The sequence below is a fragment of the Mauremys reevesii genome, linkage group 3 (genome assembly GCF_016161935.1).
Source record: "Mauremys reevesii isolate NIE-2019 linkage group 3, ASM1616193v1, whole genome shotgun sequence".
NCBI classification, from domain to species: domain Eukaryota; kingdom Metazoa; phylum Chordata; order Testudines; family Geoemydidae; genus Mauremys; species Mauremys reevesii.
In genome coordinates, this window is record NC_052625.1 from 185,570,358 (window position 1) to 185,642,446 (window position 72,089).

The 72,089-nt window shown below is 44.0% G+C and overlaps 1 protein-coding gene and 1 long non-coding RNA gene across 4 annotated transcripts; both read left to right on the top strand.

Annotated features, from left to right (window-relative positions):
• Positions 1–2,817: 2,817 nt before the first annotated feature.
• Positions 2,818–35,292, top strand: KCNS3 (potassium voltage-gated channel modifier subfamily S member 3). Of its 3 annotated transcripts, XM_039528518.1 has the most exons (4): positions 2,884–2,916; positions 32,346–32,433; positions 32,574–32,754; positions 33,464–35,292. In XM_039528518.1, the coding sequence occupies exon 4, from the start codon at positions 33,525–33,527 to the stop codon at positions 35,007–35,009; it is 1,485 nt and encodes a 494-aa protein (XP_039384452.1). In that variant the 5' UTR covers positions 2,884–2,916; positions 32,346–32,433; positions 32,574–32,754; positions 33,464–33,524; the 3' UTR covers positions 35,010–35,292. The 3 variants fall into 3 exon arrangements, with proteins under 3 accessions (XP_039384451.1, XP_039384452.1, XP_039384453.1); XM_039528517.1 differs by lacking the exon at positions 32,346–32,433 and having other exon boundaries at positions 2,818–2,916; XM_039528519.1 differs by lacking the exons at positions 2,884–2,916; positions 32,346–32,433 and adding an exon at positions 4,788–4,851.
• Positions 35,293–39,602: 4,310 nt separating this feature from the next.
• Positions 39,603–40,169, top strand: LOC120400126. Its single transcript, XR_005595546.1, has 3 exons — positions 39,603–39,730; positions 39,930–40,006; positions 40,090–40,169. It is a non-coding gene; the product is annotated as an uncharacterized LOC120400126 (long non-coding RNA).
• Positions 40,170–72,089: the final 31,920 nt, after the last annotated feature.

The following is a 72,089-nucleotide window of genomic DNA, read 5'->3' on the forward strand; positions in this document are numbered from 1 at the left end:
GTAATAGGGAGGAAAGGAAGGAAGGAGTGATAAAAGCAGGTGTGTGTGTGTGTGTGGATTGTGTGTGTATAGATTGTTATAATAAGCCATAAATCCAGTGTCTCTATGCAGTCCATGATTTTTAGTGTCTAGGGAAGTTATGAATTTAAGTTCTCAGGCTCGTCTTTTGAAAATGTTGTGCAAGTTTTCTTTGAGGATAAGGACAGATAGGCCAGCTAAAGTGTTCACCCAAAGGTGATGTGAGATAGGCATCTGCATGCCTAGAGTGAGGCAACAGCACGCATGCCCAGAAGCAGAAACATAGGTGGGTAGGGAATTTTTACCCTGAAAACTTAGGCGTTGAGTATGTTTAGACACCTACCAGCATGAGGGGTGGGTGAACCCCTACTTTGGAGAAGCTAGCCCGCCAGCCCTGCCCCTTCCGCCCAAAGCCCTGCCGCCCCACATACAGGAGCCCTGAAACCTGCCCCCTTCAGAAAAGGAGGCGCCCTGGCCAGCCTCAGCGCTGGGCTGAGCGCCAGGCCAGGCCGTTTCCCCCACACCCGCCAAACCAGGCTGAATCCAGGCCAGCCCCCGCCAAATGCCAGGCAGAGCCGGTGGTGCCGCCCCCCCGCCAAAGCCGGCAGCCCCAGTGCCCAGCTGAAGCACCTCACTCCCTCACCAGACCCCCATTCTCGCTGCTTGCTTGCAGTGTCCCTCCCTGCCCCTGAGGAGAAGTGGGGACCCGGGCGGGGTGGTGGAGTGCAGGTTGGCAGGCAGCAGCAGACAAGTGGGGGCCTCAGGGAAGGGGCGGGGCCACCGTGGCCCAGGTGTCAGTTGGGGGCAGCTGCATCAGGGAAGGCTTAGCCTTCCCTGGTCTATTATACCCGCTGGCCATGCCTACGAGGTTCAGCGGATCACAGTGCTTTCAAAGCTGGGATTTAGGCATCTAAACCCAATATTTACACATCTAAATCTGTGGTTTAAGTGCCTACATTCCACTGAGGATCTGGGCTTAGGTGTCTAAAAGTTAAGTGCTGCAGCGCTGAGCTCAGGAATGTCTAAGGCCTTGTCTACTGTAGAAAGTTGTAGCAAACTATAGTGTGGATCCTATTATATCAATACAAAGAGGCTTATACTGGTTTGAAGATTAAGCATAAGAAGAATTTCTGGAGTGGGGGAAAATCTCACACATTCCAAATGTTCAGCACTGTGGGTAGAGTATACATTTTCCACAGCTAATAAGGAGGAAAACATTTATATTTCCTAAAAAGAATTTTTGCATGTGTAATCTGGATACTGTGTGAGACAGTATAGTGTTTGTATGTGTGAGAAAGAGAGTGTGTATGTAGTGTGTGTGTATAGTGTCAGTGTCAGTGTGCAGTGAGTGTGTTCTGAGGGATGGCAGTTGTTAAAATATTGGCAATCACAATAACATGTAATCGTATTCTAAATGATATTCAGATCACATTTATGTTAATGTATGTTTTATACACTGTGTGCCCTATAAGCATCATTACTTTGCACTCCGCACCCTCTCCTCTGCAAATGAAGTGATTTGTTTTCCACATTAGTAAATCAGCAGGTTGAAAGCTATTGTAAATCAATGTTTTCATTATACATGTGATGCTCAATACTATTGTTGAATAAGAGGAAAAAGGTAAAAGCTGGATCCTGGTTGTTTTTGGTCCCCTGCCCTCAAATTCCACTGGGCATATACACAAATCCAGCTACTCCAACTGCACCAAATTAACAAACCTTAATGCATCCCAATACAACAGCATCTCAAACTCTGATCTGGCACCTTGATGATCCAGTGAGTTTTTATGTTGGGATCCAAATTATTCTGATGGACCAGGAGAAGCTGCATGTGTACTGAGTTCAGACCGTAGAACAAGGTATGTGCCCCAAAAATTAGCAGGATCCAGGTTCCAGTTGAATTTGCAGCTTTTTTGTACCAGGATGTATTGGGATCCAGTTTGGTGGAATAGTAGAAGCAAGACTCGCTCTCTGTTTTGAGGCACAGTTTATTTTGGGGTCGTCAGAAACAAGATCTGTGTTTTAATGGCGCTGTTGAGGTGGGAGGATGCATCAGGATCTGGCGTTTGAGCGGGTGCAACAGGAACAGCTAAACATGCTCGTTATTCATATGGTAGAATTAGGGTTAGTGGGGTAAAAATGTAGCTGGATGCGGGTGCCAGATGTGGGGCTCTGCAGGGCCGCTGTGCCCTGATGCAACGTGCTCCGCGTTCCAGCGGCACAACAGGGGCAGAGACACTTGTTCTCTGTTTAGATTTTAAGGGGGAGGGGGAGAGCCCCAAATCGGCGGGATCCAGCTTCTTACCTTTTCCCCGTCTGATGGGAGGTTTTTGTCTTTCCCTCCTTGGCTAACACGTGCTGGGGTGGGGCGCACGGCTCCCACCAAAGACCCCAACACTTCCCAGGGGTCTGTGTCAGGGGATCTATTTTAACTGTTCCCAGCGGTAAATACACACACAGGGTAACAGAGCAAATACTCAGCCCCGAAGTCTGATCTGACCCCGGGGCTGGCTGGAGTCCCAGCGCCCAGGATCGCTGATGTTCCCGGTCCCATCCCAGCGGCGGCTTCACTTGCTGGTGCTTGAGGTCTCGCCCCGCTCGCTCTCGGTGTCCCCGGACAGACCCCCCCGGGGGGGGCAGGCTAAGTCCTGGGGGGCGGCGCTGTGTCCGCAGTGGAGGTGCGCACAGCCCAGCCGGAGCTGGGACGCGGCGGCCGAGGGGCTGGGGAAATCCAATGGGGAGGGCGCCTCTGCGTGCCTAACCCCGCCCACCTCTCCCTGCGCATCTTCCCCCCGCCGCGCCGCGCCGAGCCGAGCCGGGCCAGGCTCGCTGCGGGAGCCGGGGAGACGCGTGGATGGGCAGCTCCGCTCCGCGCCGGGACCAGCCGCGGCCCCCCAGGTATGTCTTGTCTAGCCCGCGGCTTTGCCTTTCAAGCCGGGCCGCCCCTCCCCACTCACCCCGCCCGGCGGGGAGCCCCAAACTTCCAGCGGCTGCCCCCGACCCGCGCCGCGGAGCGAGGCAACTTAGTTCGTGCCTCTCGGCCACCCCGCTCCTCGCTCGAGTCCGCTGGCGGAGCTGGGGCGCCAAGTTTCCGTGTAGCTTGAGGGGCTGCTTCGGTTGTCGTCTGCTGCTGGGTGCCGGGGGACAGTTCATCCCTCCCCGCCAGCCTGCCCTGCGCGCAGGGAGCGCCCCTGGCTCTGCCCCGGGGCCGATCACTTAAGAGGAATCCAGCCCCCCTGAACACGAGAAAGCCGCTGGCTTATATTTGGGGCTAGTAGCGCCCTGGGCTCTGCCCTCTGTTAGAAGAAACGCCTGCTTCTGCGTGGAGCCGGTGGGCAGTTGCGGTGATTACTCCCGTCTGATCTTGGACGGGAGGCTGGGGCTTAGCTAGTTAGTTTCACTGCTGCTGCTGGAAAGGGTCACGCTCGTTCGTAGCTTCTCCAGGGCAGATCAATAGGTACATAGCTGAGTCCCTTTCGCATTGCGGAGCTCAGTCTCTCCTTCAGTCCTAGCAAGAGACTGGCCAAGTGGATCTGAAACCGCTCTCGTGCCCATGGATGGCAGGCTCAGATCAGACTTGCTAAGCTGGAGGTAGACTCCATGCTTGTGGATCAAGGTAGTGGTTTTTTTTTTAAGTGTCTCCCTCTTATAATGAAGAATTTAAATCTGTGTTTCAATGAGGCAATGACAATCCTCATGGATCACTTTCAGAACTCTTTTCCAGGGATCACAGTCTGACACAGCCCCATTCCAACACAGTTTAGTCTTGCCTAATGCAAAGTACAACTGCTGGCTGCTCTCTGTGAGCTATAGTCTTAAACAGAGTACCAATGATGTATCTAGCGGGAGGGTGTACCTCAAGATTTGAACAGCAGGAGTATATTGATTCCATTACCAGAATTTACAGAGCTACCAAAAAATCCTTTTACCACAATTACTTTCCCAGAATTGAACTTCTTATCTAAGCGTCTATCACTAGCACAGGTCAAAAGAGTTGGAAAGATGGAATGAGTTAGAGTAACTTATAAATAAGTGCAGTAAAAACAGTGCATCTATAGGTAAGCAACAGTTCGCTGTATATAGCCATGTACCAATTCTTTTTTTTTGTTTGTTTTTTAAGTGACTAGTGATTCTGGGTGCTTCAGTTTTTGGGTGTCCAACATGAGATGCATTAAAGGAGACTGATTTTTCAGAGGGTGGGCATTCTGGGCAATAGTTTCTTACTTTAGCCATTTTCCTTGATCATGAGGACAGTATTTTAAGAAAATGTACCACTGTTATAATCAACTAGAGTTGAATCATTGGTTTTAGCAATAACTGGCCAGGTTTCCCAGAAGTTTGGCAAGAAACAGCTGGCTTTACAACTTTGCTTAGTATGTTACAGAATCAGTTAGGGATGTTGCCAGTTTGTCACCAAGCAATTATTCATGACAAGAGCAGAGAGCTATAGGAAAAAATGTCCCCCAAAGCCCATGCTTGAACTGAATTGTATTGGGGGGGGGGGGAAATATTGGCTAATGGTGGAAAATCTGAATTTTGAATATTTTCAAGATTCTGTATTTAAACTACTAGTAAAAGCAAGGGTTTAAGCAGGATGTTATGTCTTGAAAATACTTCTTTAAAATATGTTGTTAAATTAAATTTAATTTAATTTTTTCATAGCTGAACAAACATAAGAGAGCAACACCACTTGATTTAACTGAAAGTGAAGAACAATTTAAGAAAACTTATTTAAGTAAAATTGACTACGTATATTGATAATTTAGGATGTAAAGCAGCTTTCTAAGAGGAGCCAGTGAGTGCATCCTTCCTCATTTCCTCCTGCTGGAGAAAGTAAGTGTGTGTGTATAATTCATAGCACTAAGCCAAGGACGAGAATGTCAGCAGTCCTTCAACAAGATGTCCTTAAATACAAGCAGAAGGGGAATGAGAAGGGATCAGATTCTCCTTTCAGTTACACTGATGTAAGTCCAGAGTAACTCCATTGAAGTCAATATTTATTCTAGATTTATGTGAGATCAGAATTTCTCCTAAAATATCCTTTGCACCAAAAAAAAAAGGTAATTCTACACCAAGAAACATTGCCTTTGTGATTACTCCAGGCACATCAAAATTTCCCAAGGGAAGAATAAAACAATCAAAAGCCAGAGTGAATAATAAATCAGGCAATCAAGATAACCCTAATAATTTAATTACAGTTTTCAAAGAATAATGGTAACAATTGAGTCAGGAAGTTAACATCAACACTGGTGGCTTGATTCAGCCCTGACACAATGAATGTCACAGAGGCCCAAATCCTTAAGGGTATGTAGACTGTTAACTTCCACTGATTTCCTAAATACATTTGAGGATCTGGGCCATTGTTCCTGGGTGCAAAAAGTCTGCCTGGAGTTGAGATGAAGCTGTACAAGGCACTTCAAACCTCTGTTCCACCAGGGAACTTGCAAGTGGTTGGGGAGGTGGCATTGCCAGGCTTACTGATATACTGATTCAGCATATTCCCTTGATAGCCTCTGCCACTGGTGCTCCCTATGTATGGGAATGTTCTGGCAGAGCCTCTGGGTCAAATCAGTGTTGGAAACACAACCTGCCCTCTCTCCTGGGATGAGTGTCGTCCCCTAACTTGTAGCTTGCCTGCATTCCACTCCAGTTTTATTTATACCCCTTAGTGCCAACAGAAGTGGATCAAGCTCTACATACCCAGCCCTTCTAATGTAAATTAAATGCCAGTTAGCAAGCAGATAAGGGCATTTGTGTGTTTTTGTTTCTTTTGCCCTTCAGAATCTGTATGCTGTGTTGGGGCTCTGACTGCTCTAGCTTTAGCAGAGGAATAGCTGGTCTCCCTCCATCCTGACTATATATAAACAGGCCACTCCTCCTGTTTACCTTCCTCCTTTGAATCCCTCTCAGATTCTTTTAAGTTGTTCTGCAACATCCCTTCTGTGCCTAGTCTTGCCATTTGAAGAATGTGATTACCTGCCACTAGGGCATTTACATTTCAAAAGACCTGCCCAACTGTAATAGTATTAAATACAAGACTCAGATCCCCAAAGCAACATCATTCCCTTGCTCTCAAACTTTAGAGTCGTGGCCAGGAAAACACAATAAAATAAAATGGAGGCTCATGAATAAATAAGTTATTCTACTAGCCTACTGTTCGTGGGTATTTTCTAGCTTATTTTTTCTCATAGTCCCATCTTTTTGCTGCTTTTTCTTTCTCTCCTCCCATCTCCCATTTTCATTAACTTCTAATTATGTTCAGTTGCTTATCCTTTTTTTCCCCTTCTTCCTTTTTTGTGTTTATTCACCCTGTTCTTTTCTTCAAGAACAAAACAAAATCATGCTGTTCTTGCTTCCTGTTTATAAAATATGTAGATCCTAGTCTGGTTCTTTTTAAACGGCCAAATTCTCAGCTGGTAGAAATGGTCTTAAGGTATATCTACACTACAGCTGCTAGACACTTCCTATTTAGTGTAGACACTTCCTATTTCAACAGAAGGGTTTTTTCTGTTTTCTCTGGGAGGCTGTAGCTATGTTGATGGAATAATTATTTTGTTGACCTACCTACACTGGGGTTAGGTTGACCTAATTACATTGTACAGGGTCTAAAACTTTTCACAGCCCTGAATGATGGAGCTAGATCAATCACATTTTTGACTAGACTAGGACCATAGATCTGTTGACTTCAGTGGAGCTTCACCAGTTAACGCTAGTTGAGTATCTGGCCCATAGTTTATTTTCTTATTCTCTCCTTCTGGCTTCTGTGTCCTTTTCCATTATTCTTTGCCATGTTCGTCATTCTCTCTGCTTTTATCTATCTGCCCCCTTTGATTTCCCCCCCTTCTTTCATTTATTCTGTTCTATTTTATGCTATGTAAGTTCTCATACTACCCTAGTCAATGTTATATCTGAGCACTTCGAGAAGTTCACGTGACTAATATCTGTCACATGTGGTTCATTTTCTCTCTCCGCCTCTCCCAACCAAGGAAATACTGTGTGCAGTGTAGTGTTTTGGTAGGGATTTAAAAAAAAAAAATAGATCTGTACACACTGATCTACGTTTGTTAGAGAAGGCAAGTCAAGGAATTGTGGAAGGCTGGTCAAGGAAGTGTGCCTTGCATTTGGAGCTGAAGGTGGTGAAGTTTGTGATAGTCCTTAGTTCCTGGAGAGTTTCTTCCAGTGTAGACTGCCCCCCAGGAAAGCTCCATCTCCCACATAGACAAGCTTTAACCTTATGGTAAAGAGTTCCATTGTGCCTCAGGAGTGGAGCTGTTGACTGTGGTTCTCATTCTGGGGCCTTAGGCGATCTTTTTAGATATCTTGGGCACAGGCCATCAAGTGCCTCGAAGTTAAGGACCAAGATCTTGAACTGGTCTCAATATTGTGTGGGAGGCCAGTGCAGAGAGTCAAGGGCAGGTTCGACGCTCTTGTGGTAGCCTGTGTTGCTCAGGTGATATGCTGCAGCATTTAATAGTAGCTCCTGTTTCCTAAGGGCTGATGGCTTCAGCCCTGTTGGTTCTCCTTATTCAGCGCTTCTCTCTGTCTCCCTCATATTATACTGTCTGCTCCTCTACTGAGCTGTCCTGCCTCTCCCTTACTCCAGTAAGGTGGTGTATGTTCCCTTTGGCTTTCTTCCGTGTTGTCTCTATCCCATTCACCTACATGTATTCTCTTAGGGCCTTCCAGTGTTCCATGGCCATGCTATGACCTTCCATTCTCCATCTTCTTGTGCTCCCCCACCCCTACCACAGTGGCTTATCCCATGTATCTCTCCTACTTCCCATTCTCTAAAGTGTTAATGTGAATGGAGGTGTGGCTCCCGCCAATTTCTGTTCTACCTGCCTTACCTTCTGCCTCCTGGGGGAGGAGCTGGGAGACAGCCTGCAGAAAAATGCCTTTCAGGGACAGAAAATCCAGTATGGTTGGCCTCCTCGGGCCACATGCAGTGGCACGTCTGACGGGGATCCCCCACTGTAAGAGTGGATAGCAGGACCTTGCTAATGTGGGAGTGAAAGTATGCCCACCCTGTACAATCACACACCCTAGCTATGGAATAAGAGTGGTTTTGATTGCAGTTGGCCTGGAGCAAAACAGCTCCAGGTAGATTTGCATCTGAAAGTGAGAACTCAGGCAGTGAGAGCTGCTTGACCTCTGGATCCGGCAGCTTCAATATAAATTGCCATGGAACAGTCTCTGACAATGTTCCTCTCTGGCATCAGCAACAAGAATTGTTGTTTTCTCCTGCATCCCATACATACTAATTCCTCTAGAGGAAAACAATCCTTTCCAATCTGCAGGATGGATCTCGAAGCTGCAGGGTGGATTTCTCTTGCATAATTTGTTACCCCACTGGCTCTCATCTCCTTTCCCCTCGCTGAAGGGTTGGGAAAGGGGCAGCTCCATTTTCAGCTCATTGCAATGTCACCCTTGTACTTCAGTCCTCCCAAGCTGTGATTAAAGTAGATTGAAGCAGGAAGGGGCACTCTCGCTACACCTGTAGCTACACTCTCGCTACACCTGCTAGCATCCTGGGGAGCACTGCTTACCTTAGCCAGGGCTGGAGGGGCAGCTCCCCTCTGATTTTACCAGCGGAGGTACCGTAAGCTTCCATGGACTTTAGCACTTGTGTAACAGGGAAGGGGGACGCTGAGGCACTATTATGTGTAACTCTGGTAAACGCCCCTTCTCCCTGTCTTTTCAGGACTTTTCGGAATGCAGTACACAGAGTTAAACATCAGGACTATTGTATATAAAATCCTGAGAAGTAGGCGTTAATGGTTCCCAGTCAAGTTCAAAGAGGGGACCATACAGTTTCTTAGGCCATTTCTATACAGTATGCACTGCAGCAACGCAGCTGTATCGATACAACACATGTGGTAAAGATGCTCTATGCTGATGGGAGAGAGCTCTCCTAGTGGTATAATAAAACCATCTCTGCGAACGGCAGAAGCTATGTTGGTGGGAGAAGCTTTCCCGCAGACTTAGTGCTGTGCACACAGGCCCTTATGTTGGTGTAACTTGCACTGCTCATGAGGGTGGAATATTCACACTCCTGAGCGATGTAAGTTTTGCTGACATCAGTGGTAGGGTAGACATAGCCTTAGGGCAGGTCTACACTTAAAATGCTGCTGTAGCACAGCTGCAGTGCTTCAGTGAAGATGCTACTATACCAAGGGGAGAGCTTCTCCCATCAGCGTAGTTAATCCATCTCCAGGAGAGGTGGTAATGCTGTTTACATGGGGGCGAGGTTGGTATAACTACGTCACTCGGGTTTGAAAAATCACACTCCTGTGCAATGTAGTTATCCCGGTGTAAGTTTGTAGTGTAGACCTGGCCTTAGTAAAACAGACATTTAATGCAATAAAACATAAATAGTATAAAATATATTATAAGTATTATTCCAAATACAATGAATAACTTTTAAATGTAGACTGTTAAGCAATACATCTACTGGTGTTCCTTATATAGACTTATTCCACTTTATTTCTCATCCATTCAAATAATATTCCAACATAACATTCTACACTTCAGCGCACACAACTAAACACACTTCCTCTGATGTCTCCTCAGAGCTGATTTCTTAGTCTTTATGGTGTGGTGATATGTAGTGTGTCATCTAGACTCTTCAGAGCTTCAGAAGAATTGCAGCAACTCAGTCCCTTCAAACGCTGCTGCAGAACAAGCTGTCAGCAAACTAACAGTCTGGGGATCTTTACAGCTAGCAACATTCCAGGTCTTGGGTTAATAGCTTAATAGTCCTCAGTTGCTGGTGAAGCACAAATCTACAGCCTGTATCCAAAGTGGTTCAGGTATTGGGATCAGCATATAAAATATTAATTCTCTGCTTCATGCTTCTATGCTATCCCCTCTCTTCCCAATGATGAGAGCTAGTGCTACCATTCAGATTTCAGTGCAGAAATCGAATGATTTCTGAGGAGAGCATGTTGCATAAAGCAAGGGGACTTTTGTCATTGGGAGCAGGATTGGGACCATAATTTGTAATGTGCTTTGGGATTAAATGCATTCTATTAATGTAATATATGATGATTACCAATGAGTACACAGGTATTTAAAAAAGAAAACATGTGAACTCTCCTCAACAGCATTTTCCTTTTAATTTGGGGATTTTATTGTATCATTAAAAAATCATAATTGTTTTTCAGTTGTTAAAATAACTATAAACTACCAAATTGGCTAATGATTCTGAAGCTGTTTTTAAATTTTGTTAAATGTTGTTTATTACGACTTTAAAGAAAATCAAATAGGGCCATAAAATAGGGGTTGACTTTGAAAAGGGCAAATCTAATTATTGTAACATCTGTTTAAGTAAGTTTTCAGTGTTTCAGTTTTAACATAGTGGCATGTATTGAATAAGGGTTTCAGCATTGTATTGTAGCAGCAGGATATTTTGTGGATAACCTACACATAAAAGAAACTGCTTTGTAGAATCCTCTCACTCTAAGATGCTCTGTAATTCACATATTTATACATGATAATGCTCACCTAATATTTGCAGTGGAAAACATTGCATAACCCATCAGGGTAAACACCAATATGGGCACTCGCCCATTCAAGTCAATGAGAGTTGAGGATGCGCAAAGAATGTAGGGTTGGGTCCCATATGATATTTTACAACAGCCCCATTTGCAAGGCATAATTAAAGGCATGTTAATATTTCCATTATAAACTATTATTTTCAGGGGGTTGTAACTTGCTCTTAATGTCTGCAGGGCAGGCCAGGAGCAAATATTTTTTCCCTACAGATTAATAAGAATGTTGTTTGACTGATATAGAGGTGCCAAACCAAAAAGTGATTAACTCTTTCAGATTCTCGGGGTAGTCAACAGCTCAAAGCAGAAACACTGCAGGTCTGCAGGGGCGGCTCTAGCCATTTCGCCGCCCCAAGCACGGTGCCTGCGGATGCTCCACCGGAGCCGCGGGACCAGCGGACCCTCCGCAGGGACGCCTGTGGGAGGTCCACCGGAGCCACCTGCCGCCCTCCAGGCGACCACGTGTGGATTAAGGACAATCTAACCCTTAGTATGGTGAATATTGTAATGAACTGTTAGATCTTGGATGTTTTAATTCACTCCACGTTGAAACTTGGCAAAGTGCTCTAAGCCTGTCAGCATTTTCTCCTCCTAAGGTTTTATTTAAATATATTTGGCCATGTTCTCATTTGAATGTAGCAAAAACAAAACCCAACCATAAAAAAAACTATTTTCAGTTGGTTTCAGCCTCTCCCCCTTCCCTGTCCCCATAACATGTCCTAGTGGGGAAAAAGAAAAGTACACTTTAATTTTTGCAGCTAACTAGTATTTTGTTTGAACTGGCGTTTATGCTATTTTTGTTTTGTTTTAAACAGCTGTTTATAAATATAAAAAACAAACAAATTCCTCTTAAAATTTCCCCTACAATTGCAGTGGATGTGCTTAATTAAAAGCTTATTCTGGTTCTACAGTGTTCCCCATTTTTTGAAGTATAGGGAATCTCTCTGAAGTCAAACTGAATTTATTAAGGCCCCTACCCTGCACACTCATGCATCTGTTTAACTTTATACATTGGAGATGGTCCATTTTAGTTGGGACCAAAGCGTGCTCACTGTATTCCAAAAAATTGCATTAACTGAAAGAATTTAGAGAAGATTTTTCTCCATTTTCTTGTTCTGTTTGTAACTTTCTGCATTTGACTGCACTGTCTTTCCTTTATAATCAGGCTCTCTCATCTTGTGTCAGGATCTGCTAGCCTGGACACCTCTCACTGTGTGAAGTCCCCTTGAAGCCAATGGGGCTCCATTTTGCAGGGCTATATGGACTAGACTGAAGGATTGTGGCAAAACCTAAAGCATGTGCTTAGCTTTAAGCACAAGGTAGTCTTAATGAAGTCAGACTTTTCATGTTTCAAGTTAAGCACAGGCATAGGTGGAAATCCTGGCCCTACTTAAGTCAATGACAAAACTCCCATTGGCTTCAATGGGGCCAGCTTTTCACACTAAGGTTATGTCTACATTGCTCTGCAGTTTGGACTGTGGGGGTGTGAATAGCAGTGCACACGAAAGTGCTGTGCTGTAACTCCTCTCCCCCACCCCCAGTGTGGATGCTGTGCAAATTAAAAGTTGCTATTTCGCATGAATTGGACCTGTTTGAAGAAAACATGATAATGGCAGCTGGGAATCTAACTTTCCTCTAAGCCACGTGGCTGTCCAGCAGTCTATCAAGTGCCATGCACTTCAGGTACCCTTCCTCCCACTGCCATGCTGCTTCTGCCCTCTGCCTTGGAGCCTCTGGCCAGCTGCTCCTGGGAGGCTTCTGCTTGCTGTGCAGAGTGGTGGGGAGGGGTCTGATATCAGGGTGTCCCCCCCCACCCTACCTCTGTACTCCATCTCCACAGAGCGGGGAAGGGAGGACACAATGGCCCAGGAATGGAATGTGGGACAGAGCTTGCTGGTGGCTGCTGCTGTGTCTGAACAAGCAGGCTTCAGACTGGTGAGTGCCAATCTCCAGACACCTCTCGACTTACGCAATCGTTCCGTTCCGGAAAGCCTTGCGTAAGTCAGAAACGTATACCCGTACGTTACGCAAAAATTTCTGCAACTCGAAAATCCTATTTCTGGCTTATGGAACTTTTTCTGTAAGTGCAAATTTGCGTAAGTTGGGTCTTGCGTATCCTGGGGAGCGTCTGTACTTAAAAGGGCAGCGTACTTAAAGGGGCCATACGTGTCTGTCTGTCTGTGTGTTTCTCTCACATACACACTTTGTGTGTCTCTCTTTCTCACGTGCACACACACATACTTGTAGTGGTGCTGTTGTTACTTGATGCTTCTTTCAAAGTGCTGCTATTTTAGTTTTTTGACTGGTCTATGCATTTCATAATTTTTATTTCTCTCTTACACTTACATTTAATTCTTTGAGTAGTGAGTTCTAAAATGCCTAACTTGTCATGGCTGGAGTAATTATCCCTCTGGTAACTTTTAAATATATTATTTCTAGGTATTTTGTGTCTGCTGCACATTACCACGATATGGTGCACATAACAAAATTCAGTCTGCACATGGATGAAAAAAATTACAGGGACCATTGCTGGGAACCTTTTACTTTTTGGATGCTGTGGCCACATGGGGGAGTTACCATGCAGCACTTTGGTGTGCACTGCTCTTCATGCCCTTGTAGTCTAAGCTGTGGGGCAGTGTAGGCAAGCCCTTGGTGTCCATAGGATGGCGACTTCATTATTTTTCTCTGATGGTTTTTATGCGTCTTTATAAAAATGAGGAAAATGTGGTTGTAAACCAAAAAAATGGACTTTGGTTGTAGTACCAGCTCCTTTGAACTCATTTTTGAATCTGTGTAAGTTTCACTTTGTGTCCCTTTAAGGCCCCAGACTTTCTCCCATTAAAGTCAATGGCAAACTTCACACTGACTTCAAAGAGAGCAGCCTTGAGCCCCAAATTTAGTTTGGTATTTGGTATTTCTGTACATGTATATTTTATACATATTGACATTACCAGAATACTACCCGTTTGTATAGAACCTTTCCCTAGAATAGATAGAAAAGCACCATTACAATGTGTTGTGCCAATGTGCAGCATTTTCCTGCATATTAAAATCTATTAATAGCTACTTAATTCTACTTGCAAAGATGATACATGATAATGTTAATGGAGCTGGTGAGATGTATTGCATCAGTGTTTACTAGTAGTATTTAATAAACTACTTATTTACAGGCAATTCCGTCTCTTTATTAGTTATGATTAGAGCTGGGATAATGCCTCAAACATGTCTCTGTTCTGTTTGGGTGAATATTCATAATCAGTTGCTGTGTCTGTGTTCAGATCCTTTCTGTGTTCGTGATCCACAGATATTCTTGCAAATGCTTTTTCTGGCTGAATGATTGTGGAAACAGTGAAGTTTAAATGAACAGCAGGAATATTCAAGGAAACCCATTTCTGCTTAGTGGGGTGACCAGACAGCTAATGCCTTCCTGAAGACCTAAGGTGGGGGTTGGAGGATGGTGGCCTCATAAATAGTAATGGTGAATAGGTGCCCCACGAAGCTCTCCGATCCAAAAAGATTGAGGATCCTAAGTAGAGGTGGGGATGAGTTTCACTTAGCTTCTGAACCCTGGAAGTGAAACATGGATTTTTATGGATCTAAACAGAATTCAAAATTTGAGGTCATTTGGACTTGAAAGTGTGGTTCAGGCCCATCTCTAGGCCTCCCACTTTAGTTAGTCAAAAACTCCTTAAAGCAGAGTGTTTTACATGTTTATTAGGGCCCTGTCTACACTGGCAAGTTTGTGCTCAGTAAAGCAGTTTTGAGCGCTGTAACTCCCTAGGCGCACACACTGCCAAGCCACTTAGTGCACAGAAACTGCGCAGATGCAGCGCTCTAAAAAAACCACCCGGACAAGAGGTGTAGAGCTTTCTGCGCTGAGGCTACAGCGCTGCGATGCCAGTGTAGACACCGTGGTGATTACAACACTGCGATTGGCCTCCAGGAGGTGTCCCACAATGCCTTTTCTCACCTCTCTGGCCATTGGTTTGAACTCTACTGCCCTCAGGTGAACAACCGTCAGCCCCACCCCGTACATTCCTTTTGCAAATTTGAAAGTCCCCTTCCTGTTTGCTCGGTGATGCGTATCATAGTTTCAGTGCATCTTTCCAGGTGGCCGGTCCTGCTCCACACACCAGGAGATCCCTCGCTTGGAGCAATGCCGAGCTGCTGGACCTCATTGGCATTTGGGGAGAGAAGGCAGTGCAGTCACAGCTGCACTCCAGCCATCAGAATTATGATACCTATGGACAGATTTCTAGAGGCATGATAGAAAGCAGCTGTGACCGGGACACATTGCAGTGCAGAGTCAAAGTGAAGGAGCTGCGGAATTCCTACCACTCCGGTGCTGAACCCACGACCTGATGGTTCTACAAAGAGCTGGACGCGATACTCTGTGGCGACCCCACCTACAGTGCGAAGGGCCCTATGGAAACTTTGTTGGCTTGTGTGCCAGTCGAGAGTGGACCGAGCCAGGAGGAGGCAATATTGGGTGAAGGGGGTCCCAGAGGCAGAGGACGACTTGGAGGCCAGAGATGCATGCAATCAGGAGCGCTTCTCTACCCCGGAGGAGCCTAGCCAGTCACAGCAGTCGGATATTGGTGAAGCACAGACAGGAGAGGAGGCCCCTGGTAAGTGGATCTGATTCTGGGAATTGCTGAACTGAGTTGTTGGGGGCAGGAAGGTTGCAGAAAGCAGGTTTGTCTGCCCCTCATGCCTAGCTCGAGCGGCGGAACAGGCTGTTGAGACACTCCTTCACTTCATGGGAATCTCCCTCAAAGATCTCCAGGAAACTCTTGAGGAGATACTGGGCAATCTGCTGCCACAGGTTCCTCGGCAGAGCTGCTTTGTTTCTTGCCCCATTAATGGTAACTTTCCCGTGCCACTTTGCCGTGACCGGTGGCGGGGACCATTGCTGCACACAGGTGAGCTGCATACGTACCAGGGCAGAAGCTGCAGGCTTGGCGAAGACCCTCCCTTGATTCCCTGCTCACCCTCAGCAGCGAGATTTCTTCCATAATGATCACATCCTGTGGAAAGTGTGGGGACAGGAATGATTATCAGGCCCACCCAAGTGCCCAAGATCCATGTGCCCAGTACAGCAAGGTCTGGGAACAGTGATTTACCCTGCCCCTGTGGCTGCTCACCATTTTGGGGGTCTTGCAGCTCATGTGTGCTTGCCTGGAGTCAGCCAGTTAGTGACAGGTCTGTGAGTACCGGCTGTGTTTTAAAGCACTGAAACAGTGTTGTGTGTGTGTGTGTTGCAAACAATACTGCTTCTGTAAAATGTTGCATTTAAACTTCACAGAGATGACCTTGGGAGCACAGCCTCCCTCTTTATCAGCAGTAGAACGGCTGCACAGAATTAGAAAGCATCCAGGAAGAACTAAGGAGGACTTTATACATGAGGTTATGATGCACTCCACCGCTGAGGAAAAGAATTGAAGGAGTGGCGGGACAGTGAGAAGAGGGACCGAAAGGAGAACGTAGCACACTGGAAAGAAGCCACAGAGTGGCTCTTAACAGTTATGGAGCGCCAAGTGGACACTCTCCAGGCGGTATTAGCTCTTCAAACTGAGCAGCTCCATGCCTGTTCTCCCCTGCAGCCGCTGTCACAAAACTCTTTCCCATATGCTCCCCCTACACCGCCAACAAACGGCTATCAACCTCCTGGCTCCACTCTCTACCTGCAGCATTCCGCTCTTCCCTCCTCACAGTCCAGCAGTATGGACTCCCACTACCCACTGCACTCAACACCCGTCCCTCTGCAGTTTGACCCTGCTGAAGTACAGCACTCGCTGCATTGTACTCTAAAGGAGAAGGTTGGGTATGATCCCTGGACATACACAAATCTGTAGCTGTTACGGGACCCCTCCTCCTCTTGAGACCTTCCCTTCCCCCATCCCCCTTCTTGTTGATGATTTTTTTCATTTGACTCTCTCCTCAGTAAAATAATTGTTCGTTTATCTTTATTCTATTAAGTGAAAGCAACATACAATTATGGTAAAGCCCCTTCTTGCATCATGCGCATCAATCACCTCCTAGCATTACAAGCACTGCAATCCTGAGTATAGCAACAAATATTAGTGGCTTTCAGCTTCAAGCTGCTGCCTCAAAGCATCCCTCATCCTTGTGGCCCCACGCTCTGCCCCTCTAATGTATTGGTGGCTAGATGGTCTGGTGCCAGAATTGGAATGTGCGTGCCATCGATCGCCCCTCTGCAGTTAGGGAAGCCCATTTGTGCAAAGCCATCCATAATGTCTCACACGTTGCCTAGAGTCAGTCTTTCGGAGCAGGATGCGATTAATGGCTCTGCACACTTCCATCAACATGACTCCAGTGGTTGACCTTCCCACTCTGAACTGGTTAGAGACCAATTGGTAGCAGTCTGGAGTAGCCAGCTTCCACAGTGCAATCACCACACACTTCTCCAGTGACAGGGCAGTTCTCATTCTCATGTCCTTGCGCTGCAGGACTGGGGCGAGCTCATCACACAGTCCCAGGAATGTGCCTTTCCTCATGTGAAAGTTCTGCAGCCACTGCTCATCATCCCTGACATGCATCACAGTTTGATCCCACCACCCAGTGCTTGTTTCCCAAACCCAAAAGCAGAGATCCACTGTGGTCAGCACCTCCGTGAACGCCACAAGCAATCTCCTGTCGTAGCTAGTATGCGTGATGAGATCAATGTCACGCTCCTCTTGCCTTTGTAGTTTAAGGAATAACTCCACTGCCACTCATGACATGTTGGACAGTGCGAGCAGCATACTAGTCAACCGCTCAGGAGCCATTCCTGCAGACCGAAGAGGCAGGGCGCACAATACACGAACTGTTGAAAGATGGCACCAAATGCAGACTGAAGCACAGGGATTGCTGGGATGCGAAGCAATGTATCACGGGGCATTGGGACAGGACCCAGGATGCCCTGTGACCCCTTCTGCCTTCCCACAAGTCTTAGTGGCAAAAGAGAAAGAGGTGCTCTGTGGGATAGCTACCCCGAGTGCACTGCTCCGAATAGTGCTGCAAGTGTGAACATGATATTGCACAGGCAGCTGTCAGTATGAACACACAACAACGGTTTTCCTTCAGCGCTCTCTGAGCAGCGCTGTAACTTTGCAAGTGTAGACGTGCCCTAGGTTTCACAGAAACAATTTACAGAAGCAACTGTAAACTAGTATTTTTGCTGCTCAAGAGCCTCTATAAACATCTTGGAGATTTAGGAGTTGGCTAAGAAACCAAAACAACACTATTACTTTCAGCAGTAAACATATTTCAAAACATCCAAAAAATCCCATATAATTTCAGGTGCTGAGTCTGCAAAGTGCAATTAGATATATAGCGAAGGAAGTGAATTGTTAAGCAGAATTTGAAGAAGTCTGATTTTTACCATGCATCCTCAAGTGATTCCATCGCATTTTCACTGTACTCTTTAAATATGTTCTCTTTTTACTCGTGTGCACATGCGCACACACACACACATGAGTTTGAAGAATTTTAATGAATGAAGCACAAACAGTTGTGGCAATATTGCAAGACAAGAAAAGTAATCTCTCAAACAACCAGATCCCAAGCCATCTCAGGCATTACAGGCTAAGAACAACCAATTCTTTGAACTCCACCTGGAAACTTACTGGCAGCCAGTTGAGATTCCCCAACACTGTTTAATGTGCTTTCTGTGGCTGCATCTGTGCTTGGAATGTGGTACTCACTTTCCAGTGCTAGCAACAGTGTAATGATACCAGTCAGATCTGTGTGCTTGGGGAACCAGAGCACAGTATCCAGCCTGTCTGACTCATGAAGTACACTCTCCCTCCCACCCCCAGCCTCTGCTTGAACCAAAACCGAACAGAAGAAAGACTTACAGAAAGCAATACAAAGGAGGTGTGAGACCTAAACCCCTTCTGACAAGGTGACAAGATTAAGACAACTCCCCTAGCCTCATCTGTATCAAAGATGGGACAGGGAGGCATCTCTATTAGCATACACAATGGAGAACAGAGATTCTAAGGCAAGAACCATACTGAACTCTGGGACCAGAACAGCAGGGAAGCACTGCATCATGGGGGATCTCTGCTCCAGATGTTAATGAACCTATGCCTGTACACACCCAGCTCAGCAGGTATCAGACCAATTCTAGTAATGAATCCTTGATTGATATCCAAAATACTGAAGCTGCCTAATTGCATTGTGAGCTCCCTTGAAGGAACACCGCCCATAGCCAGGAATAATCAGTTCCTATTGTCTAGCCTAAAGAAAACCCTTGAGTCATCAGTTTACATAAACAAATCTAGTGTTCTCCCTTGAACCATTGTTGTTTCCCTGCAAAAACCCCCTCCCCACGCTCAAGTAAGTGTTCTGATGACTGGATCCAAACTCTGCATCAGTTCCACTGGGACTCCATCTTCTTCTGACTGATCGTGCTGGAGGCTCTGCCTGTGTCCAGGACTCTGCCCTACCACCATCACCTGGGAATGCCGACCAGTTCAAGCTTCATGGAGTGGGGAGACCCCAGCTCACGTGCGCGCTCTCTCTCTCTCTCTCTCTTTTCTACCTCAGGTATAACTTTTAACCCTGACTTGTTTGATCAGGTATAGTTTTCTATATCTGACTTTTGTAATCTTTAATAATGTAACTATTATGTTTGTTTAGGTTCTCCTTGTGTGGTTATCACTATTATTCAATACATAACTTTTTTGGTTAAACTGGTTGCTTCCCTCCCTCGCTCTCTCTGAACTTTAATTTTTTGTGTTTTTGGCTTCTCCATGTACTCTGCAGCAACACTCTTCCTACCTAAGCTGAAAATCCCTATAGGGCTCAAAAATACTGTGGGGTTTGCTCATCAAGCGGGTTACTACCAGAACAATTGTAACATGAAAGTGGGGATAGGAACGTGCTGAACCTACGACATACGAGGGTGGTAGCTTGGAAGTGCTGCTTGACCTAGCCTATTGAGTCCAGGGGCATATAAGGGTGGCAGCTTGGAAATCCTGCTTGACCCAGCCCACTGAGTCTAGGGACATATAGGGGTCAGCTTGAGAGTGCTGATTGACCCGGTCCACTCAGACTTGCACTTAAATTTCACCCTATAGATCATATCCCTTTCTTTACGTGAGGCCTAGGTGCTGGTAAGGGGAAGAGTAATTTGTGCAGTCTCACTTTATTAGAAAATTCTGCCATCTGTCACTCCAAATACTAACTCCTAAAAATCCATTATACTCTGGGGGTGTGTGAATAATATTTCAAAGCTTGCACTGTTGCTAAATACTTGGCTTTGTTTGGGATAAGATACATCAAAAAACATTATATAAACCTTCACAGGATTGATCACAACACAATTTGTCAGTTTGGGGGGTAAAAGCAGTGTTGTGCATAATAAGGCCCTGGATCTACGTGGGTGGAACCCGCTGCTTGTGAGGGGGATTCATTTACATCATTGTTTTGATCATTTGACTTCTCTGGGCTCCTGGCAGGTTCAGGGGTCCATATGCATGGATTCAACGGCCGGGTGGGCCTAAAGGCCCAGTCCTGAAACCCCTTGCACCAGTATTCTGTTAACTTTATGTCCAGTTTCTTTGGGGAAACAGTGTGGACAGAGCACTGGATTTAGAGTCAGGAGACTTGAGTTCTGGTTCCCAAGTCTACAACTGACCTGCCGTGTGACCTTGGACAAGTCACTTAACCTCTCTGTGCCTTTGGTCTGTTTGTCTGTCTCATTTATCTAAATGATTAATTCTTCATGGCTTAATTGCTCCTTACTATGTGAATTCACACTGCCTAGCACAGTGGGGTCCTTATCTCATTTGGGGCCTCTAGACCAGGGGTTCTCAACCTTTTTTTTTTTTCTGACACCTCCCCGCAACATACAGTTAAAAACTCCACAGTCCAGCTGTGCCACAACTGTTTTTCTGCATATGAAAGCCAGGGCTGGCATTAGGAGGTAGCAAGCAGGGCAGTTACTCAGGGTCCCACACCAGAGGGGGCACCCCAAAACTAAGTTGCTCAGGCTTTGCCTTCAGCCCTGTGTGGTGGGGCTCAGGGCCCCGGGCTGCAGTCCTGGGCAGGAGGGCTTTGGTTTTCTGGGCTCTAGAGAGGCGGCCCCCCTGAAATCTCCTAGCAGCCTCCCAGGAGGCCCCAGGCCAGGGGTGAAAGTAACTTACAGGACTTACGGGTACTGCCAGAGTCCTGAGGGGGGCGTGGCCTCATCCGGAAGAGGCGTGGCCTCTCAAGATTTAAAGGCCCTGGGGCACCGGCTGTGGCTGGGAGGCCCAGGGCCTTTTAATCAACCCGGGGCTCCCAGCTACAAAGGTGGCTGGGGGCTCCAGGGCAAATTAAAGGGCCCGGGGCTCCGGCCACCACGGAGCCCTGAGCCCTTTAACCCCCCCACCCCCGCAGCTCCAGCGGCTGGGCTGGGGCCGGGATTTAAAGGGCTCTGGGCTCCCCGCAGCCGCGGGAGCTCTGAGCCTTTTAAATCCCAGCCCCAGCGCGGCTGCCGGAGCTGCGGGGGGGAGTTTAAAGGGCTCTGGGTGCCTCATTGGGGAGCCCAGAGCCCTTTAAATACCCGCTGCGGAAGCCGGTGCGGTCCGGCACGGCATACTGGCTCTTGCCGGTACGCTGTACCGGACCGGACTGGCTTACTTTCACCTCTGCCCCAGGCCCCTAGTTGAGAACCACGGCTCTAGACATTACTATAATATAAATATTGATAATCATAATAATATTGCACATCAATTGGACTGCTCATGTGAATAAGAATTTCCTGAACAGATGCTGCAGGACTGAGCCCAATATGAAATTCAGCACATCCATCTCATTCCAACATACTGCGGAAAGTTTCCTCCTTACAGAGTTCTTTCAGCTAAAATTTACAATAGTCACATCAAATAGTGTATCCTGTTTTTAAATTGTGCTCCTGATAGTAGCAGAGCATCATTAAAGCTTCCTGACAAATAAGATTATTGTCTCTCTGCAGAGAGACATTTTTCCTTTATCATCAGCTATGCTGATGTTGACCTCGACATAACAATGCACTCGGGTTCTTCTCATCTTCCTAAATCACTCTGTGAAGTTCAGTAATTGGGGCAAAGTAGCTCAAGGAAACTCTTGACATGATCCATTGCCTCAGGCAACTGAAAGGTGTCATCCTTGCAACACTGTAGTTACTGTTAAATTGGCAAGGATCACAGGTGGGCTTTAAAGCAAACATGATTATTTTAACCTGTCTATTCCACTCAGCAGGGGCGGCTCTAGGTATTTTGCCGCCCCAAGCACGGCAGGCAGGCTGCCTTCGGTGGCTTGCCTGTGGGAGGTCCTTGGTCCCGCGGATTTGGCGGCACGCCTGCGGGAGGTCCGCCAAAGCCGGGGGACCAGTGAACCCTCTGCAGGCATGCCGCCGAAGGCAACCTGCCTGCCGCCCCCGCAACGACCAGCAGAGCGCCCCCCGCAGCTTGCCGCGCTGGTCCCTGGAGCTGCCCCTGCCACTTAGTCCAGGTTGATAGTGATCTTCTATCTGAATGCTAAACCTTTGAGTCACTGTATGTATTCTGAACAGAATGCAAATGACGGAGCCATGAGAAATTGCATCAGGTGTGTCTCTCATTAATTAGCATACTGCATGTTCTCTCCAGGGTGTCTTGTTGTGTTAGGAAGACTGTTAACAGTACATCTTTTTGATCATTACATAAATGACATTCAGATAACTAGGTAGTATTGTATCACATTCCTGGGTGTTTAAAGTTCATGAGAAAGCAATTAAAATAATGGACTACAATCACAATGTACCCCCTCTAATACTGCCTCTAGAGCTGGTAGCATTCTGACGAGACAGCATGCCCTTCACCCACATCTAGCCTGTAACTGCCAACCAACTCAAAACAAAAACTAGCAGATAAATGCAAATATGCAATCTGCATGAGTAGATACTTCTTTAAATAATTTGCATAGATTCTGCAATCCTTATATATGTAAAACCTCCCGCTGACTTCAGTATGTATTTCACCTGAATAAGGAACACAGAATGTAATTAAAAATGAAATATCAGGATTTGATCCCAAAGTTTATTTACTAAAAAGTCTCCTTGGAGGTTGGATTTAATCCATTTCAGGAGAAATACAGTGGAGTAGTTGTTTTGTTTACTCATCGCAGCAATGCAGTGTACTGGATAAAGAATACCATTGCCAATGGAATGCATAAAATATTTTATGACTGAGCAGATAATTTGGTGGATTTACCTTCTTTTTCTGCTTACAAGATGTCCATAAACAAAGAGCAATTTCTTCACATGTTCTTACTATTCACATTTGACTTTTTTTTTTTTAAACAAGCTGCCCCCTCTCCATTTCTTGTGGACATTTTACTATGAATAAACAATATTTGATATACAAAAACTGAGCTATGTTGGTAATTGTGATTGGTCACATCAGTTACATGTATAATTTTTGTTCCCTGATTGGATGAACATATGAGGGTTTAAGTGAGATGTAATTGATGCATTGGCCTTCTGCTAGCCTGAAGCATAAGGGTAAATTTCACCTTCATCATATTTGTCTTATGGTATGTCTACATTGCGATCTGAGGTGTGATTTCAGCTCAGGTAGACATACCTTTGTGAGCATGGCTAACGCCAGGCCTATGCTATAAAGTTAGGTCAACAGAAGTTACCTTGTGTCAACCTAACTGTGCATGTGTCCACACTCAACTTTGTCTCTGGCTGATGTATGTGCACAGTTACAGCGACACAGTAAAACCACCTCGCCAAATGGTCTGGAGCTTTGAGTGACCTGTGTTGACCCTAACAGACCACCAGCAATGCCCCATCCCTTATGACAGTGACCACTCTGCTTACAATTGTAAACTCCGCTGCCCAGAGGTCAGAGAGACCATAAGTCCCCTCTCAAGAAGAGGCATTTCAGAAATACCTGGGAAGTTTTCATGGGGATGGAGGAGCAAACCTAGTAGCTCTCACTTGTGTGTGCTACTCAAACGACCATGCCGGCTCCATTCACTAGACACCTGTTGTCTGGAGTTGACAGGAGGTAAGAATAGAAATGTAGATGTAGCAGTGCGGGCTTCAGCAACGTGAGGAGGTATCTAGAGCCTGTGGCATACTTGTAAAGCGTGTGCTGAGGCCTGCACTGCCACATCCATACTGCTATTTTTAGCCATGCTTAGGGTTGCCAGGTACCCAGTTAAAAGGGACCCTGGTAGCTCTGGTCGGCACCAGTGACTGGGCTGTTAAAAGTCTGGTCGGCGGCGCAGCGGGCCCTGGGGCTAAGGCAGGCTCCCTGCCGGCCCTAACTCCATATGCCTCCTGGAAGCAGCCGCCAGGTCCTTGTGGCCGCTAGGTGCATGAGTGGCTAGGGAGGCTCCGCGTGCTGCCCCTGTCCAAGTGATGGCTCTGCAGCTCCATTGGCCAGGAACTGTGACTAATGGGAGCTGCAAGGACAGTGCCTGTGGGCGTGAGGGCAGTCTGTGGAAACTCCTTGGATGCCCATGCACCTAGGGGCTGCAGGGACCCGGTGACTGCTTCCTGGGAGCTTCAGTAAGAACCTCTGGGACCCCGCACCCCAACCTCCTGCCCCAGCCCAGAGTCCCCTCCCACACCCCTCAATACCCCAACCCTGGGCCCCCTCCTGCACCCTAAGACCCTCATCCCTGGCCCCACCCTAGATTCTGAGGTGGGTAACCTACAGCCTGGGGGCCGCATCCGATCCTTCAGAAATTTTAATTGGGCCCTAGAGCTCCCGCTGGGGAGAGGGGTCAGGGGCTTGCACCGCTCTGTGTGTGCCATGGCTCCGTGTGGCTCCTGGAAACAGTGGCATGTCCCCACTCCGGCTCCTATGCATGGGGGCAGCCAGGAGGCTCCACACGCTGTCCGCACCGTAAGCGCCGTCCCGCAGCTACCGTAGGCCAGGAACCAATGAGAGCTGCATGGCTGGTGCCTGCGGATAGGGCAGCACGCAGTACCGCCTGGCCACGCCTCCGCATAGGAGCCGGATGGGGGACATGCTGCTGCTTCCGGGAGCTGTTTGAGGTAAGTGCTGCCCGGAGCCTTCACCCCTGACCACCTACTGAGCCCCATCCCCCTGCTCCAGCTCTCATCCCCCTCCTGCCCTCCAAATCCATTGGTCCCAATCCGAAGTACCCTCCTGCACCCCCTACCCCTCATCTCCAGCCGGAGCCCTCATTCCCTTCCACACCCCAACCCCCAATTTTGTGAGCATTCATGGCCCGTTATACAATTTCCATACCCAGATGTGGCCCTCGGGCCAAAATGTTTGCTCACTCCTGTATTAGAAAGTTGGCCGCCTTAGCCATGCTAGCGCAGTTAAAGCTAAGGCAGGTATATCTACCCAGGCTGCAATTACACTTCAGCTTGTAGTGTAGCCATATCCTTAGTGAAACAGTCAAACATTGCTTATTCTCTTTTATTTCCCCAGATCCGAACGCCCCCAAATATGGGAGAAGTTTCAATCCTGATGTGAACTTTCTGGTGAAGGTCAAGATTTTAAAAGTAGTCTAGGTACCTAAAGGTGCAGATAAGTGACTTAAGGATAATTTTACTAGGTGCCTACCTGCATTTTTAGGTGCCTAATATCTCTAGATATCTGGCCCATTTAAGTGCTTTTGGGTGTCAAGCTTGAGACACTGTATAGGTTGGGTGCTCACCATATTTTGAAAATCAGGCCCCTTGAAGACTTTTCATACTGGAAACCCAAAAACTGCAACTCTCCAAATCACTAGTCACTTTTGAAAATCTTGTCCTTGGGCTTATATATAAATTTTTCAGTTAGTTTATAGTGTTAGGATCTGAACCTGCTACCATTGAAGTCAGAGGGATATTGCTCTTGACTTCCGTGGTAGCAGGATCTGTCCCTTTGTTAGTTCTGCTTATTCAATTCAGCAGAAAAGTCCTTGAAATTTGAAGATCTCTTCTCAACTCTGGAGAGATGTCTGAAGAGCCTACATGTACACGCACAAGGATGTATATAGCTGCAGACTAATTGGCCACAAGATAAAATACTAAAAATCAATAGGTGGTTGCTGTGTTTAAAAAATACAGCAATAAAACACTGTGACATGAATCCAACCATGAATCAATTTAATCTTTAGCATGGTAGTGCTTCCTTTTCCTTATCTGTGACTGACAGATTAATTAATGCTTAAAAAAAAATACATGTCCCACCATGGTCGTTTTGGCAAACACAAATATGCCATTAAAACAGCACGACACCCTTTAAGCTCTAGATTGTATCTGTACGGCATATCCTTGCCTTGAATGTGTTGCAGATCCACATTATCCTAGTGGGAGCACCAGAGGCATTCCTTTTAAGTCACGTGGTCTCCTCCCGTAGCTGGCCTAAGTGTGGACATGGTGAAGCCACCTATATTCCCACTCTTCTTTGCTCCTCCTTGGAGATAGAGGATCTCATGGGAAGCACCTTTGAAACAGTTATGAGGTCCTCAGACTGCAAAAGCTGTAGTACTGCCTTAACCAGGCCATGCAGTGGGTAGGGTGAGGACCCCGTACCCCCCCAACCCCACAGACTCTGGCTAGCACTTATGCAGCCATGTAATCGCTAAACTGGAAATAATTAGGTTCCAGTATTTTCTCCTGATGTCTACAGCAGCACCCCTAATTATTCCTTTCTTGTTCACACAATGACTGGGGCTCCTTGGTACTATGGTAATACAAATAATAAATAGCAATAATTTAATAAGTGCCATGAAAGAACTCTGACCAGGCCTCTTGAAACTTCCTCCTGCAACCTGGGCCTGATTCAAAGTCCACTGTTGTCTAAGGAAGAACTTCAGTGGGCTCTGAATCAGGGCCTTTATAAGCAGGAGTCAGTTGCCCTGTATACTGTGCATTAATGTTGATTATTATCCAAAGTGGCAGATGCTTGCTTACTGGAATTATTCAAATGAGTAATCAAATGGAGGCACCATTATAAATATGCATAATAATCTGCATAATCAATAAGGAGTTATATACTGCAAGTTCAACAATGGTGCAGTGTTTTAAAGAATTGCTGAGCACTAAATTCTTCCGTTAGTTACAATGACTTCAATAAGCCAGCAGTGGGCAAAATTTTCATCTTATTTCTTTAGTATACTGAGTTATCCCAAATTTAATTTAATTTTCTCTTGATTTGATCAGCATAAAAATAAATCGATTTGACCAGGCATTAAGTCATGTTTGGGCCCACTGAAGTCGATGGCAAAACTCCTCTTGATGTCCCTAGAGCTAAAATTTGGCCCAGTATTTCTGTGGCATTGGTATTGAAGCTGAGATGTTAAGGTCAGGGCACTGAAGTATCATTTAAACAAAGGTATTAATTTCCAGTGGGTAATATTTAAACAAATAAAGCCAAGTTGTATTTGAATTGACATCGATGTAAATCTAGAGTCACTCCAGTGACTTCAGATAAGGTATTCTGGGTCTGAAACCAGAATTTGCCTCAGGACCATGAATGAAGTGGAAAACCATGTAAGGATTTAATTCTGACACTCTTATTCCAGGAGTTGAGCAAGGTGCTTCTCAGTGTACATGTAATGCCGACAGACCCCGCTCATCGGTGGGCGGGATTGAACCTGGGACCTCTGGAGCTTAGTGCATGAGCTAAAAGCCAGCTGGCTGTTAGCAAAGGCTGTAGAGCAAACTCATTAATCTTTCTCTCCAAGTGGTCTCAGTGCCACTAGATGGGACAGAAGATCACACCCAGGAGGTGTGTGGGTTACATACACATGACAGAATTAGGCCTAAGAGGCCGCAAAGGGATGCGACTTTGGAAAATACTCAGAGTGAGTGAAACTCCTGCTATCAATTTATTATCTCGAAATCTCCTATTACATGCAAGATTGTAGTTATGCTATAAATGAAGTGGATAAATCATGTAATCTCTCTGCACCGTGGTTTCTCATATATAAAATGGAGATAATAGCACTTCCTTTTTGGTCTTATCTAATTAGCCTTTGGCTTGAACAGTTTACAATCTGTCTCTTACTATGCCCAATGCTTTAGCACAATGGGTCCCTGATCTTGGTTGCACAGTAATTCATCCAATTGCTAAAAATAAACATGTCAATTTAATTTTGAAAGAAGTCATTTAAAGGGCTTTACAGTATTATCATAAATGAAGAGCTGTTTTCCCACTGAAGACTGTCAGTTTCCTCAGTTCTAATTACAAGAATGGATTGAGGTGTCTGCTGTACAAAATGAATAAACAAAACCCTCTCTGGCTACACATCTGCTTTTGTAGAATTAAAACTACCAGTTCTGGTAAATAACTTCTGGGCCTGATACCACAACCCTTATAGGTGTGAGAAGTCTTGTTGGCCTCCCTTTGGGTCTGATGGCACCAGTCATACGAATTAGGGCTAGTTAGGTTACATCTACGCTACAGCACGTACAGCAGCACAGCTGCTGTGCTTGTGATGGAGGCGCTTTAAGCCGACGGAAGAGAGCTCTCCCATTGGCTTAACTCCTGCCTCTGTGAGAGACGGTACCTATATCGGTGGGAGATACACCAGCGCTTAGGTTGGTATAATTTACATCACTCAGGGGTGTGAATAATGTAAGTTATACCGAAGTAACCTGCCATGTAGGCAAGGATTTATATGCACATAACGGTTTTAGCTTCTGATCCTCTGTTTCTACTTATGTGATGTGCTGTGGGAAAGTAATATTTAAAAGAAAATATGAAAAGGTAGAACAGAGTTGTATAGCTGTCTACCAATGCTTCTGACAGCGCTAAACTGGAGGGGATGGAAGCAAAAGGTTAATGGTGCTGAAAACACTTTGTCAAGTCAGCATATGCAGAACGGGGTGTTGTAAAAAAAAAAAAAAAACCCAACAAAGCCACATGCTGCCTATGTTTTATTTTCTTCTTTCCTAACTCTCCAGGATATAATAAAAACATCAAAGTGATACAAATGTACTCAAACAGAAGAGCAAGAACGGCTTAACTTCATGTCAGCTAGGGGAAATTGCTGCTGCTCTAAACAGGAGGAGCTTCTCTATCACAAAGAAAATTAAATCCCTGTCACTGATACTATTAAAAACTCAACATATGGGGCCAGACCCTCAGCTGGTGTAAATCAGCAGAGCTCAATTAAAAATCAATGGAGCTGAACTGATTTACGCCAGTGGAGGATCTGGTCAACAGTCTGGTGTGGCCCATGACTGTGGTGACCTGTGCCTTATGTAGGGGCTTGTGATACATGAAGCGGGGGGGGAGTAGCTCCCTTTGATGGACACCCAGCCAGCCAGTTAGCTGTAAAATCCCTCTTGGTGTCAGTTCTCTGTTTGCTTTACCTGTAAAGGGTTAACAAGCCCACAGGTAAAAGAAAAGGAGTGGGCACCTGACCAAAAGAGCCAATGGGAAGGCTAATTTTAAAATTGGGAAAGAAACTTTCCCTTTGTCTGTTGTTCTCTGGGCTGCAGGGACGGAGCAGCAATGCTATAAGCAGAAATGCTGTGTAAGGCTTGGACCAGGTATGAAAATTCATCTTCCATACTTAGAAGAAATTATTTGGATATGTTTAGTTAGACACAATCAGGTTTATTTTTTTTGGCTTGTGGATCTCCTCTGTGCTAACCCCAGATGCTTGTTTGCTTGTAACCTTTAGCTGAACCCCCAAGAAAGCTATTTTGGGTGCTTAATTTTTGTAATTGTTTCTTTTGAGATCTAGCAAAAAGCCTAAGTTCCAGATTTATTTTTTCCTTTTTGTTTTTAAGAAAATGTACCTTTTTTAAGAACAGGATTGGATTTTTGGTGTCCTAAGAAGTTTGTGCATGTTGTTTGATTAGCTGATAGCCACAGCTAATTTCCTTAGTTTTCTTTCTCAGCTCTTCCCTGGAGGGGGTGAAAGGGCTTGAGAGTACCCCACTGGGAGAATTCACAAGTTCTCCTTCCTGAGTTCAAAGGAGTTTTTTGCATTTGGGTGGTGGCAGAGTTTACCAAGCCAAGGTCAGAGAGAAGCTGTAACCTTAGGAATGTAATACAAGCCTGGAGGGGCAAGTATTAATTTTTAAAATCCTTGCGGGCTCCCACTTCCTGCACTCGGAGTGCCAGAGTGGGGATTCAGCCCTGACAGGGTTTTACTCCTATTTCCCCTCCCCCCCCCCGCCCAACATTTTCAACTGGGAAAATTAAAAAAATGAAAAGGGTGAGAGGTTCAAAAATTTGGGGAGGTGGGGGAGAAGGGGGGAAGGGAGAGGGAAGCTGTTCTTTCTAAGCTTCCTGTGGCTGCCCCTACCAATTGGACTGGTAGCTGAAAGAGACTCTGATACAATTACCAGGTGGGAGCTTATCTGTTTGGCTTCTGTGTTTCCTTTTCTCTCAATCTCTTTCCCTGTCTTGGAGTACTCTAGGTTCCCATCTGCCAAATGAGATTACATTTCCAGTCTCTGCTTCTCCCTGTCAGGCCTCTGCCTCCTGTTACCAGATTTGCCCATTACTTTGGGATATGCTCATTCATTAGGGTTACTCTTCTGCAGGGGGGGATTTCTGTAATTCTATCAATGTACTGCTTGTGTCACTTGTGAGCTCTACTTCTGCAAGCTCCCCTTTCTTCTGTGCCACCTTATTTCTCCCCTGCCCTGAGAGTCCCCCCTGTGCTCCCATCTTGCTCCCTTTTCTCTCTCTGACACACAGTGGCTGGGGAAGGAGGAAATTCTCTCAAACTGCTCCTCCCCCCGTCCTGCCAGTGGCTGGCCTCATTAGCTTGAATGCTGCACCTTGCACACAGTGGAATCCCCTCTCTGCAGGCTGTATTTCTGCAAACCTTATGCGAGAGGGGCTCTGAAGTTGCTGCCTTGTCCCATTCCCTCATGCTGCGGAGGTAGAACTGCAGTTATAGTGCAGCAAGTTTAGCTTCCTCCACGCCTCACACAGAGCCGCTGTCCTGAGTGCCAGTAAGAGCTGGCGGGAGCTGTGGACTAGAACTGATTCTCTCCGTCAGAACTCCACTTTATGAGTGAAAAGTTGAACCCCTGGTAAGCTGCAGGGCAGGATTCTTCCATTAGGGAAGAGCAAATTTTGGGAGCAAGGGACAAACATCTCAACCCCATGACGGCAGAATCAGTGTAGAGCTTTGGTTATGTCAGGTTTAGCAGTCACTAGGAATTCAACTCTGGATTAGACAAGTAGAATCCAGAGATGCTTCAGAACGGGGATTGTAACCCACATACAAGTGTTGCAAGTGACCCAGGGAGCTGGTGGTGGTGGTGATGGGGAAAGGGGATTAACTGTATTCTTAATGCTCGCATGATACTCCACTATCTAAATTCCATCCAAATCTCAGCCTGTGTCTCCCCAAAATGGGTCTGGGAATTTGCTCCATCTCTCATGGAATTGTTACTTCAATGTCCTTAGCTCCCATCCATTTAAATGGAATTATAGAAATAAAATGCATTTCTCTGTCTTATATTCAGCTAGGAGGGCTTGGATGGCTCAGGGGAATTAATCATAGTTTAAATCAAGCTGGAACTCTTGATTTAAATTAGTGATTTAATCTTGTTTTGCATTTATACTTTTTCTAAAGAAAGGATGATTTGTCATTGGGTGGTAACAATTAAAACATGTTGCTTTGTAACCAAAAATAGCTTTTATACTAAAATTTGGTACTTTTTGTTAACCAGGAGGATATACTATATCTATACTCCCTTATTAAGCAATTATGTAGCTGAACATACATTTATTTAGATTTCTATGTTGTACCTTTTATTTAAAGTTAAAAAATGGTGAATGTCATGTCTTATTTATTAGATGATGGTGATTTATTTTTTAACCTGTTGTCTTGTCTCAAGCTGCACTTAGATGGAAATTGGAATTCAATTAAAAATGCACAAAACTAGCATTTTAATTTTTTTTATTTAAATAATAGTACCTTAAATGTGGCAGATGCATAAGGAAAAAAAGTTAAAAGAAAACATGTTTTGTGTTTTAAACTAACTGATTTATTAAATAAAGGGAATAGGTGAATTGAATTGAATTGATTGTTTCTTATCACCATGTCGTTCAAGATTTTAGAAGTAATAGAGCTCATCCTCTCACAACTCATTTTTATCCCTAGATTGGAAGAGGGAAAATATGTTCTCCTGCTCTTTCAACTTCTAGTCAGCTTCTCAACTTTAAATGAACTAGTTATTGAACTTGAAAACTTTGGCAGCAAATATATACTGTTTGAATATTAGATTTTAATTTAATTTTAAAACTGTTTACTAGGTTATAGTTGATTTAGGCCTTAATATAAGTTGTCATAATTTCAAATTTAGTTTTAATAGGTTTATTTTTTTTAAATTATATTAAATTTAAATGATCTTTTTTAAATAATCAAATTGTATCTACCCTGATCCAGTTTAGCAGATAATAACTGAAAATTGTTAGGGCTTGTCTATGTGGGGGATTTAGTTCATTCCAACTCAGGTTAGTGCTCATTGAAAATACCTGCATGTACACAATACAAATCCTCAGGCCTGGTCTACGCTAGGAAATTAGGTTGGCATAACTTCGTTGTTCATAGGTGTGAAAAATCTGCATCCTTGGACAACTGCATGCAAACTGGACCACTAAAGAAACCCCAAACAATTCAGTTAAAAGACATGATCTGCATAATAATAAATTAGCACACTAACGTAGGAAAGCTAGAATACCTTCTCTCTTGTGGCATTCAAAATTGATTGCCATCCTAAGTTGAAGTAAATTAAATTGACATACAGGAAGCGAACTTCTAAGTATCCTAGATCATGAGCTCATAGCGATTTCTACTGTCACACAGGTCAGAAGTCATAATCACATGGAAAGTATCAGGCCAGCCAATTTTGACTTTGAAGTGAAGATTTATAACTAACAAAGGAAAGTCAAGGGTAATGTCTCCTAAAAATGTCAACAGACATTTTATATGGTATAATATTATCTGCCTTTTGTATCCAATTTAGCCTGAATAATATATTTATGGTGAAGGCGTATAGATATTAAAATGCCCTTTACTTGTGTTTACCTACAGGTACCCCTTCTTACTTGCGGAGACAAAATATTTCTGGAAGTGCCTTCTCTGGAAGCTGCTCTTTCCAGAAATGACATTTCAATGCCAGTTTATCAGCATAACCAGTGCACCTGCTGTGGCAGAGTAGGAAGTGCTTCTGGAACTGATGTAGGTCTTAAGGAGGAACTTTGCATCACTATAGGTGAGTAGCAAGGCAGGTTGCAAAATACCCATGGTGGAATCTTCATGAACGCAGATATCCAAATGTGGGCGAGAGATGTCTGCAAGGGCAGGAAAGGAAAATGAAAATAAGCTGTTTAAAACAGACTCTTGAAATGTTTTCAACCAGAGTGACAGGAATATAGAATGCTCTTCTAGGGAAGGGTATAGATTAAGGTATGTTGGCATCATTTAAGAAATAATAGCATGCCCCCTTGGTGCAAATAGTATAATAAAGAATGGAATACTAAGGGCCAAATTTTCAGTTGGTTTAAATTGATGTAGTTTGATTTCAAAACTGATTAACTCCTTCTCAGGATCTGGCCCTAAATGTTTAGTTGTCTGAGTATGTTTTCCCTTTAGTCCCGACATTTGTAAGTTCATTGTATTTTTCAGAATGAATATTAATTTAAATGTGATAGTACTAGAGGAAAAGAGCAAGAATAAATGAAGAAAAAAATAAAGTTGCATGCTGAACCAGAAACTATTTTATTCAAGTTTGCTAACTCTGATTTGATAAATCACCAGACTTATTTAAGTCTACTTTAGCGGAAATGTTAACAATGTATTTGTCACTTCATTTCTTTCTTGGTTTTCAGTGTAGCATTTCCACAATAAATGGAGATTGGAAAATAATTGCAGCAAGAACAAAACTGAATTAAATTGTCTAATAATATCTTATGTTCTTTTAGGTGCAATGTAATCTTATGGGTTAGTGCCTTGGAAACCAGCAACAGAACTACTGTGTTCAAAATGGTTTATGGTGAATTTTTCCATAGACCTGGGAAAGATGAGGAACTTATCCACTTGAATGTGGGTGGCTTTAAGCAATCAGTTGATCAAAGTACTTTGCTCCGATTTCCCCAGACCAGACTTGGAAAACTGCTCAAATGCCGTTCTGAAGAGGCCATCCTGGAACTGTGTGATGATTACAGTGATGCAGACAAGGAATATTACTTTGATAGGAACCCTTCTTTGTTTAGATATGTTTTGAATTTTTACTATACAGGTAAACTGCATGTCATGGAGGAACTTTGTATCTTCTCCTTCTGTCAGGAAATAGAGTACTGGGGGATCAACGAGCTGTTCATTGATTCTTGCTGTAGCAATAGGTATCAAGAAAAAAAAGAAGAAGGTCAAGATAAGGGCTGGGATCAGAAAAGCAACGACAGAAGTATAGACTCTTCCGATGAAGAATCATCCATATTTGATAAAGAGCTGGAGAAATTTGATAAACTGTGGCTTGGTGAAATACGAAAGAAAGTATGGATCAGAATGGAAAACCCTGGGTACTGCTTATCAGCCAAGTTAATTGCAATTTCCTCCCTGAGCGTAGTGCTAGCATCAATTGTAGCCATGTGCATCCACAGCATGCCAGAGTTCCAAAGGCGGGATGCCAATGACAGAGAGATTGAGGACCCTGTTTTGGAAGCCGTGGAGATAGCGTGCATCATTTGGTTCACTGTTGAGTTAGTGATAAGGCTCGCCGCAGCACCAAGTCTAAAGAAGTTCTGGAAAAACCCTCTGAATGTCATAGATCTTGTCTCTATTATTCCATTTTATGCTACCTTGGCTGTGGACACAAAGGAAGAAGAAAGCGAAGACATTGAGAATATGGGGAAAGTGGTTCAGATCCTACGGCTAATGAGGATATTTCGCATCCTGAAACTGGCAAGGCACTCTGTAGGACTGCGGTCTTTAGGTGCCACTTTGAGACACAGTTACCATGAAGTTGGACTTTTGCTTTTGTTTCTGTCTGTCGGGATTTCTATATTCTCAGTTTTGGTCTACTCAGTGGAAAAAGATGACAATGAGTCAGAGCTGCACAGCATCCCAGTCTGCTGGTGGTGGGCAACTATCAGCATGACCACTGTCGGCTATGGAGACACTTTCCCAGTCACCTTACTGGGAAAGTTCATTGGTAGCATTTGTATTCTCTGTGGAATATTAGTGGTGGCCCTTCCAATCACTATAATTTTCAACAAGTTTTCTAAATACTATCAAAAGCAAAAGGATATTGATGTAGACCAGTCCAACAATGATCACAAAGAGAAATGTAATGAGCTACCTTATTTTAACATTAGGGATATTTATGCAAAAAGGATGCACTCCTTCATTTCTAGCCTTTCTTCAGTAGGGATTATAGCCAGCGATCAAGATTCAACAGACGCCTCCAGCATCCAAGATATTGAGGATGTTTATAACATGACATCTGTAGAGAATGGTACTGGAAAATGAGTTGAATCACTCTCTCTTTTATTTCTGTTTTCAGATATTTGGTTAATGCAGATTTATAAACTCCAGTGAATTTAAGAGCACTTAATTCTCAGGGTACTTAACTCTCAGCCATATTTGGACATTCTTTGCTCTTATGTTGTCACACAAGCTTTATTGTTTAGATGAGGCTTAAAAATATACCTCACATGGCAATTTAGTTTTCACATGACTAGTGCTATGCATTTTGGGATGGTGGGGTGGAAAAAGCTGAAAAATGACATAAATTAAATTCAAGTCTAATGTTTGTTCCTGCAGCAGTCTGATGATTTATACAGAATGTGTTTTTGTAATTTACTGCTGTTTAGGTAACTGCAGATTGCTCATATGTAGGAAATATAGCACAATTAAATGAAGTTTCTACATGCAAATATACTTGCCAAAAAAAAAAAAGCCATTAAAATACATGTAAAACTACATTCACTAAGTAGAGATGGAGAATAGGAATCTAATACATTTCCTGATTCAGGATGGGAAATTCATTGGCACATTGTGGTGTTACTCCAGGAAAGCATAATATTTATGAATTTCCTTCCAAAGTCAGAACACATTTTAGATTTAAAAAAGAAATTGTACACATGGAGCGTGTTTCTCTATATGGTTCTGTTCCTTGTGTAGTCAGTTACACCTGTATAAGGTGAGTGGAAAAAGGGGATAAACACTACGGGGGAGATCCTGCGTGCACCTCTTAAAGGCCCAGCACCGAATTTATAGCCCGGGGTGGAGGGGTAGGGTGCCTGTGATGGGGTCTTCAAACCCCACATTAAGGCTGAGACAGGACTAGGGCTGAAGCAGTACTGGGCCTGGAAGGTCCCGCTCCTTGGCCATGGCTGAGCATGGTTCTTTCCCCGAGGAGCAGCGTAAAGGAAGCTCCAGGCAAGGGTGTGGGAGGAGAAAAGAGAAGTATTTTGTAGAGGAGCACTGCTCTGCAGCAGCAGGAGTAGAAACTGCTACTGAGGGTGTCTGGCTGTGATTTCCTCCTGTCCCGATGCTACCCAAAAGGCTGGTGGAAACGGGCAAGGGCACTAGAGGATTACAGGCATTTGCCCTAGACTGGGGGTTTGAGGCAAGGACTTTAACACAATTGTAGCCACACCCCGAACTGAGGCATCGGGTGTATTGGGAAGTGGCCTGGGGGATTGTGAGCAGCAGGTGGGCTGAACCTAGGCCATCCCACACCACTACAATTTCAGGACCCTGGGCTGTGACCCCTGATTCCCATCCCCAAGCTAGTCCAGCAGGGCCTCAGGCAGAGTGCCAGGGACACACTGAACTGAAAGAGAGACTGAGGTGTGAGGCCGAGACCTGGTGACCAACCCCACTCCCCTGCTACAGTGTCTTTAAGCCACCTTTGTGCTGTTCTGGTCCTGGGCTGGAGGCAGGAGAGGCCCTTGGCATAACTTTGGGTATGACTATACTGCAATCACAGGGTGTGACTGGCTCTCGAGTAGATGTACTTGAGCTAACTAGCTTGTATCCCAGAGCAATGAAGCTGAGACAGGGTGTGCTTCAGTGTGGGTGGTATAAACCTTCGGGGAGGCACACACAACTGCAGCTTTATTGCTTCAACACATGAGCTGGCTAGATTAAAGCTAGCTCAGGTATGTGTGCCTGAGCTGCAGTCACACATCATGATTGCAGTGTAGCTGTACCCTTAGATGGCTCTGGTCTTCTGAGTTATGGCAGCCTCCCTGGACTGGCCTAAGGGCTACAGAGTGGACCAGAATCTCTGCCATATTGCATGCTGCAGCCGCCAGCATGCCCGTAGCATGTCCTTAACACCAGGATTTGTGAGGGAGGTCCTCAACAGTCAGACTTAATGCAGTCTTCCATGGTGATGGCACTGGGGTAATCCTTCCCCAGCTGAATACAAGATGTTTAGGGCTACTATTTACCACGTCAGACCTTTAGCCTATGAGTGAAATCCTGGCCCTGTTGAATCCACTGGGAGTTTTGCAGTTGGCTTCAGTGGAGCCAGGATTTCACCGTATGATTATGATTTGGGAGTATTATACACCCATTTTGTACTCCCTTTGTCCTTAAATGAATACCCAAGGTGCAGGCCCATAGAGATTCAGACCCCTTGGATTTTTCTGTTCTGTTTTTACCTCCCCCTTAAAGGAATACTTTGTTTATTATTAACTGTGGACCAAATCCTGAAGCCTTTAGTCTCTACTCAGGCAGAACGCTTACTGAAGTCAATGTGAGTTTTGCCTACAGATAAAGTAAAAACTGAAGGCTAGATCTTATTCAGCACCTGCAGAGTGCCCTAGAATTCTGTGCAACTGGTAGTGTTCATACATGTCTCAGGATTTCTACAGCTGCATAACCCAGCTTCAGAGAGGCTGAGCAAGGCAGGCCAGCAGAGGAGCAGAGATGGGCTGATAGATTTGATGACACACAGATCCACTGATTCTGCTTCCACCCCATATCATAGGCTGCAAGACAGCAGAGTGGATCATCTGCCACACTGAATGTGGAGAGGAGGATTCCTTCTCAGCTCCTTCAGAGCCCCCTCACACTAAGCCTAGACTAGCTGTGCAGGACTTGTGGAGAGTATTTTAAGCTGTGTAGGGACTTCAGAATTTGGCCCATTCTTTATATAATGCCATAAATGTGCATGATGCTTCACTGACAATTAAGGCAAGAAGACCAGTTCTTCTCTCGGTTATCCCACCTAGAGCAGAACTTAACCTTAAATATGCCTCATTCTTACTGGACGATTAGTGTTACAAAAATGCCATAATATACATTACTAATTTCATAGGCAGGGATATTTAACACAAACCACACAGAATAATGCAACAGCAAAGAAATTACTGGGTGCCCGAAGAAACACTCTCTGTAGCCTTCACATATAAGTAGATTGCATTTCAGCAGAAGGAACTAGATCTAAAGCAATGCAAATACTGCTCACTAAAGTGCTGTTACAACCTTGGTCTGTCCTATGAAACCTTCTTAAGGCGCGCTTTAGTTAACTGTTTAACTTCCTTTGAACTTTTTTTTTTTTAAACACATGGATGGATTTTAAACTCAGCAGCTCATTTCCACAGCTATGCTCCAGAAAACAGAAATACACGTGCATTCACATTCCGTCAACTGTCCATCACTGAGACTTCTGGAGTGAAATTCTGGCTCCACTGAAGTCAAAAGTCCCATTGACTTAAATGGAGCCAGGATTTCACCCTTGGTATTTTCTGAAAGAAATAGGTCTGATTTTTATTTGGATTTTGTATTCTGTGTCAAGGAGAAGGAATCAGCAAGGCTCCTACTCTAACTACTCCCTGCCTGCTGCCCTGATTAATTATTCATAGGCAGGGTGGGTGGGTAGATTGCCAGTTGTAGCTACAGTTTCACCTCTACCCCTTCTAAAGAGGTGTGGATTTGGTGATGCTCTTGTACTGGATTCTGCTTGTGCTTCTTTCATCTTTCTCTTGTCACAGTGGCATCTCACTGACGTGCTTTAGTAAACTACAATGAGGCAAATTCTGTCCTGAGGTTCTGCATGTTGGTGTAGTCCAGAGCAACTCCACTAGCGTCTGTGGAGATACTCTGGATTACTCAGGTGTAACCAAGAGCAGAATTTGGCCCCAAATCCATACTGAAAACAGCTTTCCAGGTTCCCAGGTGTCCTATAAGGCAAAGCAGTGAAACTAGCCTTATTGCCTGCACTGAAGCCCTGAAACCATGCCTGGCATTCACTGAGCCCCAGAGCAGGACCAGGGTGATGTGTGATTCACCCACTTTTACTGCATCTGATGCTCACTTGTGCACCCCTCCCTCTAATCAGCACTGCTTCAATTAGTGGTGTCTCATGTACCAAGAGGTTTTTTTTTCCTTGTGTTGTTTTGAGTCTTCCTTGCACTTGGTCTTGTCTTGACTTACAGACATACGTTATCACTAATAGAAAGTACATCACGTTTACTCCTTGCTTTGCTTTTCTGTTTCCTGGCTTCACACAATTTTCCATTTGAAGATGTTGCTTAAGGAATATTCATCCAGCTGTTATCTACTGTGGTATCTGAAATATAAGAGCTTTGTTAGGATGTGCATTCCACCTTAGGTTGTCTTCCATTATACAAAACAGTTTCTCAGCATGTTAGTTTCTGTGTCTTGCTTGCTGGAGCTTTTTCTTTTGATATTCAGTATTGAACATTGATACACAATAACATCCAGCTCTGTGGAATTATGCCCAAGTATAATAGACAGATATACCAATGCGGTGGTCTGTATTTCCCAGTTTGAGTGAATACCAGTGGGAGATCAACATTGTTGCTGCCATTTTTTATGTCGGGAGAATGGGGAAGCAAAGAAGAAAGTGGGAGAGATCAAGAAAAGGGTGAAGAAAGCAGGAAAAGATGGGAAGTGTAGGGTAAAAAATAGAAAAGGAAGATGGGAAAGGGGGCAATGGAATTAGAAGAAAGCAAAAGAGGAAACATAATGAGGAGGGAGTTTTCTCTTTCCTCTCTTTTGCTTTCTCCCTCACTGCTTTTCTTTTATTACCTCCTCTCACCACCCTTAATATCTATATTTTGTTTCTTTTGACAGTCACAAAAGAAGTAGTGTAGTCCCTATCCCAGAAAGAGTTTCTGCCTGAAATTGGAGTTGCTGCTAACTACTTGACTGAGGTGCAAGTATGACTTAATGGAGATGCTATCAATGTGTAATCTTGCCGTCGCGTTGAGGTGCGTTTAATGCTTTTAAAGTAATATCCCTATTTGCGTATTGTAAGAATGGCCAAAATGCAGCACTAAGCAAGAGAGGCAGTCTGAAAGTAAACATTATGGGCCTAATAAATGGCACATCCAAGTCATCTTAAACTTGTAAATACAATACTACTCACCGGTTAGCTGGAAATTAGAAGCATACATTATCTCTTCACAGAAAACAAGCTCTACATTGATTTCCATATGAACTGACTCCTGTCTGGGAATGCAAAAAGTATAAAAGAGATTTGTCTGGTAAGAGCAGTTGAGCTGCCTGCACCGTTCTTAGAATGCTTGACATGATGCTGTTCACTAATGCATATATTCATCCCTAACAGCTCGAGCAAGTGACAGAAAACTGTTAAGAGCTGGAGAGATTCTCTAATGTCCTTGATTAACTGACAGCATTTGGGAGCCCATTAGTGTCTCTTCACACAAAAAGCAGATGTCTTGAAAACAAAACCAAAATAACCACATCCTGGATATCCAATTGGTCTGTGATACCAGTAACTGTATCTCATGAATATAGTTATCTAGCATTTTAGCTTTGGCCATGGCTGCTAATGCATATATTTCCTAAATGTTTAGACTCCAGTTAATCAATCTACAGCAGGTGTCATTAAAAACTCAACATTTTTTTGCTCCACAATAATTGTAAAGCTATAGATTATCTTCTAAGTACAGAAAGATGTCATGGCTAGCAGAGGTACGTAGGACAGGGGATGTTGAGTTTTGAATTTTCATTTAGTTAGGGCTATGGTGTGATTTGAATTACAGGCCCACTCAGGGCCAAGAGGGTTTAAGATTTGACCCATATGCCTCTGAGGGCTAGTCTACACTGGCAATGCTAAAGCGCTGCCGTGGCAGCGCTTTAACGTGGCTTGTGTGGTCACGGCACAGCGCTGGTGCACTGTCTACACTGGCGTTTTGCGGCACTCGGGGGTGTTTTTTTCACACCCCTGCGTGAGAAAGTTGCAGCGCTGTAAATTGAGAGTGTAGGCAAGCTCTGAATGGGCTACTGGGACTTGGGTAAGTGCCTGCTTCCTGCCTCCCTGGGGCATCATCCTCCCACTTGCTATCCAGCACAACTGAGCCAGTGCAGAGTGCGGTAATTTACTCTGATGAAGGCTAATAGTAAATTATTACTGAGCTGGAGCAAGGGAAGAGCAGAGAGGGATGCTCCTGGCGTGGTGTGACTACCAGCACCCATGCATTACTATGGCCTGAGTCTTTGAGATACCATCTAGTCCTTATTATTGATTACATTTATAAAAATCTCTGTTGGGGCTATCCAGTGTTCTTGGCATAAATTCAGATACACGTTATGAAAGGACTTTCCATACATACATCAATTTCTACCGAACCCATTAGCCCCCTCACTCCCCAGAAACCCAGGAAAAAAAGGCTTTGCAGCCTGCATAGAAGGTTGTTAAACCTGGAGGTTGATGATCCCAGAGGAGAGTGCATTCCAAAGTAAAGGAACCCTCATGGAGAACATCTTGCCTCTTGTCTATGCTAAAGGGGATACTGTTGCAGCATGGTACAGGGAGGGAGGTGATCTTTCAGAAAACCAAAGCCCAGCCTATTTATTGATTTAGGGATTAAAACCACACCTTGAGTTCCACCTGGTAACCTATTGGAACCATTCCGCTCCAACTCTTTCCTCCAAATGATTTCATGGTATAGCCCCATGCCATGCAGAATGCATCATTACAGTTTAATCTTTAATGGCAACCACTTTAAAATGTAGAAACACTGGCTTTTTATTGGGGTTGTTGAAATTGACATGTGGTCTCTGCGTTAGAAGTATGTTGTAGTACCTGAAAAAATCAGGCTGTGTAAGTGATAACTGTCGGGCTGGGGAGGAATTGCTTATGTTAGTCCAATGTGGTATAACTAGCAGTAGTTATGCAAAGCAAAATTTAGGCCAAATACCACAATAACCCCATCCCAACAGTGAAACTCATTGGAGTTTGGAATAACCTCTCAACTAAAGCCCAGTCTACTTATGCATTTAAACCTACATACTGTAAATTACTGGAGGGAACAATCCTGTATTGGAGGGATAGCTCAGTGGTTTGAGCATTCACCTGCTAAACCCAGGGTTGTGAGTTCAATCCTTGAGGAAGCCACTTAGGGATCTGGGGCAAAAATTGGTCCTGCTAGTGAAGGCAGGGAGCTGGACTCAATGACCTTTCAAGGTCCCTTCCAGTTCTAGGAGATTGGTATATCTCCAATTATTACCTATTACTTTTTATATTACCCTGACAGTTAGTTATTTTCCATTTTAAATTGCCATGATTTCTTTGCTTCATTAAAGCCCATGTGAAGTATTCATAGTGTGTGGTGTGTGCTGTATGATTAATGCAGGAATAATACATTGGGGCCAGATCCTGGCATTAGTTCACAGGCTGTGGGCCTGGATTTTCCTGAGGGCAGGGTAGGAAGGTTGATCCTCCACAGCAGTGCAATCACTTTTTGGCTGCTACTGCAGCCTAAAGGCCACAGAAGCAACCAACTCCAGTAGGGATGACTGATGACAAGTGGCTCTGCATGGTTGCAACTCCATGGGCCAACCCTCTCCTCTCTCTTGCATGCTACAGCACAGTGAACCATGGTAGAACTATTCTCGGTGGTGCATAGGGGACAAGAATACTGAACCCTGTGTGAGGACCACAAATCCTGCCCATGGGAAGTAGGTCTTGCTTTCTAAGTGAGCCTGTTGGAAAGTGATGATGATGTATTCTTGTTTCACATTGTCTGAAGTTTTGCGGTTCCTAGAATGCTAGAAGCCAAGTTTAGGTGGCTTTCCTATCTTTTTGCTTAGGGAAAAAAACAAAACCAAACAATACATGATCTTTCTAGCTGCTTACCCCAGTAGCTAGGAGCATAGGAACTGCCTCTGTGAAACAGTTCAATGGTCCAACTAGTGCAGTATCCTGTTTCTGACCATGTCTAATGCCCATTTCTTCCAGAGGATGGTGGCCCTCCTGATGCACTATTGTACCATAGGGGAAATTTCTTCATAACATCTTTTGACAATGAGATAGTGCCCTGAAGCATGGAAACACATAGTTTTAGGATTTTATCCCAGCTAGTCAACTACAGGAACTCCATGTTTCCTCACATAAGTATCTGCCTTTTTGGTTTTGTTTTCCAGAAGATGAGGTGCTAATTTTGCATGTCTGGACTATGGAACTTCAGCAAAACCAGGTGGTAGGTAGATAGGTAATGATAAACATTAAATAATTATTAACAAAAATACTGGCACTCAGTATAAAAGAGAGGAAGCTTTTGGCAGCATGTTTTCCATGAAGGCCCTCAGCTTTGGAATTTGCTCCTCTCCTTGGCCCACCACACTCGCAATTTGTTATCCTTCTAGATGCATGGCACCTCATCCTTTCCCCCTAGCTCCCTCACAGGGAATGGAGAAGGAGGTGGGGTGATGGTCTTGTTTGGGAACTGGGACTGAGGGTGCAAATAGGAGTTGGGGGTCTGATGAGATGCGCAGGGTATGTTGAAGGTATCATAGAATATCAGGGTTGGAAGGGACCTCAGGAGGTCATCTAGTCCAACCCCCTTCTCAAAGCAGGACCAATCCCCAACTAAATCATCCCAGCCAGGGCTTTGTCAAGCCTGACCTTAAAAACCTCTAAGGAAGGAGATTCCACCACCTCCTGAGGTAACCCCTTCCAGTGCTTCACCACCCTCCTAGTGAAAAAGTTTTTCCTAATATCCAACCTAAACCTCCCCTTCTGCAACTTGAGACCATTACTCCTTGCTCTGTCATCTGATACCACTGAGACCAGTCTAGATCCATTCTCTTTGGAACCCCCTTTCAGGTAGTTGAAAGCAGCTATCAAATTCCCCCTCATTCTTCTCTTCTCTTCTGCAGACTAAACAATCCCAGTTCCCTCAGCTTCTCCTCATAAGTCATATGCTCCAGCCCCCTAATCATTTTTGTTGCCCTCCGCTGGACTCTTTCCAATTTTTCCTTCTTGTAGTGTGGGGCCCATAACTGGACACAGTACTCCAGTACTCTCAAATGTCGAATAGAAGAGAATGATCACGTCCCTCGATCTGCTGGCAGTGCCCTACTTATACAGCCCAAAATGCTGTTAGCCTTCTTGGCAACAAGGGCACACTGTTGACACATATATCCAGCTTCTCATCCACTGTAATGCCTAGGTCCTTTTCTGCAGAACTGCTGCCTAGCCATTCAGTCCCTAGTCTGTAGCAGTGCATGGGATTCTTCTGTCATAAGTGCAGGACTCTGCACTTGTCCTGGTTGAACTTCATCAGATTTCTTTTGGCCCAAACTTCTAACTGGTCCCCAACCTTTTCCATGGGGTGGGCACCGGACAACTAGCCGCCAAGGACTGTGGCTGTCGGACAAGCAGTCAAGAAGCGTTTCTGCCGAAATGCCGCTGTGAAGCAGCGTCATCAAGAGGCGTCACCGCTGAAATGCTGCCAAAATTCAGCGTGATTTCGACAGTAGTGCTTCTTGACGTTGCCGCTTCTCGGCGGCATTTCGGCGGCTGCTTGTCAAGCGGCCAGTACGTGGGCGCACATGGATGCCCCTGCGGGCACCGCGTTGGGGACCCCTGCTCTAATTTGTGTAGGTCCCTCTCTATCTTATCCCTACCTTCCAGTGTATCTACCACTCTTCCCAGTTTAGTGTCATCTGCAAACTTGCTGAGGATGCAGTCCACACCATCCTCTAGATCATTAATGAAGATATTGAACAAAACCAGCCCCAGGGCCGATCCTTGGGCACTCCACTTGATACCGGCTGCCAACTAGACATGGCGCCATTGATCACCACGTGTTGAACCCAACAATCTAGCCAGCTTTCCTGTGCACTTTACAGTCCATTCATCCAGCCCATACTTATTTAACTTGCTGGCAAGAATACTGTATCGAAAGCTTTGCTAAAGTCAAGGAATAACACGTCCACTGCTTTCCCCTCATCCACAGAGACAGTTATCTTGTCATAGAAGGCAATTAGGTTAGTCAGGCATGACTTGCCCTTGGTGAATCCATGCTGACTATTCCTGATCACTTTCCTCTAAGTGCTTCAAAATTGATTCCTTGAGGACCTGCCTCATGATTTTTCCAGTGACTGAGATGAGGCTGACTGGCCCGTAGTTCCCCGGATCCTCCTCCTCCCCTTTTTTAAAGATGGGCACTACATTAGCCTTTTTCCAGTCATCCGATACGTCCCTCGATGGCCATGAGTTTTCAAAGATAATGGCCAATGGCTCTGCAATCACATCCACCAACTCCTTTAGCACCCTCAGATGCAGCACAACCAGCCCCATGGACTTGTGCTCGTCCAGCTTTTCTAAATAGCCCTGAACCACTTCTTTCTCCACAGAGGGCTGGTCACCTCCTCCCCATGCTGTGCTGCCCAGTGCAGTCGTGTGGGAGCTGACCTTGTTTGAGAAGACAGAGGCAAAAAAAGCATTGAGTACATAAGCTTTTTCTACATCCTCTGTCACTAGGTTGCGTCCCTTGTTCAGTAAGGGGCCCACACTTTCTTTGACTTTCTTCTTGTTGCTAACATACCTGAAGAAACCCGTCTTGTTACTCTTAGCATCTCTTGATAGCTGCAATTCCAAGTGTGATTTGGCCCTCTTGATTTCACTTCTGCATGCCTGAGCAATATTTTTATACTCCTCCCTGGTCATTTGTCCAATCTTACACTTCTTGTAAGCTTCTTTTTTGTCTTTAAGATCAGCAAGAATTTCACTGTTAAGCCATATTTACTATTTACAATTTCACTGGTCGCCTGCCATATTTACTATTCTTTCTACACATCAGGATGTTTTTTTCCTGCAACCTCAATAAGGATTCTTTAATATACAGCTAGCTCTCCTGGACTCCTTTCCCCCTCATGTTATTCTCCCAGGGGATCCTGCCCATCAGTTCCCTGAGGGAGTCAAAGTCTGCTTTTCTGAAGTCCAGGCTCCGTATTCTGCTGCTCTCCTTTCTTCCTTGTGTCAGGATCCTGAACTCGACCATCTCATGGTAATTGCCTCCCAGGTTTCATCCGCTTTTGCTTCCCCTACTAATTCTTCCCTATTTGTGAGCAGCAGGTCAAGAAGAGCTCTGCCCTGGTTGGTTCATCCAGCACTTGCACCAGGAAATTGTCCCCTACCCTTTCAAAAAACTTCCTGGATTGTCTGTGAATGGCTATATTGCTCTCCCAGCAAATATCAGGGTGATTAAAGTCTCCCATGAGAACCAGGGCCTGTGATCTAGTAACTTCTGTTAGTTGCTGGAAGAAAGCCTCATCCCCCTGGTCTGGTGGTCTATAGCAGACTCCCACCATGACATCATCCTTGTTGCTCACACCTCTAAACTTAATCCAGAGTCTCTCAGGATTTTCTGCAGTTTCATACTGGAGCTCTGAGCAGTCATTCTGCTCTCTTACATACAATGCAACTCCCCCACCTTTTCTGCCCTGCCTGTCCTTCCTGAACAGTTTATATCCATCCATGACAGTACTACAGTCATGTGAGTTATCCCATCAAGTCTCACATCATAATTCCTTGACTGTGCCGGGATTTCCAGTTCTCTCTGCTTGTTTCCCAAGGTAAGGCTGATATAAATAAATAGGATGACATTACAAAGAAAGATTAGAAAGAAAGAAACATTTTTCATTTTGTTAAAATTGTTAATTAATTTTGTCAATTTTTAGTAAAAAAAAGTATTAGCTTCAGTCTTTCAGGTATTTTTTTAATAGTTTCTCCACCTCCACTTTTTCAGTTTTTTTTTCATGCTGGAAAAGGTTGATTTGGTCAACAAAACATTTTTTGTCAACCAAACTTCCCCCCCACCCAGCTCTAGTTAAGATGGGTGAAATATTGATGCCACGTGGTAGGATTTTATTACAATGAAGTTTGTAATATTGTGTATTTCATTTGCCATTAGGGAACCCACAGCATTTGCCTGGGTGATTTTTATATATTGGTTTACAAATAAAAATAAATGATATAAAAGCATTATTTCACAGGAAAAGTTCCTTGGACAATTGAATCAGAAAGAAAAACAGGAGCATAAAAAGTGTGGAGTGATGTCATATATGCAGTGTCATCACTTTAATAGTTTCACAGTCCTGTGGGATATTTTGCAGAATTCACCAGGAGCTTTGAAATTCAGGCTGCTATCCTGGGAATAAATCCCCAGGGAATCTTTTTAAATGTTAGCAGCTTCATTGTCAGTTGAAACAGAATCATTTGAACCCAGGCTTCTATTGTAGACAACTCTCTAATATGTTTTTTTTTTCCAGTTTACTATAAAAGTAAAACTGGAGAGACTATGTGATCCTTGGGGAGCATTTGTCTGTTAGTTTGTCTGTTAGTTTGTTTGCCATGTGCTTGCTTGTGCGAATATTATCGTGTGGTCTGGTGTGGGGGCTGTGTGCTGAGCCTAGCAGCCTGTGAGCCAAGTGGCCTTACTAACGAGCTCTAGCCTTCTCCTTTCAATCATTAATCCCTTTAGGATCCCTTGGCAAAAGGATGGGGCTAACTCCTGGGGAACAGGGGGTTTAAAAGCCAGCCCATAGATGTTCTGTGAAGCTAGCAAACAGGAGTTTTGTGATGGAGTTTAGAGAGGGAGCATGAGAGCCAGATACACTTAACAAACGTATTCTAAATGTAGGCCTATAATCGTCTCCAGAAAACAAGCAAGCAAACAAACGCCTCCTCTCCCCCAAGAGTAAAAATAATGCACCCAGAAATCCAGTAGCAGAGTGGGGGGCTATAAAGTTTATTGCACTGAATGCAGCATGTATGATTACCTGCCTCGTGGACAGGTGCCATATAAGTGCATTCAGTATATGCAACTTGTGGCCTTCAGGGACCCAGTACAGGCCCTTGAGACCACAGTGGTTGAACTGAAGGACATAAGGGAGACAGGTACATAGACAAGACTTTCTGAGACGCAGTAGAGTGATCCTTCCCACAGTCTGACAGCCTGTGTGCTGTTGAGGAGGATGAAAGTCTCTGGGAAGGAGAACATTAAGTTGGAGCAGAGCCTAACAATCCCATAGTTGGGACCTTCCTTCCAGATTATGTCAGGATATCCTCTAACACTGAGAATATCCCTGCAGGGGAAGGGTCCCCAGTTATCAGGAAGAGACAGGTAATAGTAAAGGGGGATTCAATTATTAGAAATATAGATAGTTGAGTTTCTGACGACCAGGAGAACCACATGGTGAATTGCCTTCTGGGTACAAAGTTTGCAATCTCTTGAGACAGCTAGATAGATAGATATACTGTCTTAGGAGGAGCCAGTGCTCATGGTGCATATAGGTAACAGTGACATAGGGGAAGGTAGGAATGTTGTCCTGGAGGCCAATTTTATGCTGCTAGATAAGATATTAAAGTCCAGGACCTCCATGGTTGCATTCTCTCAAATGCTTTCAGTTCCATGTGCAGGGCCAGTTAGACAGAACTTCAGGGTTTCAATGCATGGATGAGACAACTGTGCTGGGAGGAGGGATTTAGGTTTATTGGGAACTGGGGAACGTTTTGGGAAAGGAGGAGCCTATACAGGAAGGATGGGTTCCACGAAAATCAAAATGGAACCAGATTGCTGGCATGTAAAATTGAAAAGGTCATAGAGGAATTTTTAAACTAAGGGAGGTGGGGGAAGCTGACCAGTGGGCAGGAGCACATGGTTCAGACAGAGGCATCCCTTAGTGGAGGATTTATTAAAGGGGATACTCTATATCCTAGTAAATAGGAGAGGATAGAAATGGATAAAGTACAGACAGGAACTGAAGAGAAACAGTCAGATGAAAAAGAATCCCATTCAATTCTATCACATGAAGGCAGACTACTAAATATTGACACATTTTATAAGTGCTTCTATACACATCCTAGAAGTCTAAATACTGTGATGGATGAACTTGAGTGCCTGGTATTAAATGAGGATATTGATATAATAGGCCTCACAGAAGCTTGGTGGAATGATGATAGTCACTAGGATATGGTAATACCAGAGTACAAAATATACAGGAATGACAGAGTAGGTCATGCTGGTGGGGAGTGGCACAAGGCTGATCTAGTCAATATAGTGTACTTGGACTTTCAGAAAGCCTTGGACAAGCTCCCAGACAAAGGCTCTTAAGCAAAATAAGCAGTTCTGGGATAAGAGGGAAGGTCCTCTCCTCATGGATCAGTAACTGGTTAAAAGACAGGAAACAAAGAGTAAGAATAAACGGTCAGTTTTTACAATGGAAACAGGCAAATAGCAGGGTCCCCTGAGGCTGTGTACTGGGGCCTGTGCTGTTCAACATATTCGTAAATGATATGGAAAAGAGGGTAAATTGTAAGGTGTCCAAGTTTGCAGATGCAAAATTCCTCAAGATAGTTAAGTCTAAAGCTGACTGAAAAGTTACAAAGGCATCTCATGGAACTGAAGGACTGGGTGACAAAATGGCAGATGAAATTCAGTGTTGATAAATGCAAAGTAATACACATTGGAAAGAATAATTCCAGCTATACATACAAGATGATGGGTTGTGAATTAGCTATTACCATTTGAGAAGGATCTTTGTGTACAGTTTTCTAAAAAAACATTTGCTCAGTGTGCAGCGGTAATCAAAAAAACGAATAGAATATTAGGAACCATTAGAAATGGGATAAATAATAAGAGAAAATATCATGGCACTATATAAATCCATGGTACATCCACAACTTAAATGCTCAATTCCGGTCCCGCATCTCAAAAAAGATACATAACAATTGGAAAAGGTACAGAAAAGGCAATAAAAATGATTAGGGATATAGAACAGCTTCCATACAGGAAGAAATTAAATAGAGTGAGTCTGCTCAGCTTAGAAAAGAGACAACTAAGGGGGGATATGATAAAGATCTATACAGTTATGAATGGTGTAGAGAAAGTGAATAGGGAAGTGTTATATACCCCTTCACATAACACGAGAACCAGGCATCACCCAATTAAATTAATAGTCAGCAAATTTAAAACAAAGGTAAGGAAGTACTTCACACCACACACAATCAGCCTGTGGAACTCGTTGTCATGCCAAAACTATAACTGGGTTCAAAAAACAACTAGATAAGTTCATGGAGGATAGGTCCATGAAAGGCAATTATCCAAGATAGTCAGGGATGCAACCCCATGCTCTGGGTGTCCCCAAACCACTGACTGCCACAAGCTGGGACTGGACAATGGGGGATGGATCACTCAATATCTGCCCTGTTCTGTTCATTCCCTTTGAAGCATCTGGCACTAGCATCTGTCAGAAGGCAGGACACTGGGCTAAATGGACCATTGGTCTGATGCAGTATATCTATTGTAAAGCTTAATATGGTGTCCTAAGGATTGCACTCTTGGAGGATTGAATCTAGACTTGTTCCCATGTGCAGTGTGGGTGTGGTCTAAATAGTTTCTTTCATGGGAGACAATAGTTGAGTGAGTTCATCCACCTGAGAAATAGATCATGCTCTGTTAAACCAACCAGTGCTGAAACATGTAGCCGCTGTTAGATCATCATATGTTGGTCAGGATTGCATGGATAGACACTGTGTCTGAAATGCTTTCCAGACCACAAAAGTTACAAACATGGTATACTTTGTCATGTAATAGTACAAACACTGAGTCAACTGTGGCCATCCAAAGCAGTACAGCATATGCTTATAAAAACATTAGTGGTTAATGCCTGCTCTTGATATGTAGTGTAGGGGACAATCCCTTAAGAGACCCAGAAGTGGCAATTGCCAGGAAGTGCTACTGGCTCAATGCAAGTGTGGCGCATGCACCTTGATCCCCAGATAAGCTGCAATAATTGTTTTTGCAAAACCTACTGGGTTGTGTCTGTGTTAGCTGTCTGTGTGTCCAAGGGCTAACCATAGACATTACATGTAGTTACAAACCTCAGGTACAAAAAAGATCTGGTGACCCCAAAATCTAGACAAAATAAAATATTTCACTGACAGCAATGAATCAACGAAGTGTACCTTTTTTGAGCATGCATGCAATATCTTTGGAAATAGTCAAATGAGATTGGGAATCTTTCCATGATTGAGATGAGATGTTTTGGGAGAGTGAAGAATTGCTATTGTAGCTTCTCCTATAATAGCTGTAATTATTGATTGTAAATATTGATCAGGACTGTACTGAGGAGCACATCCTAGAGCTCCAAGAGACTCTTCCAACTGGTCATCAGCGAGATAGACTGTTCACCTTGTCAAAGAAAAACTCAGTTCTCGCTTTTTGTTTGGGTGCAGCAAAATCAAATACTTTATTATTTCTCCAGTAATTACAATGGAGGGAGAGAGTGTCATAGGACACAGGGTCCTGGACAGGTCTCTCAACTGGTAAACAATTACATCAAGCCTTTATATCTTTGTTACAGACAAGCTTAGACAATCATGGAGACAGTAAAAAGCAACAAATACATTTTGTTTATACATAAGCTTTTCTGCTATCTTACTAGAAAAAGCAAGACTGCACATTGCAAGGTCGTAATACTTTCACACAGTTCATTCTGTCTTACATTATCTTGCTTCTACAAATCTCACATCATAAGGGTCACAGTATGGCCTGACTCTTGCTAACTGACTAACATGCATTAAAATCCCCTTCAAATCCTTATTAATTCTTTCCTTGCTTCCACAACCTCCTCAGACTATTTTGAAATTGTGCTCTTACTACAAACTTTTTTTAGATAGAAGCACCTTCAGTATGCCATGATCCATCTGGAGCCAACCCAGCATGCTAGAATCTAATGAAAACCTCATTCAACCTCCTGAACAAGCCAAGAACACCTTGAAAATTCTGAAAACACCCCAGAAACTTTCTATAAACATGTCAGAGCCAGCCTGCACCATCTGAAACCATTGCTTACTCGATAAGAATGAGGATCCCCCTCCCTAACCTTGCAGAATAACCCAGATTCACCTTCCATTACTGCAGACCACACTCACCAACTATAAAGATGATGTATCTATCCCCACTATGCAAGAACTACCTGCATCAGCTTGGGATATTTCCCCTGCTACTGGAATAAAGCCTGAACTATTCCCAATAGCAGTAATGATTTTCATTTACTCCCCCTCTTTTTTTTCTTGCCTATTGCATGAACTTGATACTCTCAAAGAATTTAGCTTCAGCTCATGTTCTCTTTTCAAAATCTATTACAATTTCTTTCTATTGTAAGCAGCATTATTCTGCTTAGACATGGTTCTGAATTGATTTGGGTTGATGTAGAACAGTGGTGAGCAACATGCGGCCCTGGGGCCATCGGTTGCCCACCACTGGTTTAGAGTGTGTAGAATTCATTGTAGATGAGTCCAATTTGATAGCTGTTTGTTGCGGATGAGGGTAAGATGGGGGTAGTTTACAGGTGGTTCTGGCTGAGCGCAGGATAGTGAATAGTCGATACCAAAAAATTCAGGCTTGAATTTAGTTCTGTTCTGGTTATAGTTTCAAGTTTTTGTTCGGGTTTCTTTCTGGATTAATGTTGTCTCCTTAAGGAAATGCTACTGTCTCTGATATTACTACATATACTGATTGGATGGCTGTCAAAACATTATTGTATAACTTTAAAAATTCTGGCACCAAAGATAACCTCTGCTAATGTACTCTGCTGGCATTCATACAGGGATTGCTGCACTACAGGAGTGTGCAATGCATGCAAAGTGGTTCTATTATAAAATGTAGTATGAGCACTAGGTTGTGAATGCAGGGCTGTTTGCCGGGAGAGCTTTGAGTAGAATGCTGAAAGTTTCCATCTTTGCTAGCTTGTTTTTTTCCATTTTGTTGCCTGCTGAAAGCTTTGAACATTGGTTAATGCTTAAAGAAATTATGTTAATAATAATAATAATAATTAATGTGGCTTAAGTGGTTTTGGAAAACATAAGACATGTATAAAGGCTTATCAGGATTTAGAAAATTGGTACCCCCCCAAAAAAAAAAGGTGGTTTAAAAAGCCAGGGTTGAATTCTGGCCTCTGATGTGGCAGTGCTGCAAATGGACTGTAAAGGTGCCATAAATAGACAGCTAGGAATTCACCCTTTCTGGGAGAAATCCTGGTGGGTGTAGATCCAGCATAGCTGGTCTTTTATCACTTCTTCTGCCCCATGCCCATGTCAGGGATGAGGGGAGTGGGACTCGAATGTGCTGGGCGGTGGTGTGAGAGTCCCATTAGAGTCATTATGAGAGCAACTGTAAGGCAGGGAAAGCTATTCTGGGATCCCAGGTAGGGAGTGTGCACCCTGCACATACCACAGAGCTACCATATGCCTTGGCAGTGCACCCTGAGCCATAGTTTATGGGGGGTTGGGGATGGGGAAAGGGTATCCCAGGGAGACATGGGAGTGCAGCCAGTGGATCTGCCTCTGTGCAGATCACTGACTCTTCCCTGCTGCAGAGCTGGGGTGTAGGAGTTGCAGGAGTTACTACAGCTCTTCTTGCCCCAGCATCATTAGAAAAATCAAGGGTTTTAAAAGGTTTAACTTTGGGGCTGTATTGTCCTCTGGGCTGCCAGGTGTGGGGGGACAGCCACGGCAGCTGGGTGGGGATTGGGCTCTAGTTGGGGACACAGGCCAGGCAATGCCTCTTTTGCCAGATCTGTGGTGATGTCCTTTGGGTGCTTCACTCACCTCTAGTGCTACTGTGCTGAGCTATTCAATGGTAGCCCACTGCACCCTCCTGGTTGCTGGCGGGAACTGCACTTGAGTGCATCTCTGTTGCAGGGAGTCCGATCCATACGCTGTACAGCTAGTCATGCTTTAGGGTTCTGGACCACTCATTACCATACCTCTACTTGCAGATCCTCCTTAGGACTCCAGAGCTTCAAAGCACGGGGTTATGAATAGGAGCAGGGAAGTGGGTGTATGTATGGGCCTGGTGATGGGAGCCTGCCGAATGTGGGTGCCCATATGGGTGACTGAGCGAAGGAGAGCCTAAAACAGCAATGGGGATAGTTGAAGTGGGATAGAGAGGAAAGGATGTAAATGGGGGAAGGCTGCAGGAATGGTGTGAGTGCAATGATTTGAGAATGGGCACATTGCAAGACGCTGCAGGATGCCTCTATTTTGAAATCTTGTCCCAGACGCTAAAAACCTGCCTGCAGCCTTGAGTATCCTATTAGGGAAAAAATCCGTACAAGAAAAGGGATTGGATGGAGGCACAGCCTGCCAAGGGTGGAACCCCCTTCACTTGGATTATGGAAAACTGGTCTGGACAAAGCACTGAAGAATGTAGTAAATGAGACAATCTTACAATGGCAGGGGATAGACTAGGTCACCTTCCAGGTCTTTTGGATCCTTATAATTTTGTCTGTGTATCTCCAAGTGTGTGTGTGTGTGTGTGTGTCCCCGCCCCAACTACAGAGTTTGCTTTCTCTTTTCTTAGGCCATGTATCCCCAGCAATGTGCCTAGCTAGTTACCAAATGACTGAGGTTTTTGTTTGTTTGTTTTTAATGATGGGGGAAGAGGAGGAAATGACAAAAGTGTGTTTTTTCTCATTTTTATTTTTGAAATTCAGAAGAAAAATTAATTGCAACAGGAGGGCAATAATATTGCTGGCCAAATATTTCCCATAATTTTGAGAGTGATTTCTGTTAGACTACCTTGCGAAAAGAATGCTAAAATAATAATATAATAATAATAAATAACCAAGGAAAGAAAAATTGCTGACTCATTATTATCGCTCTTTGCTGTCATGGAGACTGTGATGCCTCAAACTTTTCTCCTGGCAGTGAGATTATGAACAAGTTTTTCATTAAGCAATCAAAAAAGGAGTTCAGGATCTGAGTAAACTCAATGCAGAGAATCAGAAGCACTGTTAATCAGTACTGTCACAGTTCTACTTCATAATTAAAGGACATGTTTGGTAGCATTCTGTAGATACGAAGGAAGTTCAAGTGCCAGGGATGTGCACACCTAAGCTTTTTGCTGTAACATGGAATGACATCACATAATAAGGTTCAGTCCTACTTCCATTTATGTTAAGGGAAAAAATCCTATTGACTTTAATGAGAGCAGAATTGGATTCATAGGGAAAAATTTGGTCTGGCTCATATTTAGTTGTGCTTGGGGTGAGGAACATTAGGCATGGACTCAGGCAAATTGGGTTCTATTCTACTACTGACCCTGAGCCAGTCATTCCTCCTCTCTCTGTCTCGGAGTTTCCTCATATCCTTGGTCTGTCGTGTTGATTCAGTTTTTAAGCTCTTCAGGGCAAGGGCTGTCTCTGTGTTTTTTACAGTACGTAGAATGGTGTGGCCCTGATGGGTTAGAATGAGAGAGAGGAGTTGAAGAACCGGGTTACAGGCCTAGATGTCAGGGAGGATGTGAATCCCATAAGCTGTGGAGAAAGGGGAGGAACGATTATGAATTTAATTTTGGCCCAGGTATTTAAGATGACGATGAGCAATCGATGATGAAATATCTGAGTTAAAAATGGAAAGATGAGACTTATTAGCAAAAGCAAGAAAAATCACTATCTTATGCTTTCTGTTATAGTTGGTGTTTCCTTTAGAAATGGTTTATATTCCTGAGAGCATTAGCAGTGAATATGTGAGTCTGTCCATGGTCTCTATAACCAACTAGCTGAAATTCCTCATTGTGCATGAAACTCAGGTAGCATATGAAACTTAGGTTCTAAAAGAAAACACGGTGAAGAAAAAAATGGTGTAATTGCTTAGACAAGGGTCTAGAAACAAATTACGAAGAAAATCACATCACGTCTTAACAAGCTTATAAGTGAGACCTTCATTATGTAGGATACTTAAACTCACGAACTGCTTGTGGCAAAAAACAAACAAAAAAACCCAAAACCAACTATTTTGCTCATGAGAGTCTTTTTTAAATGAATCTGATAGTTAAAGCTGATGGATAGGGGTAGCTTTTCTCTGACTATTAAAATGATTGGTTAACTGCTGTGACCTATGTACTTGAATAATGAAAATTCTGAAAAATGTAATTCTGAAACGTATTCTGAGGTTTAAGATAGATTATATGGAATGTTGCTGGATATAAAAGAAGCTGATCAGATGGAACTATAATCTTACTGAGGAAGTACCATTGCTGCTGCTTTGAAATGGTAGATACAAATGGATATTTTCTTTCTTAAAAAAGAGTGGTGAGTATGTTGTAGATCAGGGATCGGCAACCTTTGGCATGCGACTCATCAAGGAAATCTGTTGTTGGGCTGGGACGGTTTGTTTACCTGCAGCATCCGCAGGTTCGGCCGATCGCAGCTCCAACTGGCCGTGGTTTGCCGTTCCAGGCCAATGGGGGCTGCAGGAAGCAGTGTGGGCGGAGGGATGTGCTGGTCGCCACTTCTCACAGCCCCCGTTTGCCGGGAATGGTGAACCGCAGCCAGTGGGAGCTTCGATCGGCTGAACCTGCGGACGTTGCAGATAAACTGTCCCAGCCCGCCAGCGGATTTCCCTGACGGGCCACATGCCAAAGTTTGCCGATCTCTGTTGTAGATGGAGTTATCATCAATCACTAATTAACTAGTAATTTGGGGAACATGAATATAGTACCAAAGTGGACAAGTACTCTTAGGAGATAGATTATTTAATATTTGTTTTGTGGTAGCACCTAGAAGGGTAGAGCCTCAGTTGGTATAAATTGTCATAGCTCCATAGAATTTTATAGAGCTATTACAATTGACACTACTGAGGCTCTGCCCCAGATGCCTCAAAGGATCAGTGCCTCATTATGCTAAGCACTGAACACACCTAACAAAAAGACATTCTCTGCTCCCACAGAGTTTACAACGTAAGTTTATGATGAGAAACAAGAAATGGATAATGGGATAAACCTTTTACATTTAGATCAATGGTTTGTATCTAGTGCAAGACAATAAGGGTGTTTGATGGCCTACCTGAAATGAGCTGGTTGTTCCCATCCTGCACCTATTGGACAAATATCCACATCACAGAAATGACCTTTAGAGCAGACAGAAACAAACACAAAAACCCAAAGAATGAACATGAATGAAAAGCAAAGTATCTTCTGATACGATTGTATGGCATGGTTGACCTATAGTGGTGATCTCCTGTGAGGAAGTGTCAACTACTCTTGGTGCAGTTGTAACCCACACATCTTCTGGGTGTGGTGTTCTGTCCCATCTAGTGGCACCGAGACCACTGAGAGAGAGAGAGAGAGAGAGAGAAAATGTGTCTGCTCTACAGTCTTAGTTAACAGCCAGTGGCTTTTAGCTCATGCGGTGGAGGCTCATGCACAAAGCTCCAGAGGTCCCCAGTTCGATCCCGCTCGCTATCGACTGTGGTCTGTCGGCGTTACATAGTCACCCTATCTGCCTATTTCTTTGGCCTCAAACTCTTTAGTGTCTGAGCACCTCACAAACAAAATTGTATCCTCATAGCACCTGTGTGAAGTGAGGAAGTATCATTATCCCCATTTCCCTTCTGCTATTGTAAATCCAGGTAGAATGTGTGGAAACATTTGATTTTTTTTCTACACCTTGTGACTATTCACTATTAATCAGAGAGTTTCACTGGCTGCTTCTTAAACTGGAATAAAAATAGATGGGAGACATTTTCAAAGGAAACTAAGGGCTTGTCTACAGGAACATTTAGCTCACAGCAAGCTGGGTTGTGAATCTACTCAGGACTAGCCTGCCAAGGACTAACTATCCACTTGGACCCTTCTGATACACATTAACAGTTTGTTAATGTGGTTTGATCTAGTCCTCTTTGAAACAGGACTAGATGCACGTCAGCAGGGTCCATGTGGACAGTTAGTCCTCAGCAGGCTAGCATGGGGTAGATTCACACCCCAGCTTGCTGCAAAATAAATGTTTGTGTAGACAAGCCCTAAAGAAGTTGGGTGCCAACATCTCACAGGTAGAGCTGGTCAAAAAATGTCCAACTTAACAGTTTTCCATCAAAAAATGCTTCTTTGAAGACTTCAATCAGCATTTTTATTACTGACATGTATTTGAAAGCCAATATCGCAACCGTGGAGCTCCACTTAGGGCAGGTCTACACTAAGGGCAGGGGTCGAACTAGGGTACGCAAGTTCAGCTACGTGAATAGCGTAGCTGAACTCGAAGTACCCTAGTTCAAACTACTTACCCGTCCAGACGCCGCGGGATCGAAGTCCGCGGCTCCAAGGTCGACTCCGCCACCGCCGTTTGCAGTGGTGGAGTACCGGAGTAGACCGGAGCGCACGGGGAGTTCGAACTATCGCGTCCAGATTAGACGCGATAGTTCGAACTCCGAGAAGTCGAACTCACCGCGTCGACCCGGCAGGTAAGTGTAGACTAGCCCTTACTTCAATGGAGCTAATGCTGTTTTTCACCGGAGAGGAGAATTAGACCTTTATTCTCTTACTCTTTCAGGTGTAATTTGATTCATGTTCATGATGATGATTTCAGGATTTTGTTCACATTTAAGCCTTACGTTCTGGGTCCGTGTCATGAATAGTTAGTTAAGGGTTAAGTTTCCACCTGTAAAGGGTTAACACATAGTACCTGGTGAACACCTGACCTGAGGACCAATCAGGGAAGAGAATTTAAAATTCCTAGGAGGGAACTTTTTCTCTCTGTTTCTCTGTGTGTTGATCTTAGCCGTTTGGAATTACAAGGGTCCAGATGTTTTAATCAAGTCTCTACAAGTTTCCACCTTTCTGAACTAATTTCTTCTAGTCAAGATAGTGAGTATTAGAAAGATACTTTGTGTCCTCATCTAATAATCCTATGTTTGCAATTCTGTGTGTTTGTTATTGATTATTCTTAATTCTGCCTGTATTGTTTGTACTGAGAAGGAGAGAGGATTCTCTCCAGAACTTAGTAAGGTTATACCCTATGAGTGTCCAGCTTGGACTCATAGAGATTCTGTATTTTCTTGTTTTTCTTTTAATAAATTCTTTCTATAAAGATTTGATTAAATCCCTTCTACTGTGGATACAGGGGAAGGGGGCTAAGAAACTCTTTCTCGGTGGTGAGACAAGCTTATCTCCGGGCAGAGAGGGGAGGGGGGAGGTTTCTCTCTCTGTGAGTTGATCTGTATTTCCCCAGGGAACGTCTCTGGAAAGAGGAGGGGGGGAGGGAAACAGGGGTGTCTCGGCCCACGTGAATCGACCGAGTGGTGGCAGCAAAAAAGGGACCTACCCTAGGATTTTAGGGTGGGGGGATACATGCGGGTCCCCACATTGGAACCCAACAGCTCCAAGTGTGGGTGAGACCTATGACATGGTTGGCAGCGGTGTTTCGAACCCAGAGACAGAGGCACGGCTTTTCTACCAAAGGCACTCTGAGGCAGTTTTTTTTTCTTTCAGCTGGGCTAAGCTGAAAAGAGCTATTCTCTTCTCCTAAAGCAGGACTGCAGGTTAGGAGGGAGAGATACTCCAAAGGCAAACAGAGACAGATTTTCTAACTGGTATCGTTAGAGGCAGTTTTTTTTCAGCTGGGCTAAGCTGAGAAGAGCTATTCTCTAAAGGTGTGTCCTTCCTTTGTGATATCAGGTATCACTCAGGATTCCTAAGGTGGGGGGAAGTGCTCGTCGGAGCACATTCCCGTCCAGCGGGAAAAACAGGTTTGGGTGGGGGAAAGAGGAAACCTCAAGCCAGAATATTTTTTTCCTGGGTCTTTTGAAATGCTCAGGAGGCAGTAGAACACAGATCCCTGAGGGAAATAGACAGACTTTTCTCACAGGTACTGTTAGCAGCAGCCTTTCAGCTGGGCTACTGAGTACAGCAGCTCAGGGAGAGGGAGGGACAGAGAAATATTATTATTTTTTTTTCTCCTCTTTCTCAGTACAAAGCAGTACATTCACAAAACACAATTTGCAAAACAAAAGATTTGATTTCTCTTTGTTTAGTCAGTGATAGGCAGGGTTAGAAACTGTAACCCAAGCAACTGAAGCAAGCAAAACAGCACATACCCTGACTGCAAAGGGGTGTGGCCAGCACCAGAGGGCACAGACATGAGTAATACACATGAAAAAATGGACCTTGCTAGATTGCAATTACAGTTACTTGAGGCAGAAAAGGAGAGGGAGGAAGCTACCCACTGGAGGGAGGAAGCTAGCCATAAGAGGGAGCTGGAGATACTTCAAGCCAGGGAAGCTAACCACAAGAGGGAGATGGAGATACTACAAGCCAGAGAGGCTGACTACAAGAGACAAATGGAGTTAAAAGACAAAGACCTGGAATTAGCACCTATGACAGTCCGGTTCTTTCCTTGTTATGGCATCGGTGCGTTGTACAGTTTTTAAGTACAGGGCTTTTTCAAACCTTGCTTCAAGGTTGTGGAATATAATCTTCTTTCTAGTGGTTCCTGTAGTGTTTTTAAAGTCGGACATCTCAAATCTCTCACTTCTCTAGTTTTCTATTATTGAACATGGTGTGTATTTTTACTCTTGATGTTCAGAACATCCAGCACCCAGACCAAATATGATTGATTGCTTTATAAATTCATAATATAATTAATAAATAACAAATAAATATTACTCTTGCTACTCATGAAATCTTGAACTATTTCAGACTACTTATCCGTTGTAACCTGATTTCTAACTCTCGTAGCTCTGTCAGTTTGTGTGAACCATGAATTCTCATTGTATTATAACCATCCTCACCTGTGCCCAGTGGTGGATTAGGCCCTGGGCCAACGGGGCGCCCCGGCGCTCCGACCCACTCTGCCTGTCTGATCTCCTGCAAGCCCGTGCACTCCAACCCTTCTCCCCGACAATGACACCAGGCAGGCAGAGTGGGGCAAGCCTCCACGCTCTGACCTCGTTCCCCGGCAGGAGTGTTGGGGGAACGTGGGCCACTTGCTCAGGCCCTGGGCCCCACAAAAGTATCATCTGCCTTTGCCACAGTTTGATTTATCATCAGACTTATAATGCGTCAAGATAAGAAGGTTCCAGTTCTATTAACCTATTAACTCTAACTGGAAAATGCGATGGTTTGAGTTTGGGGTTGAAAATCAGGAATCAGACTGTGGTGAAAAGCTATCAGTACGCTCCCTTGCTCGCCCCACAAAAGAAGCTCTGTTCATGTGATCTGTCAAAATGAGACTCCACCCAAACGCTCCTTCAAACTCTCCTTTGCAGCGAGGCCTACAAAAAATGTGACAAAGGCTAGGCTGCTGGTGAGTTGAGGTCACTGTTTATCATGTTGATCAATAGTGTCTCATTGCTTCCTGGTAGTCCTCTGTCAGTCTGTCTGTATCCAATTGTTGTCTCATCTTATTCTTAGATTGTAACTCTTTGGGGAAGGGACTGTCTTTTTGTTCTGGGTTTGTGTAGCACCTAGCACAGTGGGGTCCTGGTCCATGACTGGGGCTTCTAGTCATGATACAAATAATAATAATAATAATTGAAAATACGATAGAAAGTGCCACTGGTCTCCTTGAGCTTAGCTATCCCCAAGTAGGGCTTGAATATGTGCATACTAAGCTCTGCTATGCTCCTGGGGCTGGGCTCTTTTTCTGATTGGGGGAATGGGGACGAATTGATGGTATCTTCCAAGCACTACCCATTTGTGGTACCAAAATGAGTAAACTGTGGAGATCTGTGATTCTCCCTCTCCTTTCATACACATGGAATGAAATAGTTAACAATGTTGGCATTTAAATTATTGTCACAGGGGATCTGAATTAACACCATGCAATTACTGGGACAGTTCACATCTCTCAAAGCTATTGTTCTCCACTCTCTGTAGACTCAGGCCAAATTTACACTATAAACATACATAAGTATAACTGTGTTGCTTGGGTGTGGATTTTTCACACCCCTGAATGACACAGTTATACCAACCTAACCCCCAGTGTAGACAATGCTTTGTCGATGGGAGGGCTTCTCCTTTCGACATAGCTACCGCCTTTGCAGAGTTGGATTAACTATGCCAATGGGAGATGCTCTCCTGTCAGCATAGTAACGTCTATGCTACAGGGGTGCAGCTGCACCGCTGCAGATTGTGCCACTGCAGCATTTTAAGTGTAGACCTGCCTTTAGATAGACATCTCTGTATCAGTCACAATTTTGAACTTTTCTTCACAATCATAGTAACTAGAGACTTACTAAAAAAAAGCTGAGATTAAAGGGAACAAGTTAATAGCTTCCCAGAGGTGTCAGACTGGCTCAGGGTATGAGCTGTTCCTGAGCCCTGCTGAGTATTTTCTGTTGGCAAAGACCAATTTAACCTCTTAAAGATTTGATAAGATTAAACTTCCAACTCACCTGCAGGTTTCCTGTCCTGTCTGGTTATCTGTCTGGTACGATATAAGCTTTTTATGTTTGGTGTTCTTTTATAGCTCAGTGAATTGACATGTCTCTGGTTGGTACTCATATTAATTAATAGATATTTATATAATATGGGTTTTCTGCTGATGCTGATAGAATTATTCTCTCTGCTGATATTCAGATCTGGGGGGGGGGTCAGATCTGTACTCTTGTTTGGGGGTCATATTAACACTAGGGTAAGTATTGTCCTTTTACCATTAATGGAATCTAGCCAGACTTTGTCCATTGCTGACACTCATGTGCTTTCAGAATCTCTAGGTCACATCATTGTAATGCTTTGCTTCTATGGATCACTGAAGAAAATATTGCATAGGTGCTGACTTGCGGGAAATGCTGCCGTCAGATCTTAATGTGCTCCAAGATGACTCAGCATGTCACTTCACTTTGCAGGGAGTTACGCTGGCTGATTTGATAATTGTTTTGCTTCAAAATGAATAATTTGGAGACTGTATATTTTATCTCCTTATAGGCTTGGCTATTTCTGAACGTCATCTGAAGCTGTTCTTTTGGCTGTTCTGAAATACAACTTAATCACTCAGGAAAAGAGGGATGGGGTGAAACTCAATGGTTTCACTTTGCAGAAGATTTTGCAAACATTTTTGTCCATTTGAGCTCCATAGGTTAGTCCAGGTTCACATGAAACTTTGTACCCCAGCAGACTTTTCAGATCTCCTTTTCTGAAGTTTGTGGTCACAGTGAAACACAGTCATGCTTTGCAACATTTAACCCAGCATCTCCAAAAAGTTCATGCCATAAAGGACAATTGAATGAATGAATTTAAAGGGGAACTTTCCATATAAAACTCATAGGTAAGAGTCTGCAAATATAATGTCTACATTTTCAAAAGTGACATGGTTTTGGGTGGCACAGTTTTCCATCTTTGGACTCTTTAAAGGGCCTGACTTTCAGAGAGTGGGTGCTTGAGAGTTATTTTTTATGCAAAAAGAGAAGTATATATTAATGAGGAAGGTTGACCAAATTTCCTGAATACTGATAATAGATAGAGCCATCTGATTCTCTAAAAATGCTTTCTCCACATCTAATCACAAATGACAGGTATGTCTAGTAACTGGGATCAAGTGAAAGTTTTTTCCGGAGTAGTTGACAGTGACACTCCTATATGCAAATCCTACCTAATCTTCATGAATAATTGTTTGCATTATATCCTTTAAACATGTTGCTTGAATCTTGGCTTTAATTTTATAGTCAGTATTTATAAATATAGGGTTTGATACTGCAGTCCTTATTGTGTGCTCCCATTGAAGCCAGTGGGTATGTCAACATTGCATTGTAAACCTGGATCTGTGGGACCCGGACTTGTGGATTCAGTGTTTCCAAGCCCGTGCTTGAGCATCCACACTGTACTGTAAACCTGGACTTGGGTCTTACAAACATTCTAACATGTCCATACTGCACTACGCAGCCCTTCTAATTCAGGGCTGTGGCTTCAGCTGTGTCCACATTGCAAAATGACTGGGTTTGGACTCGAATCACAGCAGGACTTGGGCTCCAACCCACCCTTCTAACAGGGTCTTAGGACCTAGGTCCTGCCTGCTTGTTCACCCAAATCAGATTGAAGTATGTGTGGATGGAAGGGGGGCTAGGGCTCAAATCTGAGTCACAGCCTGGGTCTAATGTACAGTATAGACATACCCAATGAGATCACATAAGTCAGTGAAGTCCATCCTTGAAAGTGTTTGCAGAACTGAACTTGCAGATTGATCTCTCCAAAGTTGTATCCCTCTTTGTCTTTTTATCAATAACAAAGGCAGTTTTCATGCTTTGGGACATGATCCCCTGTATATCAAATTAAGATGTAGTTTAGATTCAGTACAATGCTACAACTACTGAATATTTTACTTTCTTTTTCAGTTGATTTATACATTATGTATTGTTAATGTGGGGATTTGATTACTTACCATGTTTTAAAATGAAGCAAATCAATAATACAGAGTAGCATATTAGCTAAGATCACTTACAACCAGGTACGTTTTTTTCATTTCTCATTTTCTTCTTTTTTCTTAGGATTAGACCTGCAGAACATTCAGTTCTGTCATTTAATTTTTAATACTTCTCATCTTGTAGTGTAATTATTAGATTAACATGAATTATTACTTGTCACTCTGGATGAGTTTGTGAATGCAGAGATAAGTGTAGGTCATTCATGATCTGAACTTAACTGTAGGTATTTCACTTTTAATTTTCTAAATTTTTCTACAAAACATTATTATTATTATTATTATTATTATTATTATTATTACTATTTATTTGTATTATGGTGATTCCTGGGAGATCCAGTCACTCTAGGATGCTGCTGAGCTAGGAGATGTACAAATACAGAACAAAAATTAGAAATAATAGTTTTACTATGAAAAACAAATGATTCTTGAAGTTATTCATTATGGCTGTACATCCCATTCTCATATTGGTAAGCATTTCTTCACACAATTAGTCCTGTTGGGCTCATTGACTACTCAAATAAGTGTTCACCAACCTGAGTAAAGATTGCATAATTTAACTGTATGGGACCATCGAAAAGGTTCACCCAAAATTGTACATGGCTAAATTTGAAGTCAGTAGGACCTGCTGGGTGTTCAGCATCAGGTTTTATTTATCCAGTACTTACATACTTCTACTCGGTATAGTTATGCTATAACTATATGGGGGGAGGGATAGCTCAGTGGTTTGAGCATTGGCCTGCTAAACCCAGGGTTGTGAGTTCAATCCTTGAGGGGGGCCAGGGGATCTGGGGCAAATTGGTCCTGTGTCCTGCTGGGCTGGGGGGCGGGGCAATAACCTTTCTTCTTCCTTTCAGTTCTAGGAGATTGGTATATCTCCAATTATTACCTTTATGTGCAGATAAGTAAAACAGATCTAGGACTTTTATCAATCTGTGTATTTATGGTTCTAAATCACCAGTGTTTTTCTGAGCATTTTCTTTCCAATAAGCCATGCTCGGCCATTTCAGTCAAATAAATTGTGAGATAATGGGTATCCTATGTGTCTGTTCATGGAATGTCAAAGGGCTTTAGTAACCCATCCAAAAGAATAATAATACCGAGACAACTTAAAACCAAGAAGAGCAAAATAGCCAAATATACGATGAGCTCTGTATAAGATCAAAAGCTCATCTCTCTCACCAATAGAAGTTGGTCCAATAAAAGATATTACCTCACCCACCGTATCTCACAAATATATGTAATGAAGCTAAGGAGGATTCCTTAAGAATTGGGAAACTGTCAGAAGGCACAACATTTAATTCTTTCTTGAAATTCAGCATGTCCATGTTAATTCACAAGAAGGATTATTTTCAATTCTTCCAATCCTGGAACAATCCAGAAAAGATAGATTCTTCAATAAGGTGGTTTTAATTCCAAATGGCTTATCTGGAGAAGCAAACTAAAGGAGTTTTTCAGAGTAGTAGCCATGTTAGTCTGTACGGCTACTACTCTGAAACCTGTCATTATGCAAGGCACTGAATTTAGCCGTATGGGGTGGAAATCCATCAACTTCATGAAAAAACTCGAACAGATACAGACAGGCATCATCTTTCTTTCCAAATGCAAACAGATGGACATCATACCAAAAGGACTGAAAGTAGAAAATCCATTACAATCTACATACCACACAGACTATGCTGACAGATTGTGCCACACACTCACATTTATTAGTAATAATAAAGGATTTTAATTATTCACATTTATTAGTAATAATCCTACAATCTAGTCTAGAACTGTTTTGTTCTCCTAGTATTACATGGTCTGATGCTTGGAATTAATGACATTAATCTCTAACCATCCTCCATTCCTGCTATGATGAGGCCTTCCAGAATCTCTTTTTCATATATCCTCGTGATAGATAATGGATGATCAGATATCTCAAACTATACTTCATACAGCTATTATTTACTTTGGCCTTGGTGGAGTCTTAAGACCACTGCTCTTGGCAAAGGGGACATGCAGGGGTTGTACTGCAGTGGAAGGCCCTTGGAGGAATTCCACATTATGATTTGGATAGGATGCAGCATACACTCCCTTCTGCCTATGGGGAGCTCTGTTAGTCATAGAGAGGGGCAGGATTAGACCCCTGTTTTCACCCCTTCCTTCTCCCACACCGTCCAGCTCTTTTGGGTGAAGTTAATGCTGTTGCTTCCTACAGAAAGTCCTAGACAGTACAAAGAGGATAAAGCTTTGTGCTAGACAGTACAAAGAGGATAAAGCTGAGGTAAAGCAATAGTTCAGGGAACAGTACAGTTATGATCCCATCCTTTAGCAAGATTATTTGCTTATATAGTTTGGAAAACACTAGAAGAACATTAAAGACCAAAGACCCTGAAGTTGGCTTAACTAAACTGAGATTGTTAGGGCCTGCTTCTACTCTCAGATCATATGTTTACTGAAGTCAATGTAGTTACATTGTTGTGAAAACAGCGTAAGAGAGAAGAGTCAGTATTTTTTTCTGTGTTTAAACTACTTCTTCAAGGAACGAGGGCAAGAAATTCCAGGTAATCCAAGACAGCTGTAAGATGTAGAGAATTTTAATAAGACATTACAAAAGTACTTTGATGGTTGTTCTTAATGACTTTCTTTGCTGCATAATGATGTTGAACTGCATTTACTAATAGTGCTGTGAGAGCCTAAAGGCCTCAAACCCACTCAGCTAGGAGAAAATACAGAGTCTGGCATCCACATACCAGAGGCTGCAGAATAGCTGCGGGGTTGTTCTAGGGAGGCTATTGCTTTCAATGGTTGACATAGATTATTCAGTCCCTTACATGGGGGAGGACTGAAGGCTCTCATAGCAGTGGATTCTGTATCCTGATCCTTCCCAGCCTTTTCATGCACTATTCTCAGCTGCCTCAAGAGGCCACATTGGATGTAAGTGATCGTTCTCTGAGAATTGGATCTTTGCAGTGGGAGGTGGTGTATTCTGGAGCGGAGTGGTGAATTCTGGATTAACTTTCATGGCCAGGATATAAACTTGCAAGAATTCCTTGTGCTGGAGCCTGTCTGCAACTGCTGTTGTTTTCCACCACTGACACAAGAAACATTTTTGCTGCTTCTTTTGCTGTGCATAGTCATCAGAGAACCTTGGAGATCTGTAGGGACTATAGGAAGAGAAGATGCCAGAGTCTCAATAGCCGGTCTAGATTGTTATGGTTGCTACTTCTTGTCTGAAGATGGAGGAGGGTTCTGATCTCAGCCTGCACAAAATGGTGGTTGTTCCAAGAGGTGAGGGGTGTTCTGTTCCTTAAATCCAGTCTGAAAATCGGATCCATTGTGTGCTGCTTACTTGAAAGTCTATATTTTTTAGTGGGGATCCTGACATTTCAAGATCCCAATTGCCTTGGGATATAACATAGCCTGTAGGTCTCTCCTTCCCAGGAATATGTCTACATTGCATTGTAAGCCTGGGCTCTGACTCAGACTCAGGTTTGAGCCCAAACCCTGTTTCCATTTTCACAGAAAGCTCTCAGACTTGGCTCAGACCCAGGGTCCTAGGACTCTGCATGGGTGAAGGGCTTGAGTTTGAGTCAAGACAGGACCCAAGGTTCAAGATCTGTTGCTTTACAGTGTAGATGCAGCCTCCCGATTTGGGTCCTGGGAGTCCACCAAAAGTATATCACAATCTCGTGCACTGACAACCTTTGTTCTCTATCACAAGCATCACCAATTGACTCCAGGGAAATGGAAGCAACCCCCTTTGTTCTAGTGCAGGAGCTCGGCAAGCTAGCATTTAACCCTTCCATTATTTTATTACCTCTGGGCTGCAAACACACCTTTGGAGAACCTTCTCTGTTTACAATGGAGGATGACCAGAAGAATTCTTTGAAAAGTGAGCTGCTTCATGGTCAGGGGAGCACACCCAGATTTTGATTAATCTTTCGTGTGAGGCCAGCAAAACAGTGGTCTTTAGTAAAAGTACCAGGAGTGACCATGCAGACCAGCAAATAGTGAAGAAGTTAGCAGTATCGGAAATCTACTGGAATGGTGATCAGTGGAGGGAGTGGATTAAGCAGCTCAAGACCAAGTACTGGAAAACCAGGGACCAGAACTGCACCTCAGGCAACTCACTGACATCATGCCTGTTTTATGAGGAGCTTGGCTGGGTGCTGGGTACAGAGCCAATCCTGGTGCAGATGACCTGGTCAGCCATGATGGGGGCCCTGCTGGCCCCAGGATCCAGCTTGGGGATTGATAGGAGCCTGCAGCAGGTGCCAAGTGAGGACAGCGCTGTGACTCTGTTGTTGAAACCAGTCCCAAAGGAAGCTTTATTGTAGGAGCAGCATATCCTGGGGCCATATTTGGAGGAGCGTCTTGATGTCCCACCTGAGGAATGGCCTGCAGTGGAACTGGCAGTGGATGTGAAATGGATAGAAGCTGCCCCAGAGCCTGGTAAGTTTCTGGCTCTATTTTAATGTTTATTAATATAGGAATAGAAGGGATTTCTGTTCTATGAACCAATGCAAAAATTATTGGCGCAGTATGCCAGTGGCTTGTTTCCCACTCTCTCTCCCCCACCATCAGAATGGGGACTGGGAAATGCAAACAGTTAAAACAAACAAACAAACAAAAAACCTTGAAAGTGAATTTTTACTGGAAAGGTGCAGAGTTTTGCTAGGTCATTCCTGTTTCTTAAAAGTGATAACCTTACTTTACCATACCTTTAAGCACGTTTCTCTGTAATCACCCAACAACGGTGTAAGGAACCTGCTGGAAACAGTGAACTGTTGATGGGCGTGGAGGGGTGGGGTGAGGAGGAAATGTGTTCCATTTACAGTCTAGCCCATTTCAGTTAACTGCAGTTCATAAGTGACAAAAAATTTGTCCCAAGTATGATTTGGGTTTTAAACGTTGTCCAATTATGTGCTGGGAAATGGGGGGGAAGAGGATAAGGTGGGTGACAGTGGAGGTCTGTGCTTACATGAAGTCATAACAGGCTGAGCATGTGGAAATTAATTGATTCTCTCATGAATTCTGACCCAATCCTGGGTACTGATAGCTGCAAACCGTGCCTGTAGCAGGAACTCCAGATACGTAGTCACATTTCGGGGAAGGGCATATTTTGCTGGGCCACCTTGGTAGCTGCCCAGCCCACTCCACTTGTAGATGTGCTGTTTAGTCACTGTACATTTGAATACTTTGGTTGTATACACTGCTGGTTTCCTACTGGCAGCTTGGAATAACATCTCCCTTTGCATGGTACCACGTGAACTGTTACGTCCTCCAAAATGCAGAAGGCCTAAAATGATAGCAAAATCCTTTAGTAGCATGGTCAGACTGCCCCACAAACCCAAGTTGTTCTGCAATTTATTTATTTATTTCTATTGGGGGGGAGAGGGGGCTTTTTTTTTTATAAACTTGCCATTGTCTTTGCACTACTTTTGCTGCCAGTAACCCAGGTGTGTCCAGGGAGCTTCTGTGGTCTGAAGCATCCCTCTCACAATATACTGAAGTTCAGTCTGGGAAAGCAACATTTTATGTCCTTGAAATTCCACAAGGATTTTTTCTGTGCTCCTGCATGGAGCTCTTTGAGACAATAACCCTCTGTGTCTTGTCCTGTTCCAGGCTCCTTGATCTCTACAGCCTGCAGCACCTCCACAGCCACCACACTGCAGCAGGAGCCTTGATCAATGAACTTTCACGGACAATTCCAAGATGAAGCATTTCTCTGATGAACTTATGGCTGAAGTTCTGGACAGGGCCTAGAGGCAGGTCCAGTTCCAAAAACAGAGGGACTTGTGGCTAGAGGAAAGTTATGGCAAGAGGAGAGGCTCAGAATGGCTGCACAGTCTGAGGACAGGGTTTCAGCACAGGAGCAGGCACTTGTTTCGCAGTTCCTGGAACAGGATTGGCAGTTAAAGGAGGATGACAGAGCTCATCAGAAAGAACAGTCTGAGCAGGTGCTATCAATAATGTCCACAAGAGTACTGGCTTCTGCTGCATCACCCACGCCACGGCCTGAGTCCCCTCTGTGATCCCCTGTGCTGAAGTCCAGAAACAGCTTGGGCCATTCCATGGCTGAGTGGCCCATGCAGTCAGCCCCTCTGAGCAACTGGGCAGAGCAGCTTTGCCCCATGAAGTCCTCCATGTCGACCCCCTGCCCAGTGGTTGCTTCCACCCCAATTCCTCAGTGCCAAGTGTGCAGCAAATGCGGAAGAAAAGGAAAGGAGAACAGTGGGCCAGGGGACATACCACAGTAGGGAATTTCTGTCTTGAACATAGTTTCACTGTTTGTGCTTGTTCGTGCACTTTTTTGGTCAGGTTTTGTCGTGACAGGTGTTTTGGTGTGGTAATGGCAGCTGGCCTGCCAGGTAATGGGTTAATGTTACACTTTTCTAAGTCATGTTTATAAATAAAGCTTTTTATTTGATCAAGAAAGTTTATTGATATCAGTAAACAGATGATCAGGGACAATTAGGAATTAGTATGTAAACACTATTCCTTGGTACATAGATTCCATCAATCCATACATCAGCTGCTTCTTACATCAACCCGTACTGTGAATCAAGCCCCACCGCCCAGCATCCCATTTGATAAGTGGTGAGGTCATTCATAAATACATTGAATAGCAATCAACCCTCCCAACAATCCACAATCAATCAGCCCCTTCCCCCTCCCCCCACACTCATAAAGGTACTATTTTCCCTCTTCCATTGGTCCATGCAAGTCCAAGTCCATAATCATAGAATCATAGAACTGGAAGAGACCTCAAGAGGTCATGTAGTCCAGTCACCCGCACTCATGGCAGGGCTAAGTATTATCTAGACTAGTGGTTCTCAACCCTTGGGGGCTGCAAGCAGATTTCAGGGGGTCTGCCAAGCATGGCTGGCATTAGATTTGCTAGGGCCCAGGGCAGAAAGTCGGAGTCCCACCAGGCGGGACTGCAGCCTGGGGCCCCGAGCCCTGCCACCTGCGGCTGAAGCCGAAGCCTGAGCAACTTAGCTTCATGTTGCCCCCTATGGTGTGGGGCATCAGGCAATTGCCCTCCTTGATACCCCCTAACACCAGCCCTGGCTTTTATATGCAGAAAATAGTTGTTGTGGCGCAGCTTGGCTGTGGAATTTTTATAGCATGTTGGGGGGGCTCAGAAAGAAAAAGGTTGAGAACCCCTCATCTAGACCATCTCTGACAGGTGTTTGTCTAACCTGCTCTTAAAAATTTCTTATGATGGAGATTCCACAGCCTCCCTAGGCAATTTATTCCACTGCTTAACCACCCTGACAGTTAGAAAGGTTTTCCTAATGTCCAACCTAAACCTCCCTTGCTGCAATTTAAGCCCATTGCTTGTCCTATCCTCAGAGGATAAGAAGAACAATTTTTCTCCCTCCTCCTTGTAACAACCTTTTATGTACTTGAAAACTGTTATCATGTTCCTGCTCAGTCTATTCTTTTCCAAACTTAACAAACCCATTTTTTTCAATCTTCCCTCATGGGTCATGTTTTCTAGACCTTTAATTATTTTTGTCATTCTTCTCTGGATTTGCTCCAATTTGTCCACATCTTTTCTGAAATGTGGCACCCAGAACTGGACACAATACTCAGCATGGAGTAGAGTGGAAGAATTACTTATTGTGTCTTGCTTACAACACTCTTGCTAATACATCCCAGAATTATGTTTGCATTTTTTGCAACAGTGTTTTGCAACTGTTGACTCATATTTAGCCACTATGACCCCCAGATCCCTTTCCACAGTACTCCTTCCTAGGCAGTCATTTCCCATTTTGCATGTGTGCAACTGATTGTTCCTTCTTAAGTGAAGTACTTTGCATTTGTCCTTATTGTGAGCACAAAGCAGCCCTGAGTTCTGTTTCCTGGGTGCATCCAGCTTCAGCTGTGGTAGGTGCCTTTTCTGGCTGAGGGTACCAATTCAGTGGCCACTTGCTGTCATAGGTCCATTCAGGGGGAAATGGCTTACCTCTGGCTTCACAAATATTGTGAAGAGCACAGCAAGCCACAGTAATGTGCACTACATTAATGACACTGGAATCCAAATGGGTCTGTAGACATCTCCAATGGAATTTCAGTCTGCCACAAGCACATTCAACAACTGTTCCACACCTGCTGAGAGTGTAA

Excerpts from the sequence above, each read along its gene's own strand:
- KCNS3 (XM_039528517.1), top strand. The coding sequence starts at position 33,525 with ATGGTTTATGGTGAATTTTTCCATAGACCTGGGAAAGATGAGGAACTT.